This window comes from Oreochromis aureus, linkage group 20, assembly GCF_013358895.1.
Source record: "Oreochromis aureus strain Israel breed Guangdong linkage group 20, ZZ_aureus, whole genome shotgun sequence".
Taxonomy (NCBI): domain Eukaryota; kingdom Metazoa; phylum Chordata; class Actinopteri; order Cichliformes; family Cichlidae; genus Oreochromis; species Oreochromis aureus.
The window spans coordinates 21,181,176-21,253,264 of record NC_052961.1 but is presented as its reverse complement, the minus strand read 5'-3'; the positions used below and the strand labels follow the sequence as shown (position 1 = coordinate 21,253,264).

Below are 72,089 nucleotides of genomic sequence, written 5' to 3'. Positions count from 1 at the left end.
AAAACATATTTCGATTTCTGCTGAGACATTTGGATGGTACAGTCAAAATTTAAGGATACTTGCTGAAGTTTAAACCAAGCATTGACTTTGAATGTGGTGTGGTTGTTGGTTTTGGTTTCAGTATTTCAGAAAGCACTGATCCACTGCGATTTGGTAGCATGCAGTCTGACTACATCACATTTAGTACCTGCTCACTTCGAAGCCCGGCCAAGCAGGCACCATTTAGTACCAAGTACCAGGTACTGTGACCTGGAAAACCCTGAAAACTGTGGCAAACTGTGGCGAGTCGATCTCATTAGTTACTAATGGAAAAGGGGCTTTTTGAGACAGTGGTCTTGGTGCAGTTACAAATGAATGTCAGAGCAGTTAATTTATGGTATAGACTAACCATGACAGAGACACACAACCATTAACCTCTTTATGAATTAGAAAAAAGAGATGCTAAATCTTGTGATATTATGATTTTTTTTCAAATGCATTAGATTAGTGCTATCACTACAGGGGACAATGCTGCAGCCTACTTTGGTCTTGAGCTGCACGTTTACAAGGAAAGAGGATGATGTTTTTCCTTCTTTTACTTAAAACAAAAAATCTCAGTTCAGTTCTGCTCTCTGACACTGTGTGGACATTTTCAGATTTGGTAGAAACTCTAATAAGATTTTATTCACAGCAAAAAAGTGTCCAGTACCTATTTCATCTACTAGCATGCATAAGCTCCTCATAAAATATCATTATTTTTGTTATCCACAAATTTTCACATTTACTATTTGACAAAAAAGTAGAAACAAATATTAAAGAAGGTATTTAATTTGCTTTAGAAAAAAAATAGTTTTAGTGATTGAATGTTATGTCTGATTAATTTCTGAATTCTCAGACTGGTCCAGTGTGCAGGCCAAAATATGGGTATAAAAACATGAATTCATTTCCATGACTTTGACTTTGACAAGTTTTTGACAGATTTAAAAAAATATTTGTGCTTTCTTGTTTTTAATGACTGCTGGTCTAATAAATGTGTTAAGCACTGTATCAGTAGGACATGTAATTATTCTAATATACAAAACTATTTATACAATTTTTTGCACAATTCGTTGGTTTGATAAATTAATCTCGGAACACTCCTGTGAGTAAAGCTGGCATACAAACATGAAATCACTTAAAACACAAGAAAGGGATCTTTTATAAAGCCCACTGAGCCTGGACATAAACCCAAAGCTACACGAGAGCTTCTTACAAACAGGTATATGAGATGAATAAACCCCTAGAGAGAAAAAATGAAGCAAAGTTTGACTTACCAAATCTGCTTATGAACTAAACAATAGTAGTAAAGCACTTCCGGATCTCCCGAGTGATCACTGAACAACCTTTTCTTCTTTTCATCGTGGAAACATTCACGTGATCTTTGTTTTGTTTTGTTTTTGCATTTGTTTTGCTGTAGTCTGATGTGACTATGTGTTTCACATTCATTCACCTTGCTTCTTCTGTAATCGGGTGTCATTACACTAACTACAGTATTAGTGATGCTGTGATAAAGACTTGTGAATAAGTCTTATCTTTCCGGCCAATTGCTTCGCCAAAATGCAGATCACACAAAGCCCCATTCAACAGCTCATTTGGAAATACTGACATCTGCTGGTCATTCACTGTACAACAGCCCTGCTGTGATATATCAGTGAGTATGTGAACGTAATCATGTATCAATTCCAGAATACCCGTATGAGGTCCAGTGTGTGTGTGTGTGTGTGTGTATGTGTTTGTGTTTGTGTTTATGAAACTAGACATCCTCTGTGAGATTGATTTGCGAAGATGTCAAATGCTCACAAAATGCTGATAATTTTAGAATTTTATTGGCTCCGTAATATGCTTGCAATCTCCTCGGAATCACCTCAGACCCAGATCATGTAAAACACTTCCTGTAATTCTGTAATTTGTTTTCAAAAGCTTGAATCACATAACGAGGGAGTAACGTTGTTTCACAGAAAGGGGGCTTCGGTTGTATTTGGTTAAATGACATTCTGAAGAACGACAAAGGCCTCGACACAGACATAACTTCCCTACTAACTAAACAATTTAGAATGAAAGAAGCCCCCTGCTTACCTACACTATGATCAGTGTAGAATGGATGTTTTCACAGCAGGTATGGACAGACATATGATCACAGCTACCGACATTTTCCCAGTATTACTATTGTATTGGAGTATTAGCTTTAAAAGTGCTGTTTTAAAACAGGCTTGAAAAAAAAGTGATTTTAAGCATTCCACATTAGCTTTCCTAGAATTTGCATCACTTAAAGCACATTATGTCAGTTTGTTTAAGAAGCAGGGTTGTAGCCATTTCATTATGATGTCACTCTCAAAGATCACGGAGCAGATCACATACCATTTGTAGAATCAAGTGATCTGGTACAAAGACGTGCATGTGGTGTCTTATTCCACCCCAAAATGATATGTGGCAGGATCTTTAGTGGTTTTCGTACAGCGGATCAGTTAATTTGTGCGTGCATACCACCCCAAATTTACCTTGCATTCAAGGAAGACCTCAACTGTTACTGGAACATATGGCTCAGCTAAAATGCAGGTCCAGGTTTACAGATCAGCTGTATTTCTGCTACATACACATGGAATTGACACTTCATTGTATATACATTTGCCTCCTGTTTCTTTTATTGTTTTAGGTTAGTACTTCAAAAGGCAATTTAAAAAATTAAATAACGTGAGAGTTATTTCAGGTGGCATTGTATGCGTGTGAAAGATGTACATTTCCCCTCAAATCAATGTTTTGATTCAGTGTGTCAACCCATGTGTTACTTTAAGTTACACGAATGAAGGTTTAGAGTACTGCAGTCTAGTAGTTATTGACTCAAGCAAGATTTAAAAAGCATTAAAATTTGATCATGACCCTAATTCAGAAAGCATTAATTTTTTCCTGCAAAAGAACACAACCTCCAGGCTTTTTCAGCATTGTCAGTTTTTGCAAAGAATCATTTTCCACTACATGTACAACAGGTGAAAAACAAATAAAAATAAACAAATTAAACCTCACAAGTGTTTTTTTTTTTAATTATTATTTTCCTAAAGATTAATTGAAGTCTGACAATTTTGGTCACCCTTCTCTAAATATATGTGAATTCCAACTGATGGGACACACAAGGGGTAAGTAGACTGCTTTTACACCTGTTAAAGTTTCCCAATGATCAAAGCAAAGAGTTAAGACCTCAAAGTATTAGAAAAAATGCAGATTGCACAGCAGCAAATCCACACATTTGAGAAAAAGAAATTAACATGAACTTATGATGTTAAAGTCAGTTCTCATGCATGAGTCATCTTCTTTCCATTGCTTACTTAAGGTGGTCTCCACAGTGGATCATCTGCCTGCATCTTTCCCATCCCTAGCTGCCTCCTGTGTCAAACAACTGTCTTTCATGTCCTTCACTATATCCATGAATCTTCTCTGTTATATTTCTCTTTTCCTCCATACCTGACAGCCTCATATTTGGCATTCTTTGTCCAGTATATCAATTTTCCCTCTTCTGCACATATCCAGAGCATCTCAGGCTTGCATCTCTAACTTGGTCTCCAAACCGCTGAGCTGTCTCTCTGATGTACTCATTTCTAATCCTGTTCAATCTGGTTGCTCCCAGTGAAAATCATCTTCAACTCTTGGGGAAGACTGGGGATCTGTCCACAGAGAAGCTCTGAGAATGTTTACAGCTCTGCAGATGACATTCATTTATATATCTCTTTTAAGCCGCAAGATGTTTCTTAAATTGATGAGGAAACAGAAACCTGAAGTTCTCTGAAGTTGCAGGTTTGTTTACAGCAGTGTTTCACAAAGCTCGAGGCAAAAGGTTTCCAGTTAGTGAAATCGCCTGGGTTTACAATTCCTGTTCTCCACAGGATTCTCTCTCTCTCTCTCAGAAGTCTCTCAGATTTCTTTTAGGTTTCTGCACAGAAGAGAAAAGAGCTTAGTTAAACTCACAGATTAAAACAGAGCAAACATACAAGCAAACAGAGGCAGCTTCACAAATACAGTTATTTCAATGATCCGGCATCAACTGAAGGTCTTCTTTAACCTACAGGTCCATGGAGTTTGAAGGGTGAGGACCCAGGAAAGAGCAACAAGGAGGAGAGGGACAGAAAATGGCAAGTCACAAAGGAGGCCTTGGAGACCATGATGAGAATGTCCACCTCACTCAGGCTTTTTGCTTTAGGCTTTTCATTCTGGACCAAGCTATGTGCAGAAATGTGCTTAAAACCCTGAAAACTGTTAAACTTACCACAGATATTCACTTAGTGTCTATAATAATGACATTTAATGGTTTCATGAATTGTGTTCATCTCATACCCAAACCACCTTTATCAAATTCTACTCTAAATTCTGCTCTAATACAATACCAGTACTCGTGACCAGAGTGCACAAATGCAACAATGTTTTTTCATACTTGACAACACAATAAAACACAAGAAAAATCTGAATATGTTTGCGATTAGGATTTTTATTTGATGGTAAATCTATTTTTTATGTCAGTTTTTTTAAAATTTCATTTTGTTTTACTTTGATGCTATAATAGATGATTTTAAAATTCAGTTAAATTTAAGGTTATATAGCATCACGGCAAAACAACAGTCTCCTCAAGGTGCTTTATAATGTAAGGTGAAAACCCTACAGTATTAGCAGGAAAAATACCCAACAATCAAAAGATCCCCCTTTGAGCAAGCACTAGGCGACAGTGGGGAGGAAAAACTCCCTTTTATAAGGAGAAACCTCCAACAGAACCAGGCTCAAGAAGGGGCGGCCATCTGCTGCGACCGGTTGGGGGTGATGGAAAGACAATATAGGGAGACAAGATGAAGTATAATTCTGTTGGCCAGTTACATTGTTTTTGAATAAATTATTAAATGCTTCAAGATCTTTAAAGAAGCATGGTAGTGGGGGGGGAGTCAAGTTGGTCTTTTAGTCGTCACTGCTGCCCTTAAAGCAGCTCCTAAATGGCTTCGTTAAAGCTTTTCCCACTGCTCTAAAGAACCTAGTAATTTTAGACTTCAATGAGGGATTGAGTACAACCTCAATAATCATTTCCAGGAGACCCAGAAAAAGTTCATCAAAAGTGTAATCATCTGGTGTAAGAGCCAAATGTACAAACTGATCTGCAGAGTCAAGCTCCTTTATAAGGGCTTTACTCATTTTCTTTAGAATCCGAAGTTTGTTATTTTTAAGAGCACTCAGATATTCTGGGCTTCTGACCTTATCTAGAACCAGATCTGTAAGACGCCTGGTGATGGCGTCGTAGTTTTCTATATTCAGAGTCTTTGTGTCGAAACTGCATTTCTTGAGGAGCTTATCTATCAGGCAATTACTGAAGTCTCTGACAATTTTCTCAGACTCCTCGTGTAAGTTTTTAGAGGTTGATGGCTGACTTTGAGCTTCTGTAAGCCCAGTGTCAGTGATTGGTTCAGGCTCAGGGCTGTTTTCTGGGGGTAGGCCCTGCTCTAGTACACTCACACAGGAGACTGTTTCATTTTTGGGAGGGTAATCTGGACATGACTCTGGTTCAGACAGTCTGTCAGTTTCTTTTCGCTCTGTTGGGGTCAGTGCTCTTAAAATCACATCCTGGATGTCTCCCACGGCACCAGAAATGTTGTCACTTTGGACAGTTTGATCCAAAGCATCATTCTCTAACCACAGAAGAATTTTTTGCAAAAACTTTTGCACTGAGTCTTCTACAATCACATAGAGGACCTCGGGCGAAAAGGGTAACTCATTTGTTGGCTCTGCAGACCTAGAGATCACAGAGTCTGAAAGACTTCTTCCCGATGGCATCACAGGGAGTACATATCTTTCAGTTAACTGGAGGTGGTCATACACTTTATCTGTCAACTCCCTGCAAAACATCTCAATTTCCTTTATCTTTTCCACGGGGTTCCAGATACGGTTAAAATGTTCTGCACCATTTGATTTATGAAACACTTGAACAAGATTGGGTTCGATGGTGTTAAAATCAACTGGGGAAGAACTTTTAAACACGGTATCCATCACTGGTGTGTTTACATAGCTACGACAAGAACTGTAGCTGTCCATACAATCTGCTCTCTGATCATCAGGAGACTTGACCGGTTCATGGAGACAGACGAAGAACCTTTTGTTTTTCTTCACCAGGTGTTTTACCTCTCTGATCATTTTGTAAAACTGCTTTTTGGCAAAACCGCAGAAGCTTTCTTTCTGCAGCTTTTGGTCATTGCTTTTTCTGGATGGGATGCATGAGGCGAAAAAGTTTTTCACCTTTTGGATAGTTAACTGCACATTAAAAGCAGGTTTGCATGAGTCACATTTCTCACTAGATGTGACATCTTCACCATCAGAAGACTGCAGATGATCAATTATTGTGTTTACAATATCAGCTGCAGCTATTTCTGCTGGCGTGCTGGGACGCTGGAGACTTTCAGCTGTCTCAGCATCTGTGCACTTCTCTATTTCTGTGTCATCTTTGGCATGCAAATAATTCAGAGTGTCAAGTATTACATTGACAACATCAGCTACGATCACTTCAGCTGGGGTGCTGGAACGATTTTCCGCCATCTCTCCATTTTCACTTTCTTTTTTCTCTACAGGCGTCATGTCATTTTCATCCGTTTTGTCCTCAGTGATTCCTGCATCTGTGCTCCATTTGGTGAGAGCACTGCTCACCTCCTCAACAACCATTGCCTTCTCAGAGATCTTTGATTCAGTACTCTCTGCTCTTGAATTAGACGGGCTAGGGGAACTAGCTGTGTCGCCCTTTGACATGCGTAGGCTGCTTAGCTTACCTGCACATTTTTCCAGACACGACACTGCGTGAGAGACCATGCGTCGAAGGTTTTTTGTGGTTGTAATTTTTCCACTGACATAAACAGCAGGATCTGACCGTAAATCCGGGTTGCTTAAGAGTAGAGTCACAGCTGAGTTGACCTTTTCTGAGATCTCCAATTCAATCAGTTTTGTCAGCCTCTTACTGGACTGACAGTTTTCATGGGGGATGTTAAGAGCGATGCCAATGCTGGTTGAAAGAGAGTCTCCCAGCGACGGAGCTATTTTTGCCACAGGTATGCTAATATCTGTTTGGGACAATTCGTCTGTCATTAACTCCTGAACTGTGGGAAGTACAGATTTCAGGATGCCGGTAGAAACTATCTGAATGATTTCGGTTATCATATCAGCCAGTAATGCTTGGAGATCTGAGTCCCAGACTCCAAATTCAATCATTCCCCACTGTACCTGGGAGAACTGATCAAAACACTTGGTTATAGGAGGTAAAATATGCTCGGGAGTGATGGGGATAGAGTTTTTAGTCTGAAATTCAGCCATTGTGGACGTTTCTAAGTTTCTAGAGTGTGAAGATCGCGGTCTGTACATCTCACTTACTTAACGCTAAGTAGTAGATTGTGAGTCCTGGCGGGGTATATATATGAGTTCAGTTGACCCTAACGTCACTGGCACATCAAAGCGTTCGCTACGTCACAGTCAGGCGATCAAAGCGTTCGCTTCTTCACCTCGCACGCATGCGCACTGTCTGTGTTTTGAACTTCCACGCACAGGCGGCCCGAGCCGCCCGACTCAAACCGCTAATAAATTCTTACATACACAGCATGTTGGTGTAAAATACAGTATCTACAAGCGAAAGGACATTTAGCCTCGTTATTTACTCTCTTAAAATGCACAACACCCATATATAAAGTATACGGAGGGACACTGCAGCGAAACGGAGCTCTAATCTCCGAGTGTACAACCTCTGGACCCAGCCTGATCACCAACTTAGCGACTTTGTCGCTATATTTAGCGAGTTTTCAGACCCCTTTAGCGACTTTTTTTCTAAAAAGCGACTAGCGACAAATCTGGCGACTTTTTCTGGTGTTACTGGAGACTTATTTATGATGACTTTTTGACGTGAAAGCGTGTATCGCTCCTACTCTCAACAAGCAGTGGGTGCTGCCATGGGCACCTCACCCGTGCCAAAGGGCTCACAGGCGGAGGATAGTCCTCACGCAGCTTCTATCAGGGCAGGAGACGTTCAAACCTATGCGTCCAAACTGCAAATGAATCGCGCATGAGTGAAGCCGCTGCTCCCGCACTGACTGTAACGCAGTCAGTTCTTCTTTTGCTGTTATGCTGTTTTGTGGATCACAACGTTTAAAACTACTTATAAACACACACACACACACAAAGTAACTCCACCAGAGTGCCTATTTCGGGTCACTTTTGCCGGTCCAAGCCCGGATAAAGGACATTAAAAAAAACAATAATTGCTAAAAGAAATTTAATTTGTAGCTCTAAATAAATTCTAAATGCATTTAGGACGTTTTTTACTCACTTTATGTCTCTTCCACGATGTTATTTCTCTCTCCAACAACGTAGGTTACAATTACATTAGCATGACCAATTATGCAAATTAGGCGATGACGTCATTTGGCGACTTTTAGCGACTTTTAGGACAGCCAATAGCGATTTTCATTACTGAGGAGTTGGCAACACTGGATCACCACCTGTTAATACGCTAACATGACTATGGCCAGCATCACTGCACGTAGCTCCGCTTATTTAAGCTCGTGTTAGCCTAAATACGTTCCAGGGGTACTAGCTAGCAGCCGTTTTTAATAAGTTAACGTGCTCTTGACAAACAAACCCTGTAGAAGCTCATTCAGCACTCAGTAAGGCCTACTAAGTAAGGCTGAATAAAACGAAGGCTGTGCAGTCACTGTGCTATGCCAAAGTTGGAACAAATGTCTGATATTGTCTGAATATTTCTTAATGAGGTATTGTTCACAAAGTTACCTGTGCAGTGCTCTGTACAGCTTACAACCTGTGAGAGAGATAATTTCAAGTATTAATATTTGTTCAATACTCAGGAGCTGCCCTCAGATTCAGACCTCAGCACCACTCAGTGACAGAAAACTCATCCTATTTCTTCACCTTTGTAGTAACTCCAAAATTGACTGATGAAAATAGTACATAGGTGGGTGGATGTAGCTGTTGATAATAATGTGGGCTCTATTATTAACTGAAAGAACAAATTACACTTCTCTGAACCCCTCTGCTGCTTTTTTTTTTATTTAAGGTTACATATTAGCAGGCTGTGGAGTGCTCTGTGAGTTTAATTAATTTCAACTTCATTGACAATAACTGAAGCAGTGGAAGCAATAACAAATGCACTGGACTTGAGTCCCTCAAGGGTCAGTATTGTATCCCAGTCTATTTAACACACACACACACACACATATACATATATATATTAATGACATGTTCAAGGTGTCCAAATGATCAAACTTCATATTATTTGCTGATGATACTAATATATTGTTTTCTGTGAATATGTAAAAAAATCCGTTAAGACAGTCATCAATAGTAATAAATTATCACTAAATGTTAGTCAAACAAAAGCAATGATATTTGGTAACTATAAAGTGAATGATGGCACACAAATACAGGTAGAAAATGAAAAATTGAAATAGTAAAGGTGACTCAATTCTTAGGACTGATACTTAATATCAGTTGGAAACCTCATATCAGGCATGCACAAAGTGTCCCAAAGCATCTCAATCATAAACAAAGTTAAACAGGTTCTAGATCATAATTGTGTCTGTATACTTAATTGTTCTCTAATTCTTCCTCATTTAAGTTATTGTATAGAGGTATGGTGAAATAATTAAAAATACACTAAATACTCTTTTCAGAAATTACAGAAAAGGGCAGTTTGTACAATACACAAACATGGGTATCTTCATCATACAAATTCCTAATTTTTACAGTCAAAATGATTAAAACTTCATGACTTGGCTAATTACAATACAGCACAGATAATTCTTAGAGCTAGAAATAATCTATTGCCAGTCAAATTTCAAAATCTTTTCAACCAGAGAGATGCGGTGAGAACTACTAGGAAACGTTTTTGTGTGTCTCTGTGTGGGGTTAAATTGTGGAGTGGATTAGCAGCTAAGGACGAGCAACGTCCAAATGTCCAGAAATTTAAATCACTTTTATTCAATAAACATATGGTTTTCATGCAGTTCAAGGATGGGGCCGGCGTTAAGCTACAAGAGGTGTTTTCAATATAGATATGTCCAATGTCATAAGTTATCATTATGTTATACAACATATTACATACACTCAGGAAGAAGCTACATGACTAAACTATAAATATGTGAAGTGGGTAGGAGTATGAAAGTTTATTTCTTCCCACTCCTTTTTGAGCACCTGTTGTACTAAACAGTATTTTCCTTCCTGTATATTTGCTCTGTTTTGTATATCTGTACCCATATGCTCGAAATAAATGATCAATCAATGGACCAGAAACCAGCGGCAAACAAATCTAAAGAGGAAACAGCAGAAAGATTCTGTTAAACTGAGGCCAAAGTTCACCTGGGCTCAACAAAACTAGACAATGGAATATTCAGATACTTTCCAGTTGTAGGATCAGAATTTGGCTTAAACAACATGAAATCCTGCCTTATATCAATGGTTTAGGCTGCTGGTGGTGGTGTAATAGTGGGAGTTTATACTAAGGAGGTCTCCTTAGTACAAACTGAGCAGCGGTTAAACACCACAGCCTCTTTGAGTGTTTGATTTGATTGATGCTTTGAGCAAGATAGCGTGCCTTGTCACAAAGCTCAAGGTTCTTGAACATGACAACACGTTCACTGCACTCAGACGACCTCTACAGTCACCAGATCCCAATCCAATAGAGCACCTTTGGAATGTGGTGGAACAGATTTACATCACAGATGTGCAGCAACCATGCGATGCTATTCTGTCAACAAGGAGCAAATCTCAGAAATTTTTCCAGCACCTTGTTGAATCCATGCTATGAAGAATAAAAGCAGTTCGAAAAGCAGTAAAGGGATCCAACCCTGTACTAGCAAGGTGTACCTAATAAAGTGGCTGACGATTGCATTTATATAGATAGGATATGTTAAAGCAGACACGGACAAGATGAAATAATTCCGAGCAGACACATACATGTATAAAGTGATTTATTTGGTGTCAGCTTTGAACGTATTAAACACTTTATACTCATCAAATCAAAACATGTCTTCCATTGCACAACAGAAGACAAATGCAAAATGTATGTACATAATATTATGTAAACACAATATTGTGGCATTCTATTAATTAACTTATCTTATTACACATCAAAAATAAAGCGTGCCTTTTCATTTCATTCCATTCAAAAACTAAAATGTTCATTAGGACACTTTTAATAACATGAAATAAGCCATTTTATCATTTTTAATAACATTGTCTTGCAAATGGAAGCTGTTGAGGCACATATACACAATTGGGTTTGAATAATTAGAGAAGAGCCCAACGTTCCTTAAATTAACTCTTGAATGCTCAGTACCTATGAATAAATTAGAAGCACTGCGTACAATAATTGAAATTTACAAGAAGCTGTTGATTGTGACTGATGCAGCTGCCCCGAGCAGGTGATGCTGGGCAGGAGATAAGGCCTTTTTTTCACTTCACTGCCAGCTAGATGCATAAATAAGTTGAGGTCACTGTTCTGTTAGCTCATAGTGGTTTGTATTGGTCCTCCTCTTGGCGCACTTGCATCCCTATTCATTGGAGAAAGTAATGACATCATAGTGGATGCCCTGTTGCTGCAGCTCTTCCAGTTGCTCAGGTGTAGCCTCAGTGTAGACTGTCTGGGTCTGTGTCATGGCCGCGTCTGCTACGGCTGCAGGAACAAAGATCAGAGTTCATACTTTCAAACTTTATTTATACTGAAGCTAATATTAGAAATAAATGATATTTTGGCAAGTTTTAAACCCACTGATGATGTTTGTTTATCACTTTCAAAAACATCTGCATTTAAGGAATTACTTAAATTATAAAAACTGACCTGCCTACATCTAAAATGCTCTGGCTGTCCCGAAGAAACCTTAGTATATATTTGGGACAAAATTATAAGAAATTCATAAAATCCCAAAACTTGGAACTGAACATCAACTGAGCACTCTCATAAGAGCCAACCTGTGACAGCAGAGTGGGCAGCAGCCTCCAAATCTTCAGCATTCACGATTTGTTGATCAGAGCTGACAGGTAGGTACTGGATCTGACCGTCGTGACTTACAGCAATCTACAAATAGAACAGAATAGAGTTTATTTCAAACGTGAAAATAACTGAGTTACAAGAACAAAAACTTTGTAAACACACAAAAAAAACCAAGATAAAGACATCAAGTTGTCATGAATATCTCTGCATCCCACACAATTATTATGCTTGAAAAGGAGTAGGATGAAGTTTACACTTATTTGTTCCCGCCCAATTTGCAAATCAATGTTCAGAGTTTGGCATATAATCAGATAATATACATGTTTAACTATACACATGTTTACACTCATATACAATACACACAAAACAGTTTAAGCTCACAAACCAAAATGACTAAATAATCTCTTTTATATTTATTTTTAAATTTGAGTTATGTTTGGACATAATGATGTTTCATTTGTCTATAAAATTTGACTTAACTTTATAGAGAATTCCATGTATATGATTGTGTATGATTCAGTTGTACTAGTAATGAAGTTGCTCAATGTAACCAGTTAGATACCTTCCCATCACTTCAATTTAAAAATACAAAAACTTCTAAATTTGGATGTACAGATGATTACACACTGATAACAAGATTATAAATACTTTACTGAATTTCTCCAAACAGCTCCCACTCCATCCTACACAGAGGTCCTATCAGCATGTTTTAGATTTTAAATCGGTCTCACCTGTTGCTCCTGAACAATGGTTCTGTCATGTTCGTACTGGATTATCTGTCCGTCTGGCATCTGAGGGCCAGTCACAGAACCAGTTACAAATGAGACAGAGATTCTCACTATTAAATACTGCATATATATGCACTGTCTACGCAGTAAAACACTAACCTGTATGTGGTTGCCATCAGCTACTACTACATACTCTTGAGGAAGTAAGTGTTGAACTCCATCCTGTGAGATGATATACTGAACCTGAAAGTGGACATGGGACAAATAAGGTGAGATTGAATCTAACATTGATACTGATTTATACAATACCACAAAGAACCCTTAGGCACTTTCATGATTATAATGTTCTATCACACACAAGACTATAAACCACCTCCAAAGCCCCAAATGTATCCTGATGCATGGAGCCAGAATCAGACCTTCTTTTTTCACAAACATTATTTTTTTTGCCTTTATTTTATAGGACAACAAAGCTTTTCAGACAGGTCAGTGGGGAAAGATAATGGAGGAAGACACAAGACCAAGGGCCCTGGGTCAAAATTAAACCCTGAACCTCAACCAAGTGAGATAAACTGACGCCCATGAGTCAAAAGCAAGGGCTGGCCATACCAACACGTTTTTTCTAGTTATTGCCTTTTTATTTGAATAAGTTTAAGCAAAAAATATACATTAAAATTCTTTAAACTAATGTTTCTTAAAATTTTAATGCATATGCATTTTACATGCACAGCGGTAGAATGATTCAAGTGAAACTCACCTCAGTAACCTGGTTGTCTCCTGTCATCAGATGCTGGACCGTCTGACCGTCTATGGTGGTTATCTGCTGAATGTATGCACCTTCCTCCTGATTAATGCACATTTAAGGGTTCTTATTTATAAAATGTTTAGCAGTTACACGCGCAAAATCAATCCATTTTGGAGAATACATTACATGAACATAGGCTGTACAGTGTGAGAGCTGTTACCTGGTCTGACACTGCCTGTTCCTGAGCTACAATGATGTGCTCCTGTCCTAGAGCCTGCAGCCGCTCAGGAGTGATCACTGCCTGATGTCCCTGCAGGGCTGATGTACACACACATACACACACCAAAATACATTAACTTTGTGTGTATTTTTTATCTGTTTTACACTGAGGCCTCTGTTTATGGACTTTTGACCACTGACACTTTTACATTTACTGTTATTATTACTTTTAAGCACAAACTGTAAGTCTCGGCTTGTATGATCCTGTGTTTCTTACACTGTAGTGTGGCTAACGCCTCCTCATCGCTGTTAACTATTATGGTTTGCTGAGACGCAGTGGTTCGACTTTTGCGAGCAAGATTATCCTGATTGTGAAGACGCTCCATGTGAAACTTCAGATGGCCATTGCGGTTAAACCTGAGTTAAAAACAAAAAAACAAAAACACTCACATTAATAGCTGTTCTGTACCTCTAATGCCTAATGAATACAGATGTGTTAGATCCTCCCACCTTTGTCCACAAAGTTTACAAGAAAATGGTTTCTCATTGGTGTGCGTCATCATGTGTCTGCGTAGGTCTTTCTTGTTTTTGGAGGCAAAGCTGCAGTTTGGACACTTGTGAGGACGCAGGTAGGAGTGCTGTCCCATGTGGGTCTAAAACAAAACAGAACATTAATCACAATTAAAAGGAGCAAAAGTTAGAGGGAGAGAAATGTTTTTCAAATGTCATTAAAATGGCTTAGAGTATAAATGTCAAACTAAGCGAACATGGGGGTGTACACCTCTCAATTATTGTTTTTTCCCCCATTTATATTAATATGAAGCTGTTCATCAATTTTAATTGTCATTACTGCCTCCAGTGGAAAAATCTAGCCAACTTTCCATTGATTAGCTACTTGTGAGACACATTAAATAGCAGGACTGCAGTGGTCACACCCAGAGTCTGGTCTTTGGTCTGAGATGACTGTATTTAGAATATCCACTGCTCTTTGAAATCGTACAGAACCGACAGTAGAAAAAACAAACAAACAAGAAACCAAGTATTTAACTCACCTGAACCTTACCTACATTCACTTGTAGTGTGTGAAATTTAGCCAAGAATCACACACTATAAACTGTATAAATCGGGGGATTTGGGGAGACTCACCTTGACCTCAGGCCAAGAGGTGGAGGTGAAGTCACAGTCAGGACACTTGAAAGTATTGGCATCCACGTGCGCCCTCTTGTGGTTCTCCATGTCTGAGCGTCCGTGGAAAGACTCCATGCAGATTCGACAGGAAAACCTCTTCGTAGTGAGACTGGGAGAGCTCACTGCAGAGGGAGAAGCTGGAGCTTCGCTGCTCAGCTAACGGAGAACAGACAACATAGTCAAGGAGTGGAAGACAGAGATAGTATATCTGTTTATAGTATAAACTACAGTTGCTAGTTACCTCCACTTGTTGCAATACACCATCAGCCAGTGCTGATGTAAGATAATACTTGTCACTTTTCAAGCTCTCTGACCCAGAAACCTCTAAAGCTTGAGAAGGGCTAGACTCCACATTACTGAAAAGAAAGCAGTTTAATAAGATTAGAAACTGCTGAGACATCAAAATGTCCTTAATATGAAAGTAATCTCTTGCTTATGAAATATTTGAACATAAGCTACAAATCGGACTGTGCTACGTTACCTATATCCAGGACTACGGATTTCTTCAGCTGCCTGCTCCACCACACTGAAGTCCCCTCCCCCCTCATAGCCTTCAATGGCGATGTGGGTAAGCTCTCCTGTTTCAGAGGTGGCAGCCTCGTAGGCCTCTTGTAGCACCGTCTCGCCATTCTCAGAAACATGGAAGGTCAAGATCTTTTGGGCCTGACCGGACGCTGCTGTCACCGTGCTCCATGTTCCCTTCTCCAAAGCTTTTCCATCTGACTTCAGCACTGCTACCTGAGATACACAATCAAGATATATTTCACAGTTATTATTTTATAAAATACAATGCTATCTTTCATATAACCGTTCTGAAATTTTGATGAGCCGACCTGTAAGGAGTTCCCAACCAGCTCCCGTGCATTGCTCATATTCAGCAGCAGGTCCAGGGCATTCTGAGCAGATAGGTCGCTGGATTCAGCTGAGGAAAAGCACATGGAGAAAAAGTTCAGAGCTTGTCATTCAGGTTACATATAACACCATAAATATTTAATATGTTTTCAGAGAAATCCTTACTGACCTTGTTCATAGATGATCGTGGTGTTTCCCAAAGCGTCCTGGGACACTGAGGCATTTTCCATGCCCTGCATGGCTTGCAGTGTTGCAGAATCCACAGTGACCTAATAAGATCATGTTAAAAAAAAGAAAGAAAAACAAAAATAAAACAAAAACTATGGTTATTCTTTAAGAGTAAATAATATTTCTAAATTTTGCAAAGTGTTGAATTTTCATGCATATGGACATTTACAAATTTAAAATAAAAATAAAAGTCTCATTATTTTGTTCTTTTCATGTTTTTTTCCCCTTCTCATCCCCCATTGCCATAAAAGTAACAAAAGATAACAACAAATCAAACTTACAATAGTGTTCTGCAAGCTCTGTGTGTCTTCATGTTGCTGTTTCAGCTCTTCTATCTGCTGCAGGGTGAAGAAAGGTCTGCGCCGTGTCTTTACAGGCTCTTCAGGGTGAGCCAAAGACCATTCTTCAAATGCCTCAGCGTGGCGACACTGCACATGAAGGCGCAGGTTCTTCCTGTGCTTAGTCATGAAGTGACACATATCACAGGAGAAAGGCTTCTCGCCTGGAGAAATGTAAAAACACACAACATCAGTAAGTGAATTCAATAGGTGAACTTAAACAAATGCTATTTAAATATAGCATTATTGTCTTTCTGCTGCACTGACCTGTGTGTTTGATGGCCAGATGGGAGACGAGAAACTCCTCTTTGGAAGTAGAGTATTTACAGTAGTCGCACTTAAAAGGCCTGTCGTTGGTGTGGGACAGCTGATGGTTGAGCAGCAGCTTCTTGTTGTCACAAGTGTAGTCACAAAACTCACATTTGAACCTGTCACATTAACACCAGAGGGGCATTAGTTATAATATCACACTAACACCTAAATTATTTATTCTACCAAAAACTATTAACTATTGTGATAGCCTTGTTTTTAAAAGAAGACTGACTGGTAGATGACAGAGTAAAAGAGGAGGAATAGAAGTCTGAGTACTGACTTGTTGTCCTCAAGACTCTGGATGTGGGTTAGGAGGTGCATTTTGAATGTGTAACGCTTCTTGAAGGATTTTCCACACTGCAAAGACAGAAAGGCATCTTAAACAAGAAAGTAAGCGAACTTCCTAGTGGAATAAGAAAGCAGGAGAGAATATTCATTAGTACTGGTGACACACCTCTAACATAGTGAGATTACCCTGTTTTTTGTTTGTTTGTGTTGCCATATTTCATTTAAAATGATAAGAATATGAAAAGAATAGTTCTTGAACTGCGTAATCCTCTTTCTGACCTTATCGCACATGTGTGGTTTCTCTGAGCTGTGGGTTTTTAAGTGCTGAGTAAGTCTCTTTTGCATGGGATACACCCTGTGGCACACAGGGCAGGGGAACTCCGACGCCTTCGGCACCTGCAATAATCAGACTAAAAATCACAATGCTGACCTCTTACAGTAAGTAGCAACCAGCAACAACAGAAACTGAAATTTTGTCAGATTATTTTGTATAATTATTCTTAAACTACATGTATGCCAATAAGTATTGTAGATGCCATTCAAATATAAATTCTTACCGACTCCGTTTTCCTTTTCCTGCAAGAGGAAAGAAAAATAATCAGTTATATCATCAACATCTGGAAACTTTATGAACATGTTCATTTTCAGGAATAACTGAGTTTGACGACAGGCCATACCGCTCTTTGTTGTGGACTGCCGAATGTCGAATAACATCTTTCTTGTACACGCTCGTGTAATCACATTCCTCACATTTGAATGGCTTGGTGCCCTCGTGGTTGAACATGTGCTCCTGTATAAAAAAAAATAAAATAAATGTTTTAGGAAACTGTGGAAACATGCAAATAAACTGAGGTTAACCTGAGTGTGTTGTGATCTGTTTTATTGCAACTGACCTTGAGCGAGGACCAGCGCTTGCACCGATAGTTGCACTGCAGGCACTTGAAGAGCTCGGGATCATTGCCTTCATGTGAGTCGATGTGGAAGCGCAAGTCTTCTAGAGTGAGGAAACGTGACCCACAGATGTAGCAGTTGTGGGGTCTCAGGAGTGGTTTGAGGGATTTATAGTGGCGACTGGGAGATAACAAAGACAAAGAAGAAATTAGTGCATTCTAAAATATTTTAATGGAATTTATAATAAAATGTTAAAAAGACTTACTTCCGATTCATATACTTCTTATACTTCTTGCGAAGGAAGCGCCGGGATGGTCTGCCACGTTTTCTTGGGAAGTACTCCTCCTCCGTCCGTTGGTTGGATGAAGGATCTTTGTTCTCAGAGTCTGACTGGCTAATTGCTGCCTCAGGTGCATCTCCATCAGTCACCGTGGGTGCACTATTGTCTAGCCCTGAAGAACTTGCTTCTTCAGACTCATTAGCATCCGAACTAACCCTGGGCTTCTTAGCAATACTTTCTGCTTCTGCAACACAAGTGGAAAAAGGAGAATATGTTTGCCTAAAGTTTTGCATGTAAGCTCTCTAGGCTCGCAGTGACAGGCTGAAAACTCACCTTTGCTGCTGTAGCCTTCATCTACAACTGAGTACTTCCTTGGACGGCCAGCTTTACGTCGGGGACGCCCTTGGGAGGAAGAGGAGGAGGAAGTGGGAGTTGCTGATTTTTTCAGAATGGCAGGTGGTCTTCCTTTGGAATCTTCATCGGCTGGGTTGTAGTCGCTGTCCTCTGGAGACAGATTATTTTTAATCAGTGTGAGGGATAAGTGGAAATGACAGTGAGAGCTATGTGATAGAGTAAATGCTCATTAACAAGAAAAGTATTAATGTTATAATCTATTCAAAGACAGAAATTTGCATATTCTATCAATGTCTTTTTCACTAACTTTCAGGATCATCAATAGCACCATCATCCACAATGTCATCCTCCTCTTCTTCTGCTGCTGCTGCTTGCTGTGACTCTGCGGCCTTCATCTTTGCTGCCTCCTCTCTCTCTGCCTTTTGACGGGCTAAGGTCTCACTTTTAGGAGGTCGTCCACGTTTACGCTTCTTTGGCATTTCCCCTAAAATTGTAAAAAAAAAAAAAAAAAAAAAAGAAAAGAAAAAGAAAAGACATTTTATCTATATACTACCAAGCTTGGTGAGATAACAATGTCATGGCTATTATTGTGCTAGCTTACCTGCAGGTTTGAAGTGTTTGTCTCTCATGTGGTTGATGAGAGTATCTTTGGAGGCACTCTTGTATGGACACATTTTACACTTGAACTGCTGCACGATCACTACCTCCATCATTTCCTCTAACTCAGCCAGGTTTGGTGGTCGTTCTCCAGAGCCTTCTGCTACAGTTGATGTCTCCATGTCCCTGCCCAGCCCAGCTTCATCCTGAGAGCCTTGGGGCTCCTCTTTGCTGGGTGAGCAGTGCTGGGCCAGCTCAGGTTCTGCATTAGAGGTATAGGTCCCACTGCTGCTGATGAATGGGCCCGGCTGGCTCTCGCTGCCTTCCAGTGCCTCTGGAAGTCCACCTGAACCTGCTGTGTCTGCCAGAGGATGGTCTGAAGAGGAACTGTCGTCAGTATAGAGAGAAGCCTCTGGGCCATTGCTGCTCTCCATATAACAGGAGTGCTGGGGCTGCTGTTGAGAGTGCTGTGGCTGATCTGGATCCTGGTTCTGATCATCATCTTCATCATCGTCCTCCGCTTGGTAACGAGAACAACCTGGCTGCTCAGAATCTGCAGCTACAACACATTCCCCACCATACTCAGCCGCATACTGACGACTTGACTGAGTCCGGTGGTCTGCACTACTGTCAATGTAACTGCGTGAATGATGCAGCCGCTCCCCATCATCCACTGCACGCCCAGGATACCCAGCACTGCACTCCACCACATAGTGACTTCGGCTGGTAGGATTTGAGTCAGCTCCACTGCACCCCACATAACCAGGCAGATCCTGGTCACTGTTATTCCCACTGTAGTCAGGGAAGCCTGAACGGGAGCGTGTCTGGTCAGGTTCCTCACCTGAACACTCCACATAGGAAGATGAAGATTCCTCTGTCTGGTCTGGACCATCTGCACTGCAGTCCATGTACTGGGAGGGGTGGGAGTGCTGTGGCTGGTCAGGCTGACTGCTGCTGTCTTCTAAGTAACCTGAATGTCCAGGCTGATCATCAGGCTGGTCAGGCTCAACATTGCCTTGCAGGTCTCTCTGGTCAAGACAGGTGGATGTGGGACCTTCGGCAAGGGCTTCTATTGCTATACGATTGGACAGGGCAGAAGATGACATCTGAGCTACCATAGGAGCACCTGCACCAATAAACAAGGAAATGATTAAAAAATATTCCTGTTCCTTTGTTGTCATCAGCCTAAATAGATTTTAAGTATAACAATATAAATGTGTATTGCTATATAATATAAACACATTTCTAATGTAAAAATTATTTTGCTAGTGGATAAAGATAAAATTAAAGCTTTAAATTCATACATACATGCCATTTACAAGCACTGTAAACAAATATAAAAAATACAAGAGTCATTTATCAGAATTATTATTTTAAATTATTCTGGCCGATTGAAAGATAATAAGTTAGCAGGAACACCCCACTTACCGTCATCTGGACCTTGTAGTATTAGATACTGAGTTGTTTCTGCACCCCCATCTTCTGCACTGGTCACAGCTATACAACCTAAAAGAATAAGATATAAACTCTCACGTCATAAAGTTTTCAATTTAAGACAAGTCCATAGTTCTCTTGTCAGGACATGATGGAAAACGAAGAGTCATTAAAAACATATACCGTTCATGATATCGGGGCCGATGGTGGATTCTATGATCTTGTCAATGGCAGACCCCAGATCTGATGAGGTAGAAGCAGTTGAGTCAGAAACCATCATAGCCCCTTCAGAGACAGCACTCGAGTGGACCAGCACTTGAGCTGACTCAGACACAAGCACCGACTGAGTCACCGTGGAGACACTGGACACACTGGTGGACTGGGCCACTGAAGAGGAGTCTGGAAGATGGACTGATGAAACTCTGACATCTGTGCTAGAGCTTGTTTCTGGGATGAACACCTTAAGAGTGAGGGAAAGAAAGGATGACATCTGGAAACTTATAGAATAAAAAGCTACATTCATCACTGTTGTTTTTTTGTTTTGTTTAACCACACTGTATTTTTAACTTACCACAAGTCCCTCCGAGCTCTGTCCGACATGGCAGTCAGACTCTGGGGCCTGTGCATGAGAAGCAGCAGCATCACTGCTGTCTGCAGACATCGCCTCTGATGACTCCATTCCCATGCCACTTTCAGATGGCTCCTCCATCCCTGAGGGACCTGCATCACTGCTGCTCTCGACCTCATTCTCCTCCAAATCCATAACTATCCACAAGAATGAAACAACAAAAAAAAAATGAACCAAACCACTCCACCTATTTCTATTTTCCAAACAAAATAAATCTACACTACTATACTACTCTACTGTAAATCTAAGGTGTCATCTCTTAAACATACCTTGAATATGCATACAAGTGCTATATATAAAGATATATGCAATTTGCACATAGTTTAAATAGGAAGGAAGATCAGTATTTGTTTTTAAAATTTAGACACTCTAAGCTATGTTATATGGAGTTAAACAGCAACGTATTTCATAACTTTAAAGCCAGTAAGACCTGCGGACATTAGAGGCTGAAAAAAATAAACTGTCTGACTTTATCAACTGTATTTAAGTAAGAGTGTATTTGCTGAATAAGGCTGTTGCAGTGGATCATAACTTCTGCCTAACTCCTGTCAACAAACAGAGCCAACTCTAAATGACCTCTGAAGGTTTTGTGGTCAATTCTCTCAGTTTCCAAGGTCAGATTGAACTCTCTATAGTTTGCATTTAGTTAGACCAAACTGAGCAGTGCACACTAATAGTTTACTTAGGTGTAGTTCCAATAGATTGTCAGTTTTCATAAACTTTATACTTCTTTACTGGTTAGAGTTAAATATGACTTCATTTGTTATAGCAGACTATGTTCAGATAATGTGTACTGTAGTAGCTTTCCGCCCCACAACCACTGCAGTGCTTGATATTGTTACACAGTTTAACTAAAAGGGATTACGTGCAAGTGAGTTTGTTTCTGAGCATTTACCCCAAAGCCTTTTGCTTCTGTTAACATCGTGTCTTTTGACTCGGGGACACTATTCTTAATTTTTAGTATATCTCATGGGTATCTTGATTCAGGGGAAGAAACGCTCGTGATTTTCACGATATAATAATTTGTTGAAGACCCAGGAACAAAGTTTTTTATAAACTTGCTCACGACCAAAACAGCTAACTGGTTAGCTTCCACATAGCTAACCAGCGCTGCTGTTCACTTAACGTCGGGCTTTTGTGGGGCTAACAACCGACACTTACAATCATATAACTTGTGTTTGAGCAGCACAGTACAGAGTTATAACCTAAATGCTGCTGCTAAGTCGCCATATCGGGTGTTACGTCGTGCAAAATAGCATGCGTTAGCCTTTTTAAACGGGCCTAGCTGCCCTTCATCCTGCCTGCTCCGCGTCGCCATTTTATACCAACTAACCCACTTTTCCATTCAGGCATTCTGAAAGCTCTACTGGGGACCTCGAGGGCCTCCGCTGCGGCAGACCGCCCAAATTCTCTCCCTGAAGAAAATAAAAACAATTTCCATCATCGGCAGGAGAATCGCAGCTCTTTTTTCTTACCGTATATTTTCGAGTAGTAGGGTGTCCTTTGGTGTGGAGGCGCTAATTCGAACAGAAGTTACTAACCGATAATTGTTGCTTCATTCTAATCCGGCACCATGAGTATCTCCTCGCTTCCTGTCCGTGCAACCGGATCTTATTTATTGTTTTTATTGAAAACGGAGCTTTTTGTTTTAACCAGTCTTAATATTTTTTTTATTAACCTCAACATTTTATTTCTAATAATCACTTGATCGTTTTTGGTTGTTCTAAATATTCGTGAGATATTACTATGTTTTTACTCACTGAGTGGACTATTGTTTTTAAGAGGAAGACGTATTACGTAATTGGGTGCGGAGTAATATGCGTGCACACTAAACCTTTAAGTTTGAAAATGCAAACTAATTCATTTAAAGCGAAATGGTTAACCAACTTCAGTGTCAAAGATATGATTTGGAACACATTTCTAAAACATGTTTTAACATATGTTGATGGGTGGGGTTACATTTTTGCTTAAATGTGATTACAAAATCGAGAAGCTACCTGTGAAATGTTCTAGTTTTCATAAACAAGCTCTTCTATTGTGGAATCTTGTATGCAAGCATAATGTCTCTCCAACCAGTCATATGGAATAAATGACCAATACTGATTGGTGATGTCAGTGTCACTAAAAAGCAATATTCCTATAAAGTAATAAGGACAAAAACTGACCCTCGACATTAATTATTCATTATAAAATGTTTTGGAATGATGTACAGCAATATACTGAACAAAAACTGAGGAAATAATAATTACCTTTAAGAGAAAGAGATTTTTTGTTTTGAAGATAAAGATGTGGGCAAAAACTTAACATACTGCATTCAATTTTTGCTGCTTCTAGGAAAATTTCATATTCATAAACCAGATATACTCCAAACCAAGTATTGACCACTTCTGTCAATACTTCTACTTCTGCAGCTTCTTCAGTGTTACTATTGGTCTTTTGAAATTCTCCCTGACCAGTTTTCATCTTTGAATCAATTTTTCAGGGGGACATTCAGTTCTTTGCAATGTCACTGTTGTCCCATATTTTCTCCGCCTTATTTTTGTGCCTATGTAGTAACTGATACTTTTCACCAGTGAGATCCCTTTGATACTTTGTAAGCTCTTTACAAAACACGACTTTGCTTACAAGTAAGTAAATGCCAAGAAAATCCTCCCAGGGCAGCTGAACTTTAACTGGGGTTAATCAGAGTCTCTTAAATTTATTGGTCGGGTGGGGGGGTTACTCAAGACGACTGAATGCTGTGATTGAATCAAAAGGTGCTTCAACAAAGCATTACTTGAAGGGTGTCTACACTTATGCAATAAGCTTATTGTATCATTTAGGGTTTTTTTAAAGTATTTTTTTTCCTGTAACATATTTGTTTTGTTTTTTTAAATTGAATTGTTTGGTTTATATGTCACATTAAAGGTAAGAAAGGTTTTGAAATTATTTATTGTGCTCTTAGTTTTTTCTGGCATTCTAACACAAATGTGTACACTTTTCACCGTGCATGTTTTAGCTGTCTTGAATTGTCTTCAAAGCATTTCAATGTGTTTTTAGTGAATGAATAATACTGCTCACAGGGTTAGATTGTTTTCACAGAAAGTTTATTGCATTGATAGGCAAGGCTTTGATAGAAACATTTAGAGATACATCAACATATTAATATCAATTGATATCGGCCTCATTGACTTCCACTGGCCTATCACAAACAAGATGGCAAGCACTGATACTAGTCCATGATATCTGTTGTATTGCATCAGTTTTGATGGTTAAACAGATTAATATTCAAAGATAAAGTAATGAACTGTTATTTTTAACAATGGCAGTTCTTTGTTTTCTTTGCACAAAGGGTGAATAAATAATAAACCAAAACAATCAAAACAAAAACATCGGCTATTAGCCAACTTCAAATTTTGATCATATCAATATCAGTGAAGAAAATATTTGGTGCATCCCTACAAAATGTATTAAACCTCTTAAATAATTTATGTGTAGGAGACATACCTTGTCTTCCAGTGCAAGTAATTGGCTCTGAAGCCATTTTCAGAAAAACACATACAATAATCATACAAAACAAATGCGTTTGAGACAAAAATAATGTTAGATATTGCTATAAATACCAAAATAATCTAATACTGTTAATAGTCTGAGCCTGTCAGACATGGTAATTATTTTGCAGCTCCGGGGTCCGAGCCAGAGCGCTGTTAAGAATAATTAAGTTTCTGTTTTAGGCCACCATAACCATCAGTTCACAGACAATCAGACTGAGGTAAGGCAGTGCCAAACATTGCAATTTGCTCTAGTGTACTGGGACTTTGGCACATTTTTAGGCCGGCGCTACATGTTTTTTCTAACCAGTATGACTGAAAGACAATTATTCACATCCCAGAAAGCACGTAAATCAGCACAGCAGGTGCTACACAAAAACACTGTGTCACATTCTGCCAGACAGCAGCTGGGAGAAATGGGTACTACCACATTACAATTCCCAGCTCAGTATGTGTGTATTCAGTAGCGGGTGTCTGATGAGCACTTGAGCAGGTCATATTTGACATAGTCAACACGGTCCACCTGCCTCCGGGAATTCATACGCCAGTAGAAGCGATCCCGGCAGAAGTAAGTGTGACCTATAAGGAAAATAATGAAGTTAATAAAATTAAAGCAAACACCCTAAAGTACTCTACTGCTGTTTTTCTGATGTTTTGGGTTTTTTCCCCCTTAAACTTAAGAGACAATTTACATTTTGTAGTTTATTTACCTTGGTACTGGAATACATCATGAGCATCATTGGGGACACCACCAAAGACAACATCAGTAAACTTTGGATAGCCCTTATCGATCGTCTGGGCCTTCACATCCAGCCTGTTTAGATCAAACAAAAGAAAGAGAGAAAATGTCAATAAAATGTCATTAAAATGGCAAAAAAGTAGCAGTTTTCTCTTAAATACAGGACTGTAAAGGCTGAGTCTTAACCTACCTCCAGAAGTTCTCCCCACTGAAGAGCAGCACTTTGCCTTTCCCCCTCTGCAGAGCTCCCTCCACTTTCTCAATGTTGTTGGGCAGGCCTAGTTTCTCAATGCTGCGGGGACCCAGAACATTCTGTCCTGTGTACACCCAGAATCTGGTCCCTGTAAACAATAAAATGATCATTATTAGACCGTCAGCACTGTTGGCTAATACAGGTTGTTAAACATTTCATGAGGGTTCATTACCTGAGAAGAAGTACAATTTCTTGGTCAGACTGTCCTCAAAGGCAGAGTCGATGACAGCTGGAAGAGCAGGCCACTTGTTAGAAATAGTAAAGGGCCCTTTGAGCTCTGCGTTGCTGCTCCCGGACGTCTTCCAGTAATGTCTATAAAATTGACATGCAAAAGTTAACATTTCATGTGCTTGGAAATCTTGTTTTTACTTGTTTGGAAAAGAAGTATGGGTTAAAGTAGGATGAGTAAGTTGCTCACCCATCCTTGAAGAAATGTAGTTCTCCTTGAATCACAGTGATGGTGTCAAATGTGTCCTGCTTGCAGGCATCTTTGGTTGGATCCACAGGTACTGCAGTAGTGGTGGTGGTGGGTTCAGTGGGATCAGTGGGCTCAGTGGGCTCAGCGGTAGGGGGGTTGGGGTTAGGTGGGGTGGGATCAGGGCCAGTTCTACCTCCTGAAAAAATATATAGTTTCATGAGAGAAATTACTGCGAAGTTAGGTACATTAACACTTTAATGCCGCATGCTAAGAGGAAACGCTTACCATAGAGAAACTGAATGCCGGCAATGTCATCGCTATGCAAGGAGAAGTCTTCAGCATAGCTGTACATGGGGTACATGAGAGCTTCTCTAATGTTGGAGTGATCCAGGCCAAGAGCATGTCCAAATTCGTGGGCAGCCACCAGGAACAGACTATAACCTGTAACAAATATATTAAATATTATTAATGACTAATGCTTCACTTTAACCTCCTCTTTTTTTTCTGCCTTGTGTTTGTTGCTCACCCTGGTCAGGACAGAAGCCCCATTTCTGGTCATCATCATAGCTGTCAGTGGTGCTGCACCACAGCTTGCCATCTCCTCGTCCCTCGCTTGTGCATGAGTGATACTCCTTACCCAGGAACACAAAGGGGAAGTGGCAGGGATCTCCCTCAGAATTTCCACCAATTACAGCTATATCTGGATAAACAGAGACATAACAGCAGCAGTTAAACAAAAATAACAAGGCACTGTGGCAGCACTGCACTGCATTTATGTGTTGTGGTTTATGTGTTCCCTCACCACGACTGGGACAGAATCCATATTTCTTATCCTGGTCAAAGTTGCCTGTGGTGGCACACCAGCGGTAACCATCACTGCGGCCCTCTGTGGTACAGCTGTCATACTCCTCCCCCAGAAAGATGAAAGGGAAAACACATGGAGCTCCACCAGCATTTCCATCAAAAGTGTATAGAACTGTCAGGATGAAAAGAGAATAGGAGTCAGCATGTCACAAAAGCAAATCCGCTTATCTGGGTGACCTGTGACATGTGATTTGCCTTGGAGAATACAGTGTCAAGCTTACGTTCACTTGGGCAGAAGCCATATTTCTTGTCCTTGTCGTAGTCAGCTGTGGTGGAACACCATGGCAGATTGTCTGTGCGGCCCTCGGTGGTGCAGGTGGAGTAAGATTTGCCCCCAAAACTGAAGGGGAAGTGGCACGTGGCGCCATTCGCATTTCCAAAGCGAGTCTTCACAACTATATAGACAGAAGAGACCGGACATTTAATTACATCTAAAGTGAACACTAGGGGGAGACAAATGCTTGTTGCCGGTGTTTCTGATTACCTGCTCCTTTCCCCAGGGTCCAGAACTCATCATCGTCGAAGTGGGCGTCTCCCTGAATACCCTCACCAGGGGGGTAGGCATGGGCGAGAAGGCCATCCTTACCATCAAATGGGTAGGGGTCTCCGTGGTCTGAATAGAAATGTGCACTTCACATTAGTGTTTGGTTTTCTATGTAACTATGTTGCATCAGCGCGCATAAAACAAATCAAACGACCATCGTAAAGCGCATTACCCTTTTTCCCAAACGATATCATGATGTCAGCGGTGCCGTCATAGAGACGGGTAAAAGTCAGAGGGGTCACATCACTCCACACCTTAAACGCTCTGGCAAAAGCATCGTCAATGATAGCGCTATCCATGTCTGGGGAATAGTTAAGGATCCTGTGGAGGAGATAAAATAACATACACAGTCAGAACTTCATTGCACAGTCCGCCCCTTACATAGTCAACTTAGTGACTTTTTTTTTTTTTTTTTTTTTTGCTCACCTGTAAGTAACATCGTTGTGGTCCCACTTGAGGTCTCCTTCAAAGGTTTGATAGTTGGCCACATCAGGAACTCCGCAGCGAGGTTTTTTCATAGCATCCAGGGTTTCTTTATTCAGCACCCCAGTCTCCTCCAGCCCCAGCTGCCTCTGCATCCTCTTCAGAGCCTTGGCGGTGGACACCATAGACTGGAAGCCACTGCGTTCCACAGTATTCATGTAGCCGAAGTTCTTTAGGTAATTCTGGAAGGAGAACACGACAAATCAGCATTACTGTGTTACTGTTACAATCCTTCTGCAGAAATTAACTTTATCTGTATTTACGCTGTCTTTCTGCATAGCTGGGTTAAATATCCTACTTATGCAATTTTATTCTGTCTGAATAAAATAGCCCTCATACTTACTTCTGCCAGCTCCGAATCAGTCAAGTTTTTGGGAATGTCTCCTGGAAAGGTGACAAAGACGGACTTCAGGGGAAGGCTCCATCCGTTTTGTGTGCTTATGCCCAAAAGTAAACACACAAGTAAAGTACAGCATCTCATGGTGAGATCTACTGTAGGCTGGCGCAAAATGTAACAAAAATATTTAGTAAGAGTTCGCAGTCAGCAAGGACTCAGACCAAAAGAAACAAACTAAAAAAAGTTAAATGATTCTCCTCTGATGTTGGATTTTGCTGCAGCTTTGGCTCCCTTCTTCGTTTTGACTGGAGGCTCTTGCTGTGATGTGCTGCTGGGTTGGGGATCCTTGTATTTATACATCAAAAAAAACTCTTAGTCACCTGACCTTACTCCCCTCCCACACAAAAACCTCATCCCTCCTACAAACAGTACATCTTGGCAAACTGCATTAGTTGAATGAATATGGGGAATTTCCAAATATCTACTTTTAGCTTTACATATAACAGCTAATGAGTGACTGACCTAATGTAGTTTTGGGGAGATTTGTCAGACTGGAAATGAGTGTTACAGACTGACTACCTGGCAATGGCTGATAAGACCAATTTTGGTAAACAGCAATGCTTGTTTTGTGTTTTGATTTAAAAAAAAAGATAATAATGTATGATGCCAGATACCCACAAAAGTAATTAGGAAATGATGAAGTACTTCGAAAGTTTTATGTGTTTTCAGCCATTCAAAAATCACCATAAAAATTTGTAAAAACCATTCAGGAAATAACAAAAGAGATTAACACCATTAAAAAAAATAAACAAAAGGTTAAATTTGAACATTGAAGTTTTTTTTTAATTTGTATTTTTAAAGCATAACACACTCATCGTGTCATCATGAGACTCAGCTAGACACTTCTGTTATTTATGCTCAAATTATTGATATAAAAAGATGTCTGGTTCCACTTTTTTCATAAATACAACTTGTTTCCTCTTTTTGTTAAGTTTTGAAACCAAAGGAAACATCAAACTAGGTCAAGCCAGACGCAGGATCGCATTTAAAACTTGGAAAGAAAATGTTGCTTTGTTAAGGCAGTAACCTAATGATTTCTTGTATTTGCTGCATTAAGCATTAGTATGTATCATCATAAATGGTAATATTGAAATCAGCACACACTCACATTTGCATCCTTTGCAGTTTACATGCTTTTTTTTGTTTTTCTTCTTTTGCAGTTCAGATTTTTGGGAACTATCTGCTTCATCATCGCCATGCACAAGTGCTGGTGCAACATCTTCAATTGCTTTATTCCCAAAATGACTCAATTCATTAGCAATCACTAACATGTCCTATTTGGCAACAAGCACTGCGTCAAATGTTTTTGTATTTTTCCCATAAAGAGGACCTTGCTTTTCTAGTTCTCATGCACGCATTGATTTCATAACAATTTGAGACGTGAGTGAAAAACACCAAAACACAGATATGAATTAAGGAAAACTTGTTTTTTAATCTTTAATCTTTAGAGAGTGCCAACTATGTGTACTGCTGTGTGCATGCTGAACCATGAAATGTTGATATTTTGGGAGATGTGAATATCAAGGTGGGAGAGGATGTGTCTCAGCCAGCACGTCATGACTCACTTGTTCCCACATGAATGGTCAAGACTGCAGATATGGGGCTTTTTGTCAGTGAACACATCCTTTCTACTGTGCAAACATGTTTACTTAGTACCTTTGCAGATGCAGGAAAATAAACAACTCATTTTGCAGAGTCAAAATGAGTTGTGTAAAAAGCAGAGAGGGTATGTCTTGTCCAAGAACTTGAGAATAATGTTTTACTAAGTAAAGTGAGTGACTATAAGATCAGTTGGCTGTAAATAGAACTAGACTGAGTTTTAAACTTGGAAATGCGAAGAACTGCATGCACATCCTCTGACTTAAAGCTGTTGGGTTACCTTTTTTGGTAAAGGAAATGGTGTTCATACGGTATTACTGAAGAGGAGGGTTGAAATTTTGGACCTGTGGTTTATTGAGGAAGATGTATGGTTTCCTGGTGCGGTTGATGCTTCATATTTATTTTGACACATACATCCTTTGTCTGCCATTTGGTAATGTATTGTTGACGTACACCAGAAATGATGTAATCTTCTCATTAAGAACATATTTGTAATTCTTCATCTGCAATTCGCTTTGTTTTTTCCTTGAACAGCAGCAGTAATGGTCCACATCTTTCACATATCAGTAAAACTTCCAGGCCATTTACCTGTGCCATTAAAGTCACATGAAAAAGACAGTGCACACGTTTTGACTTCTAAGGTTAAGTATCACGAGAATCTTTAGAATGATTAAATACAACCTCATGAGAAAAATGTATTTAACAAAAATTAGGCCAAAATGCAGAAACAGTGTGTGGAAACTAAGTACTGATTTCATAGGAATTAAGAAATAGCAGCGAAAGAGGGAAGACATCAGCAAAAATCTTTGAGAAGAGTTTTAAGACGATTTCCCATCAATGTCAGCAAGTCCATCGTGTGAAAAGTGGAAAGCATTTAAGTCTTCCATACATCCCACCAAAATCAACCCAAGGTCAGACAGTGCAACACTCAGAGAAACCCAGAAGCTACATCTCACACTCTACAGCCCTTAGTTAGCATGTTAAATGTTTAAGTTCATGACAAACAAAAAGTATTCTAGAGTCAAATATGAGACCATCACACTGGGTCATGCAACAGGACAATGGTCCCAATCACACCAGCTAATCTAAAACAGTGTGGCTGACAAAGAAAAGAATCAAGGTGTTGAAACGACCCGCTCATAGTCTAGATTTCAACCTGACAAGAATGGTGTGGCAAGACCTTAAGAGAGCGGTGTGTTACCAGATGCCCACAAATCTCAGTGAACTGAAGCAATGCTGGAAAGAAAAATAAGCCGAAATTCCCCCACGATGATGTGAGAGAATGATAAATCCTCTTACATCACTGAAGACAATCACTTCAAGCTGAAAAGTTGCTTTTGCTGCAAAGCTGGTTCTACAAGCTTTTGAGTCACAGGGTGCAGTTTCTGCATTTGTTTTGGTTATTGTTAAATAAATAATGATATGGCACAAGACAGTATGCCATTCATTATTGTTCATTTCAGTATTTAAATAATTTTAGTACCTGAACAGAACCAATTTTTATATTATGTCCTGATATGTAAAACCTTAGAACTGAAAGATGATGTACTCTGTTTTTAATGTGTATATTTTACATTGTTGTGTTAACAGTTCATACCTGTAAATCTTTTAACAATGCTGTCTGGACCAGAATAGCAATAAGTAAATAAATAAATATTTTGCCACTTATATTGGCTCTTTTCTTGGACACATATCCTACCTTCCAAGTACATACATGAAAAATAGGCAGAACTCCAGTACAGTATTAAAACAGATATTTTAGGTTAGTCACAAAGGAGATGGAGGCTGGGTTTCAAAGTGGCTTGCAGGTGGCCAGCAACTGTAGGCACATTACATGGAACATTTGCAAGTTGAATGTGTAGAAATGTATCAGCTGAGCCATTAGCCATTAGCTTATATGTGCTGGCAGTTGATCTACCGCGACTGTGTCTGAGCTTGAAATCTTTGGCCTTCTTGAACTAACATTATGGTCAATTTGGTTTAAGAAGAATGAAAAATGTCAGTGTTCCAAATTTTATGACATTTGTTGCCTTTACTGACTCCTACTAACAAACCCAACCCATGTTATTGCAAATTAACTGAAAAATGTACACGTCTAAAATGTCTCATCTTGCCAGCTACATTGTAGCGACATTGCATGCCCTGATATTCTGCTATTTCTTTGGGTTCACTGATTTTGTTTATTGCAGAATAAATCAGTTCTATTCAGCCTCAAAGCAGCAGCTGACATAAATCCTTCTTTAATGTAATGCCCCTTTCCTCCCTTTTTTTCTTCATTTAACATGATCTAAAGGTTATTTCTGCTTATTTGTAGCTCCTGAGAGGATTCCCAGATCTCGTTTCAAAACATCTGCCTCTGATTTCACATGGCGTCAAAGGTTTAATGAACATGGCTCCATGCATTTTAACAAATGCCACATTTCATTTGGTTTCACCACTGTGCTCCCAAAAAGACGTCTGGCTGAGAACCTTGAAAAATACACATTTTTGCATGGCATCATTCCAAAATTCGCCCTCATTCACAGCTCAGTCTGTTGGCACACACCATGTGCCCATATGAGGTGGCCGCCTGCGTCAGCACTGAACTGGATAATATCAGAGTGGAGTTGCTAGACCCTCACAGCTAAAGTGGGTTGGATTTTTTTGATTAGGTTTACTGTGCAAAAGACTAACTTATGTAATACCAAAAAAGTCATCATTTGTGGCCTCTGTGTATTTTCCCTCTGGTTGCTAAAAAACACACACACAGGCAGATACTATAAAAACATCATTTTACAGCCAAGAAATGTTTTGAATGTTGGCAGTTTTATGGTCAGCAGCAGCTTGAGGAGAAAACAGTGTGAGTGTTTCACCAAAGTGTAATTCATACCCTCATTTTTTCAGCCAGCCTGGATTCAATGTTTGCAGTTTTGCAACTTTGCCCTTAATTGTTAACATGCCCTGTTTAGTTTAAAACTGCCTTGTTAAAGCAAATTGTTTATGTCTTATGGTATGTTACTAGCAGGCAGTTCACTTCCTGTCTGCAACAGTTGATGTGGTTCCTTGGCTAGCTTCCTTTTTCCGCTGTGTTGTATTTTATGACTCCACAAGGAGTGACACCATGGGCTATGGTGGGAGCTCTGATTGCCCTAAATATTATTTTGGATTGTTTAACTGCTGACATTGTGGTGGGATTCAGAGATTGTGCAACACTCAGGAGCATTACTTGGTTTGATGTGGAGGAAATGTAACCCCGTCACCAAGTCCAGGTACTTTACACATCCTGTGCTGAATCTGCTGAGTCTTGCAGCTGTTCTGGGAATGGTTTTGTTTTTACGCAAGTTTATTTTGGTTTTCCAAGACAGGCTCTGTATTTCTTTCTTTTATTCTTGATCGCTCCACGTTCTTCAGTTCATTACTACAGTAGCAGTGAAACTAAAACAGTTTTAACCCGTATGTCTAATGTCTTGTCTCTGAATATCTGTAGCACTTCATAATTTGTCCAGATACTATGCGTGCTTGTGGGTGAAACTGTCACACTAAGATCATTGTAGCACAACACACATAACAAATGACGCCACCAAAACAAAAACTGATGAAAACAAGTCAACGCCAGGGGCGGAAACCATGTTGTGCCCTCCAAGCCCTCAAGGGTCACTCATATAACAACTTGTCTATAATGAGTCATAAGTCAGCGTGAAACACTTGACAGAAATATTTCCATGAACAGACTTTACACAGCTGCCATAAAGTTGATTAGAGTCATATGAATACGAGTGTAGGAGCACAGAAGGCTGGAAGTTTGACTCATGTCTCCCTGGATCAGTAGACAGGAGTAATTATTCTACTTCGTCAATGACAATCAGAATGCAGGCCATTAGTCACGTTTGGGAATATTTCTTGTTTAGTGGCACAATATTTTTCCATATCATGCTTTACTGTAAAAATCTAATAAAATGTTGTAAAAATTAGGAGATGGGAAAATGGATACAATTAAAATATACTTATTGCTATCTTCAACATCAGGGATTTTATATGCTGAAAAAACAATAATAGTGATGCTGACAATCCAAACGGTAGCAATTCATCCATTATCATGTTTACTCAAAAACAAACAACACGAAACACTTAAGTTCTTCTTCTTCAACTACTCCTCCTTTAACTTCTCCAAACTATATAGGGTAATGTATTGCAGACTATGGTTGAGTTAATCCTGAATCTTTCTTCAGACTTCTGATGATGACAGGAGATGATGACTACACTGAGTTCTGACATGGGGAAATAAGTTTTGAAACACGGTGCAGTGCAAACCTGATCAAAGCAGTTCAAATTTGCCATGTACATGGTCCAATTATTGTGTTATTTCCCTGGCACAGAGTCCATAATGACTGCTACAGTCATAGCCTTCCTCTGCGTCTCAGGTACTCTACAGGATTGGGACACACTGGCACTGATTAATGAAACAGGATGTGGCAGAGAAATCTCAGACCAACATGAGTACATGTAAACTGATGCTTGGTAAATACTTGCAGAAACAGCTCAAGTCTTTGAGAACATGTAGCTTTGTTCAAATGTCATGAAAGAAGTCACGAAGAGCGATGTATACTTTTACTTCATGTTTTTTTTTTTAGATTAAAACATGAAACGGGGAGTCAGAAAAGGAGAAAAGGGCCACAGCAGGAAATGAACTGGGTATGTTGTGGTAGACATTCACGCCTTAACCCCTAGGCCACCATACGACCCCAGGGAGATATCATTTTAAATAATGCTGCAGGCAATTTGTATGAAGTACTGTCATTATATAATATCACTAAAAAGCAACAAAGGGGTTTGGCGGAGAGCCACTTGTGGAGGCAGACAGTGTCTGCTGCCACCGCAGAACAAGTTAAGGCAGGCGGAGTAATGTTGACTTTAAGGACAGCCATCTTTCACCACTACAACCATTAAAAGCTAATTACTCCCAGTCATAAGCAGTGGCCTTTTATGGGCGGGTGCCAACCAAAGCACAGCCACAAGGAGTGACACCATGGGCTATGGTGGGAGCTCTGATTGCCCTAAATATTATTTTGGATTGTTTAACTGCATATGGAGCAACGCCTTCGTAACTCTTATAAAGAGTTGTTTTTTTCAAATCTGCCACAAGCAACAGGAAAGGAAAAACAGTTAACCATTACTCTCCCGGAATGCAAAGCCGAGCACGGTAAAGTCTATTCAGCAGGTTTTTAAAAACCACAATTTCAGAAAAATGGGAAAAGAGTCAAGAATTTCCCTGTCCTCATTAAAAAAAAAGTCCTGAGAAAAAAGCAGCTGATAGCAGGTGGGAAGTGAGTCAGACAGCACTTCAACTGCCTCTGCACATTTTACTTTAGACTTGTCGAGGCAGGCAATTATCCCTCCCTCTGATGTGTGTTTGCTGGTGTTTGCGCTTACTGTTACCATACATGGGGCTGCAGGGGTTTGAACTCACACAGAATAAGATAAATGCAGCATTTTCCTTCGGGGCAAAAACCTCGATTTGCACACAATATGTGTCATTTTCCAGCACTGCAGTAAACAACTCGAACCCTGCCTGGTTGTGATTATACATATGCTCATGACTCTTCCTGTGTCACTGAAGTGGACAGTACTACATTCAGCATAACATTTTACCATCACGAACTTGTTTAAAGTTGCCTGAGAAGTGGAGCAATAAAAAACACATTGTCTCTTCACAATGGGGACAGAATTTTAGGTCTAGTGACGGTGTGTGGGTGAGCTTCTGTGGATGTGGGAAGATTTTCTGGAACATACTGTAGGATCAAGGTCAGATAGTCAAGAACTTCAAACAGCTGTTTCATGCTCAGAAACCAAAGGACAACAAAATTCTTGTTTGTGATCAAAAAGAGAGATGATATCCTGCCTTAAAATTGTGCAAAATCTTGATTTAGTGTTTTTTTCTTACCTTGCTGAATTGTACAAAGAACATTGCCAAGTTAAACAACACATGTTCTTTCATAGCTAAGAACTCTGCATCATATAAGCAGCAAAGTTTACCATGCTATTATGTGTAGCAGTGCTGTGTTTTCTTTTCCCTGTGCCCCCCCTCCCACACTTTTTTTTATAATTAGTCCCTGTAACGGAGCCAAGCAGGTCTTTGGAGCTGTCATCAAAAATATTTTAGATAAAAAACACTGATCTGTCCTTCAGAACCTGCAGGAGATGCTTAATTAGGAAGCAGGAAGTCAGCCAAATCAGTAGCGGCTTCTCCTGGCACCACCACGTTTTAATAAACTTAATACTAAATGCATCTTCACCAGTAGGTGGCACTCTGGCATAAGGACAGTCAGTGAGGACAAAGGACAGCACTCTGGTATGGGGAATTAGTGTTAGAAAGAAAATGCACCACTAAGCTTTAACAGTCATACTGTCTATTGATCTCTTATTTACCCAAAGAAGTGAATTGCGGAGCTAACAAAGCAGACAATCATCATTTCCTCAATCTGCTCCATAAAAATATCATTTTAAATCAATCCAGTGGATGATTTAGTGCATTTTCTCTTTAGTCTGGGTTCATACAGCAGGCAATGCCCTCCCTACATTTTACAGCCTGCTTCAAGGCTGTGTTGTCAACATCCTGGTGCAGAGATGAGCTTTTTCTTCTTTCGTTAAAAAAAACATAACAAAAGGAGATAAAATATAGATGCTGTTCTAATTTTGTAGGCCTTTTTTGGTGAATAATTGATTGTTACTGGAATGTAGCTTGTTTAACTGCATCGATTTCCTTCCACCGATTTATTGAAGCAGTTTCATTAATGCTCTGAGATTGCGCTGGTTTTCTGTTAAAACACCTTTATGTTTATTTTGCAGTGAAACAGGATGTCACTTAATCACCGTGCTGTAATTGCTCTCCGACATACTGCCAGTAATATGCTGCATATCATTACGTCTTAATAGGCAATGTTCGGTTGATACTGAATGCAAATTTTCCATCTGCTGCAAATTTTCATCCACACATTTTGTTTTTTGGGCGTTTTTTTTTTTCATCTGCTCATTTATGTTCATTGATGTGAATGCAGCCTCTCATTAGCTGCAGTGCCAACCAGGAATTGATGCTCCCAAACTGCTGCATCACAACGCAGAGGAGTCTGACACAGATGTTCTTGCAGCGGAGGCGGTATTGGTGGCCTTGTTTTTATGACTGATTGCTTCTCTGTGAAGTCGCACATGCATAACAAAGTCAACAATAGACACGAGCATCATTCTGTGCTTTACTGTATAACACACGGTAGAGTGCTGGCATGACTTTACAGAACTGTTTGTCTTTGTTGGTGTTATCCTCATTTCATTTTTCAGAGGTCTGTTTCAGCTGCTCCCTGAGACAGATGTTGCTATCATGTATAAGTGTTTTGGTGAAGTGATGTGTTTCTTGTTGTGCAGCAGCACTGGGGGCAAAAGACACTTGCTTATTTATGATGCCTGATGAGATCCCAGGTAGATCAAACCTCTCCTCCATTTTTAATGAAAATGTTTCTTACAGGAGCGAATATGCAATCACTTCATCCTCTTTTGCTGGAGTTTAAGGGATAAGTGGAATAGCCATGTTGGTTAGAGGTTCAGCTCAATTTATTGACTGAAAACATGCGATAAAAATACAAAATAAAAGACAAAACCAGAGTTTGTGCACTTCTAACCAGCTTGAGAGTCAATATTTGGAATCACCACCTTATTCTTCTACACAGCCTGAACTCTCTTAGACAAGCTCTTTCAATTCAATTCAATTTTATTTATATAGTGTCAAATCAAACAGTTGCTTCAAGGCACTTTTTAAGGCAAAGACCTTACAATAGTATATAATGTAACGTATCTTTGAGGAATAGTTTTCCAGGCTTCCTTAAGGATATTCAAACTCACTTTTGGATGTTAGCTTCCTTTAGGTGATCACACAGTGCTTTAATAATGTTGAGGTCTGGGGAGGCCAATCCACGACTGATAGTGAAACACTGTCTTTTCTGTAGAAGTATTCTTTTACTGTATGACAGTGTGGCTTTAGTACTTTTCTGCGTTCACAGTTCAATCAGTTTTGACAAGATCAACAACCACATTGGCAGAAATGCTGCTCCAAACTGTGACAGTGTCATGTGAAGCGATGTGGCAGGCAAGTTTCGAACAGACGTTGAACAGAAACCAAACCTTTATTCTGGCTGAACTAAACTAGTCAACTGTGATCCAGACAAAATACAAACGAGGGGATACACTTATTGGAGGAAACAGCAACAAGAAGCAGGGAAAAACACAGCAAAGTAGAATGAGGGACAGCGCCACAAAGAACAGAATCAAACCAAGAACTCATACACACACATGAGGTAAGGGCAAAGCAAAGACGCCTGGGGAACAGAGCTGAACAGAATCCAACTGCTGAACCAAGGGAAGCAAAATGCACACAGGATGAAAGACTACCAAAATAAGACAGAACACAAAATAAAATAACAGAAAACGGGAAGAGAAATGCAGATTTGACACAAAGACAGAAAGGGAAACACACAGAAACATGATAGACTTCATACAGTGATGCTAGGAAGCAAACACAGAGACAAGACCAGGACAGACTGAACACAAAAAGGTAACATAAACCAAGGAACAGAACAAAACTCAGAGGTGCTGGGAAGCTATACTCAAAGGATGAAACGATATAGAACTAGAGCCTAAATGACTTCATAAACCCAAAAATGAACCCAAAAAACTCAAAACACTGGGTCATTGAACCAGGAACCATCAGAGACAGAGGCTCCACCATGTTTTACAGATGGTTCAACCCAGACGATTACCAACAGGGAGAAATAATATATTTACAGCCAAGAAGTTGGTAGTGAGCAAAAAAACCCCCTATAGAGTATATTCAAGGGTCCTTAATCATCAGAAACTTTTAAGCTAGGCAACTAATGTGTAATGATGGCTGTTTAAACACTTTCCCAAGATTAAAATAAAATAAAATATTTCCCTTTGCTGTTACTGCAGCTTACTGCAACTTCTGCATGTGTGCCCTTTTCATGCTATTGTCTATTACATGTCTATTACACATTTTGCCGTGATATCGGGTTGGATAGTTATAAACACTCACTGTTCTATCTCTCTCTGAACTCATCCAAGCATACTGATGGTCATTTGAACCTAAATCAAACTTGGATTAATCCCTCCCTAAGACCAGTTTCCACTGATTGGATGTGACTTTCAGATAGTGTTCTTCTGCTGTAGAACATACTGTACAGCATCACCATTTTTTTATGCTTGAGCGATTCATAGTAGGTAAGTGTTAAGTGACTTAGCAAATAAAAAAACAAACAAATTTCCCTGAAATTGTCAGACTGGGCTGTAAATGAGTGAATACACAGCCAATATCCAAACAAATACTGGGAGAGACCTTGAGAAAACCTGGAGAATTATTGCTCAAGAGCAAATAGTTCTCCAGGCTTTCTGTTTGCAAAAGAGTGTTTTTAAGAAGGTCTGCCTCCTAGGGCCAGTGGTGACTCAGAGCTGGCCATCTACAAATCTGAAGGCTGGTAGATCACTTCCTGGCTTCTCCAGTCCACGTGTATTCTTGGGAAAGATGCTGAACCCCCACTTGCTCTTGATGCATTCATCAATGTGTATGTGTGTGTGTGTGTGTGTGTGTGTGTGTGTGTGTTTGCATGTGAATGTTAGATTAAAAAAACTGCTTAGGCATAGTTGTAAACACTGCATGATTGTGTGTGTGATTGAGTGAATGAGAATTGTGGAAAAAAGCCCTTGAGTGGTGGCTCAAGATTTTTGCACAGTACTGTGCGTGTATGTATGTTTCACCAGAAGAGCCAAAGCACACTTGTTATTATGGTACTCTGTACTCTATTAATTTGAGTACTCTGTACTCCATTAATTCATGTGTTTTTAAATACATCATTACTGTAATGAACAGAACTGTCTTTGGAAATGTGAACCAATCAATATAAAACTGTGAAAATGTATTATAACACTTGTGGTTTCATAAAGTGGTTCAACTCTTGTCCAAGCCATTGACTCCTTGCAGAAAGCCTTTTTTGCTGTCCAGCACTCATTACTTCAGCTTAAACTTGTTCTCAACGCAGACAAAACATGTTGTTTTCTAAATCAAGGAATTGGGCCCAAACAATCCCATCAGTAACCACTCTTGAAGGTAATAAAATAGAGTTGGTTCACACCTATAAATGTCTGGGAATCATAATTGATGACTCGCTTACCTTCAAACCACATGTAGAGAATCTTGTGAAAAATCTGAAGGTAAAACTCTGAGATTTTATTTTCAAAATAAGTTGTGTTTCTCTTTTAATACAAAGAAGTGGCTTGTTGCTGCAACATTCTTGCCTGTGCTGGATTATGGTGATATTCTATATATGGATGCTTCTGCTCAATGTCTTTGAATGGCTGATACTGTGTGTCATGCTTCTCTGAGGTTCATCACTAACCATAAATTTCAGACTCACCACTGTGAGTTATACTCTCAGGTAGGATGGCCTGCTTTGGTAAGTCGGAGGAACTCCCATTTACACAGTTTTATATATAAGGCGATACTTGGGTTGCTGCCTTCTTATATATGTTCCCTGCTTGCAGTGAAACATGCTGGTCAGTATTCTCTTCGTCCGCATGGTTACTTGTTGCTTTCTGTTCCATTTGCCCGAACTGAATTTGGTAAAAGAGCTTTTGTCCATTTAGCACCCTTGGCTTGGAACAAACTGCAGAACGAATGGAAAATGACTGAATTCATTTCATTAAGTGCTTTTAAATCTAAACTACGAATCCTTGAGGCCAAGTCCATAACATGCAACTGTTTCAATTAGATTGATTGTCATTTTAACTATTTTTTTTAACTTTATTGAATTTTACTGAATTTTATTTTTATTTTTTCATTTATTTTTGCATGTGTGTTGTTGCTGTCTGTGTTTAATTGAGTAATTTCTGTAAATGTGAGACACTTGCTGCTGCCTATCTTGGCCAGGTCTCCCTTGAAAAAGAGGTTTTTAATCTCAATGGGATCTTCCTGGTTAAATAAAGGTTAATAATAATAAAAAAGTCAATGATAGCTTTGCTCTAAGTATCAGTTTTTCTTATGAATGATGAACCGTGTGAATACATATCTCTCTCTTCTTTCTCAGGCCTTGTGGTTAACACTAACATTAGCCCAAGGACGGTATGTCACTGCAGGGAAAGGTCACTGCTCTAATAGAAATACACAGCTCCAGTATTCCCTTCCTCCTCCAGTCTCTGGCATTCTTATCTGAAGTCTCCTTTCACTTAATATTTAATCTTTTCATTGAAGCAAATATGATAAGAACAGGGCCACAGAGCAAGCTATTATGAATCATTATATTGAACAGTTTATTGGCTTTCTGTTTAACATCATGTCATATAAAATTGCACACACAGCATCCACTGTAGCGATTATACACATGTCATATCAGAAAGAAGCGAGTGGAGTTACTCTTTTGACAGCTTTCAAGGATAAACCCTTGCAGACACAGCACAGTGTGAGTAGTCCTTATTTGTGCTGCCTGGTCTTTTTCAGAACTTCAAAAGTCTTTTAATATCAAAGAAACTCATAGACTGAGAAGAAAGAAGAGAGAAGAAATGCTGTGTGAACAGTGACAGCTGTCAACTGTTATCTTAAAGCCACCCACTGCATTATTCTACAAAATTAATGAGAACTGTGACAGCGCTGATAAGCCGCAGCAAGGTACCCGTAAGAAGCTGAGATATCCACCAATTCGAGTGCTGATTGTTGTGGAAAAAATTACAAGAGGATGACAAATGATCCAGAGGACTGAACAGACAGAACTTGTTTATGATCTTTTAATAGTACAACTGCATCCTTAGTTAACATGACTTTATATAAGGAAGAAACATAGGTGTAAGACCTATTAGTCCAGGTCTTTTAAAAATGCATTTACTGATGCTTTCGGCCACTTGAGAGTAGCAGAAATAAAATGTAAACACAAAACTGAAAACAGATGCTTATTAACACATCCAAAGATCAATTTGACCATATAATTGAACACCTGGTGCAATATTCCCTGTCCTTAGCTCTGGTATGGTCTTCAGTGACTCCTGAGGAATTATTTTAAGACTACTAGCCCTAAAATAATGATATGTTTTTGAAAGACATGAGACTGAACCTAACCAGGAAGGTTGGCTTCCGGAAAATCGAAACAAAAAGCAAAAGACTCAGAAATGACCTGTCAGTGTACCATTTTCACATACCGCTCAGCAGATACAGTTCTGTGTTTGACCCACTGCTGTACTGTGATTTGTGTAACTGATTAAATGAGTGGTCTGGGATTCAGCATATGATTTATTTTTCAATTACATCGTGGGGACAATCACTCTGTGAAACAACCCTTTATTTGAGTAAAAGAACTACATTTATGTAAGAAAACAGAGTTGACCAAAGTTTACAACCAAAATGTCTTTGACATCATACACATCCAGTCTCAGCCAAAGCACATTGAGAATGATCGAATCAAATGTTGATAAATTTTTATCTCTGGTTTAAAGTCACTGCTGGTTGTTTCTGTATTACTGTATAACTAAAAAACTGAGCAAAAATACATAAGCAATGTATGGAAAACTAAGTACACCCAGCTTATTAAATCACCTAGAGGAGTAAGTTCAAGTGCTACATCTTCTGTTTGAATTCATCAGTCTCTCACATCATTGTGGAGGAATTTTGAACCGCTTCTCTTTAGTGTTTTCCTTTATTTCGTTGACGGTTGTGAGCATTTCTTGCTACACAGTTCTCTTAAGGGGTGACTGCAGCATTTCAATCAGACTGAGGTCTGACATCTTTCTTTTTCAGCCATTCTGATGTAGATCTTCTGGTTTGCTTGCAACTCTTGTTCTGTATAATGGCCCAATTTTCAGACTAACTTTAGCTTTCAGCCTCATATTTGGCTTTAGAATACTTTGACTTACAGAAAAGTGTTTGTTTTTTTTATTTCAAGCCTGCAGATTCTGAGGTGAAGCTCTTGTTTTTTTGTTTCTTTCTTTTTTTTTAAATTTCTTTATTTATTGGGGGAATGATCATGTAACCTTTCCCACATTGATGGGCATCAACAATTGCTTCTCTAAGATTATTGCCGGTGTCTTTCCTCCTTGGCACTGTATCACACCTGAATGCTCCAGATCTGCACACTGCCAAAACTTCTGCTTTTATAGAGGTGCTCACACATGGTGATGATCACTTCCTCAAGTGCATTTTATTAGCAGCACTTACTGCTTCCAGTGTAATTTAGAAGCTAAGGAGCAGCTAAGGTTGTGCTTAATTATATTTCATTTTTCAGGCACTGCTTCTGCATTTTTGCTTTATTTTTCTTAAATAAATAAGGAGCGGTTGCAATATGTTTGGGTTGTTATTCACCTCAGGTTGTATTTTCTTAGGACTAGATGATGATTTATTATGTCCTGTTATGTAAAACCCTATAAATGTACTTTCTTTTTTTACCATGACTGAATTGTGATGTTTTTACTGATGTGCACTGCATTGATGTTCTATGACTGATGATGGCATTCTTTGTGATTATTTCCTCTTTAATTTATAAAAAAAAACATAACCAGATTCAATTTAAGTTTAAAAAAAAATCATATTTACTGCTGAAAATGCTTTTTACTTTATAACCATATATCATAGAGCACATAGGCACTGTGCTCAGTAGTAACATTCGGACTAGGAATTATACATTTTATTAAAAAATATAAAATCATAAGACAAATATGTATATTTCACTATTCAGTGCTAATCAGAGCTGTAAACCCAGGCTTTAAATTGCATTAACTAAAAAAAAAGACACATCTTTAAACATTTATTCATCCACTTTTCTCTTAAACGTATGTATTTACAGCCCACCGAGCCTCTACTTTGTAGGCATTTCACATGGGTGGAGTGCTTTACTGTTTCTGTTGACCCTGTCTTTTCAGTCAATCGAACATCAAGCTTCACTGTCTGCTCCTGCCTGTCAGATGTTTAAGACAGTGATAGAAATGCCTTAACCTTACAGAAGAGATTGTCACCAGTTTAGGAGAATGTCAGTGTCTTATCCCAAGCTCTGAGTCTTTTCCAGAGACAAAAGAAAGTTACTTTACATTCTCACACAGTCTTAAAGTCAGTGGCATTTACAATACTTACATTACTAAGCTACTCATGACCCAGTTTGGGCTAATGCGAAAAAAGTTCATCTTGCAGAGTAGTACATACTCACCATCTTCAGGTTGTCATTTCTGGGTCAGTTAAAAGTGGAGCCCACACCAGTTCAGATAATGAATAAGGCCATGGCTGCTACTGTCTCTGGTGTTGAGATGTGATAATGTTGTTATTAATGTAAAAAGGGAAATCCCACTCTTACTATCAGATAAAAGAGGCTGGTAGTAAGAGATCCACTCAAGGAGGAGGTTTAAGTGCATCTTGGGTTTTTCCCAGGTGACTTGCTGTCCTTCTTCGACTCTCTTGCACGTAACACCTAAAAGGTTAAAACCTCTTGATGCATCCATCTGCTTGTTTCTTTTTTTTATCCCTATTCATCGCTCCTTCTGCTATAGATTGATACTGCTGAATGACCGGGGGCTCCTGCATAAAGGAGTTAAGGGGTTACAAAAAGCTTTCTATCATAACACACTACACATTGTTGCCCAGTGAAGACCCTGAAGGAGATATGCTCATTCACAGCTGTGCTGCTTTCAGTCCCATATTTACATTATTACATTCATAAATTTTTAGCCACTGTCACTTTAAACTTACACACAGTTATAGAGTAGTAAGAGTTGCCGCCTCCGTTGAATATATAAACGTTTAAGAAAGTTGCAATATCTGATTATCTCATACTGACCAACCACAATAACTTATATTGCACATCTTGTAATGTTTCCACCAACTGTTTCATCTAATTGAATAAAACAGTTAAAGCTCAGTGTTCTCAGTTTGTTACTAAGATAAACCAACAGTCACTGTAAGAAAAAGACTTCCATTATTTCAAGTTTATATGCAATCTCTTTTTTTTGCTCTTTCTGACCAAACTTTCAGCATATACAGTCGTCCTGAGTGAAGACAATTGCTCATCCAGTGATTTAACTGGCTCCCTTCCGCTAAGCATTGTAGCCCTGCGTAACAATGCATGTTACACGTTAGACGAGGAGAGAGCTATGCTTTGCCCACTGATCATTACTTCTCCAGGCGTCAGCTCTATCCTTTGCTTAGGCTGCATTCTGCCCCAGTAAGGATGGCTGTCCTTTATGTTTTTGAGGTGATTCGGCCTTCTGGTTTTGCTGCGGCTCAGACAGAGGCTGAGGTTTAGGGATTTCTGTCTGAGGAGAAAGAGGCGGTGTTGCCTGCTGTAGGTCTAACGTTGGCATCTCTTTCCTGTCACTGGCCTGGGTCTCCAGAGCCGATGTGTCCTTGCAGCAGAAGTACTGCTGCCAGATTTTCCGGAAGGCTGAGCGGAACTTCTTAATGCGGAAAGCGTAGACAATTGGGTTGACCGCAGAGTTGCCGTGGGTGAGCAGGATGGCAATGTAGAGGACGACTTTGGGCTTGTTACGCTCAGGACAAAAGAGTGTGATGCAGTTGATGATGTGGAGGGGGAGCCAACTCACAGCAAAGAGAAAGAGGACAAGAGCAAGGGATTTAGCAAGATTCAGCTCTTTGTCATAGTACCTGTTGGGGTCTGCATGACTGGTGTTCAGCTTCTTATTGTTAAGCTGCTTGTGGATCATGTAGAAGATTTCTGCATAGATGAACAGCATGAGCAGCAGAGGTGGGAGCACCCAGCCAAAAAAGTTAAAATAGACCATGTAGTCCATGCTGATGACATTTTCAAACTTGCACGTGGTAATGAGGTCGGAGCTGATGGAGCCGTTCTCCTGGCAGCGCTTCAGGTTGTTCCAGCCTAACATGGGTGTGAGTCCCACAATAAACGCTACCGTCCAACATATCACGACTGCCAGTGCCGCTCGCCGAGGGGTCACCACCCGCTTATACCTACAGGAGTAAACAGCAGAGCGTCATGTCAGCACTTTCCCACATAGTATTGTTAGGGCATGCATGCTTTCATTCTTTGTACTTCATTTTTCATACTGTCAGTGTCCTTGGGCTGACAGAAGATGTGACTCACATCTTCACAACCACAACCCCCAATACACTTTGTAAAAAGGTCCTTGCAGCACATATTACCTTTTAAAATATGTTTCTGAAATTCTTATCTTTGATACTTGGCCTTTGCAAGACTGTTACTTTTTAATGAATTTCTTAAAACCAGAAATTGCTTTTAAAAAAAAGAAAAGAAAGAAAGAAAGAAAGCTGTTATCACATACTGGATATTAAAGGTGTTGCAGGCTAGGCTTTCTCATTATTTTTAAGATGCTTTATGAAGAAGTAGCAAGAGGCAGAGGAAGGTTTAAAAAGAGACAGAGGCTTAAAGGTCTTATCACTGCTGTCTTGTCTTGTAAGTAAAAGATTTCAGGGACCACAACCTGATACTTGCCCCGAGGCAGGGATGAAAGTAGTTATCTGATACAGCTCATCATGGTAAGCCAGTGATTAGTCATTTTCAGATTACTAATGGTTAATGTTTAACATGTAGGATGTTTTGGCTGTAAAGAAAACACTCATATTACCACGGGCTGACCTTTGCTGAAGGGTAGCCTGAGGCAAAACAAGATTCTTCAATTTAGCCCAAATGTAGCAGGTGCCATGTGTAGGATGAGTATTGATTAGGGACCCAGACCTTAAGTGAGGTCTTTGTCAGAAGTGCAGAAAAAAAAATTAAATAAATAATTGAAAAACTGAGCCTGAAAGAGATCGGAAAAGATCAGGGCAGAGCATGCAGCAGATCATGTAATTTATGAAAATGTTACAATGCTGTATTTGCATATTGTTAAATATAGTCTCTGTGGTGTGTGTTGGAAACAAGTGACAATTCCTGAGAAAATTTCTACTTGCGTAACCCGAGCAAGGACACCCAGATGCTGCTGTGACAGACAAACTTTACATGCAAAAGTCAAAAGTTAAAACTGATGTCAGAGTATTACTGTAAGCCTAGAAGACTTAATGGGATTTAACAGGGGACAAGGGTCTGAGGTTTTCATAGACAATATTCTCACATAATTAATTTCTCTTTCCTTCTCGGCTTGTCCTTTTAGCTTTTCAACACCACTGCTTGTGCTTTTACTCCAGCCCAGAATGGCATGATGTGTACGCCACATACAAAGCGGGAGAAGCAAAGCTGACCACTTCTGTGTTACTATACACCTCTTCAGCACATTAGAGATCCTGATGACAGAAAGACTAATTAAAGTAGTTAGTAGATTGGCCTTGCTCTGTTAAGCTGTCATGGGAAGGCGGATATATATGCATATAAAGAAACTGGCAGACTGGCAGCTTCCTGTATAGTGAAACGAGACCCATGCAGAAATCAATGAAACAGCACTGGAACTGTGCTGACTTCTGCTATCATTTCTGGTGAGTACCTCCAACAAATCTATCCCATTTTCATTCGCATCACTTCCCCACATTCCACAAATAATGCATGACTCAATCCCGTCCTTCATTTTATCCTTTGTGTTGCAAAAACGTCGTTACCTGGTCGGGATTTTGACCCTGAGATAGCGGTCAATTGCAATAGCCAAGAGGGCCAGGATCGAACTTTGCGTCAGCACCAGCACCGTGCACGCCACAAGCAGGCAGCTGTAAAAGTGAGTTTGGAGTCCGATGTTGATAGTAATGGCCAAAGGGATGACGAGTGCTCCCACTGCAATATCCGCCAGAGCCAGGGAGACAATAAAACAAAACGTGGTATCTCGCAACGATTTATTAATCTTCACCGCCCAGACCACCATCACATTCCCGATTACAGACGCCACAGCAATTACCACCTCCATTCCTATGTAGACTGAGTCCACTGAGAAGAGTGTCCCGGCCATCCTTGCAGATAATTTTGTCCTTAATAAGAGTGAGCTGCTTCAGTGAAGGAGCTGTAAAATTAAAATTTAAAAAAAGCCAACAGAACAATCCTTGACTTTTTCTTCCTGTCAGTACAGAATTTTCCAAATGCGTCCCGCTGTTTCACATCACTCTCATCCTCCTGGTTAGCCAACGAGATTTAAGTTGAGAGAAAATCTAGTTATTATGACGATGATAAGCAGGTTAAGAGCCACAGTGTCTTAGAATAGGGTGTTTTCCTTTGGAGCAGGTGATTACGGTCCAGAGGCGGCTGTGCGTCGCTGCCGTTCTGCGTCCTGCGCTTTCACTTGGCGGAATACACCTGCTTCTTCTGAGAGGAGCATCCTTGCCATGCTTTGCGATTTATCCGGGAGGGCGCCTCGTGTTCATCACCCAGCTTTTGTCACTTTAATGTAGCAGTTTAAAAAAAAAAATACACATCCAATGAGAAACTACCTGCTACAGAAAGGCTCGCACGGCTGCAGCTTCGACGCGGCGTAATTTCCGTCCACCTCCGCCTTTCTTTCTCTCTCCCCCGTGGCAATTTCAGTCAAAACAGAAATGCTCTTACTGAAAATAGCCGTGCGGTTTTTCTCGCCTTTCACGTGACATTGAGAGTTGCTTTCTTGGTTTCATTAGTCTTTTTTTTCCCTTCGGTGCGTGCGACTGCTTCGTTTTCCAAGGAGAAATTAAATGGCGTTAGCCTTCTGCAGGACCGTCCGAAAGAAGTAGAGCGAAGGGTGATTTGAACTCTCTGTAACGCCATGCATGCATTTCTCCCACGCCCTTTCGAAAACTAATAGACCTTGGTCACTCGCCCATTGTTCTGATAAGGCGTGAAGGAGTGAAACAGCCATATAACAAAGGCCATTGAAACTGCAGTATTACTGGAGTTAGGCACACGGTAGTAAGCCACTTATTTGGTTTTACTCCTTCAGCCACATACTAAAAACACATCAGATAGGAATATATCTGTAATAAAAAGAAATATTCAGGTCATTCTAAATATATCTTTATGCTGTAGACTTCAAAGGCCTGCACTCTCAGCTTGAGGCATTCCCATCTGAAAAACTAATGGGATTTAAAATTGGAAACCTTGTGACTGATTTAGATCTATTGATCATCCTTTTAAAAACCCTTTGCAGCTTTTTAAGTGGTTTCTGAAAACGGATATATCCTCCTTCAGAATCTGAAGCAAGAACGGGATCCCCATGGCACAATAACCTGCCCTGTTTCTTCCAGAGACATAAAGAACTTTGAGAAGCCAAGAACTGCATAAAACTACAAACATCTTGTGTTACCTCCCCAAGGTTCAAAGGTCAGCACCAGGTAGCAGTGTGAGTACTGACCACGGCATGCACAACTGACTGTGTAGTTTGGATTTGCAGGTGTCACAGATGGAGAACTGCAAACACTTGCTGTACTTGTTTCAGCTGATATTTACAGTGAAAACAAAAGGCAAAGTGGAGGTGGGGCTACTACTCTCCAGGATCCACACTGAGAGACAGAGATGACAGGGGGACCAACAGTCAGCAGGATTTCACTGAAGACAAGTCCAATCTGTGAGAAGCAGCATGGTGAAAACTGTCAGCATGATGTACAGAGGTCAGCCAATATAAGCAAGGAAGGAAGCAGCCATATGGCCCAGTTGCAGCGATTGGCTTGCGACTCACTAGGGACATTTTAATGAGCGTATGTGTGGTGGCAATGTTGAGGAAATCAATCATTATAGAGCAAATGGCATGAACTAATTCGCTTGGGTGGAAATGGCTGACATTCAAGATTCTGAATGTTTACACTTTGAAATAAGTCTCATTATCAAGGTCATATGCTCACAGTACTATTGTCTTCATCTACTTATCAATCAATAGTGTCATGGCTATGACAAACCCTGGTAAGCAGGAGCAAAGCAAGTTCAAGCGACACCCTTATTCCAGACTTTTTCTCCCACACTTAACATGACATACATAGACCTATAAATGCTGTCTGATCATGTTCACTGACGCTATCTTCACCGAAATGACGTGCTGAAACGCTTCAACTTTTTACGGCATCTCCCGCTAGCTAGGCCTTTACTGGATTACTTTCAGCAACCCTGAAATACTAACAGTTCAGTTACCCTCACTGCAGCGTCCACACAGTTGTAAATGAGGAAATGCTTCAGTAAACATTTGTCAGATTTTGCCACCTGGGTTTGCGTGGCCATTGAAGTGAAGTGTGTCTCACCAGTATGAGACATCAAAGTCAATGAATCTTAACTGCTGATTCCAATTCTAAGAACATGGGATGGCATGCTGTGTAAAATATGAATTAAAAACAGAATTCAATGATTTTCACATCTCAGAAGCCCAAATTTTATTCACTATAAAACATAGAAAACAGATTACATGTTTAAACTGAGACATTTTGCAATTTCATTATAAAATATTAGCTCAGATTGAATTTGATGAAAGAAACACATCACCAGAAACTTGGGAAAGGCTGGAAAAGTAAGCGGTACTAAAAAGAGACAGCTGGAGGAACATTTTGCATCTAATTGGGTTCGTTGGCAACAGCTCAGATACATGACTGAGTATGAAAAGAGCATCTTAGAGAGGCAGAGTTTCTCAGAAGTAAAGGTGAGCAGAGGTTAACCAATCTACAAAAAGAAAATAATCTGCAAATTGTGACCGAAGACCGAAAATCAGTATTGGATGCATGTGATCTTCAGGCCCTCAGGCGGCACTGCATTAAAAACAGGCTTGATTCTATCATGGAAATCAATGGTTGGGAACACTTTCAGAAATCATTGTCTATGCCAACAGTTCACTGTGCCATCCACAAATGCAGATTACAGCTCTGTCATGCAAAGAAGAAGCCATGAGCCAGAAATGCCACTATCGTCTCTGGGCCAAAACACATTTAAAATGGACTGATGCAAAGTGGAAGACTTGAAATTAGCAATAAAAATGTTGTGTTACAATGCAGACAACAAGATAGAGAGCCTGGGCTACTGCTGATCAGAAGACTTTCACTGAAAACAATATATGTGAGAACTGAACAGTCACATGAATCTCGTTATTTTTCCCTGAAAAAATCTGCTCCATAGATGCTCTTAGTTTCCATACAAACATATCAGCTTGATTGCTCTTTAAAATGAATATAAATATGATATATTTAAAGTTATTACCACAAACTATTGTACACCAGAGAACAAAGTGTTCCACAGCATTTATTACTTCCTGAATAATATGCTTAAATAATATAATATGCATTAAAACAATGATTTAGTGGGAGTAAATACTGCACATCTGATTGCAGAGGAAATAGATTTTGGTGTTATTAAATTGTACATTATCCATGTGATCCAGATTTTTGGTTACGTGTTACAAAAATACAGTTAAGCTGGCTTTAAGTCCTGACCACTGACTACAGCAGCCTCACTGTGGCTCAGCCCCTGTAGATAATCATATACTGTGAATTGAAGTGCTTTAATATGTTTTGATTTCCTGTTTACACTCCAGAAAAACAACTTTGTGGACACTATAATTTGGTGTAAGAGCTCCTCTCAGAGCTGCCAGCTGTGTGCCCCACACCATTCAGCCTACTCCACAGCAGCTCACCTGCTTCTGACCCAGGAAATTTACCACCACTCACACTTGAAGAATGAGCTGACAAGGTGAAAATGAAAAATCTCAGCAGCTCACTTGGTAGTTTGCTGTGCGATATCAAACAAAAGCCCTCATAGGATGAAACGTGGAATGTTTTGATGAAAAATAATAGCTACAAAAAATCATGTTAATTATATATTTATTGTTTATTTAAATTGTAGTTTTTGGCAGAAAGACCTACATTTTAAAAACATTAGATAACCCTCAAAAATACTCATTGTAAAGGCAATGTATACAGCTGCACGTCACTCAAACAGCCACACTAGCCGAATCACTCACAAGGACATGGCCTCAGTGTCATCACTCGTAGCGATCACTCAACAGCAGCAATGCATTATAAATACGCTGGCATTTGCAATCCAATGTAGTTTGGTGTGTAAACCAATAAAGGTCTACTTAAATGTTAGAGTGTGGGTGTAGATTTCCTGCAAAATGTAAGCTTCCTTCATTTATGTTTAATTTTCTACTTAACACCAATATTAATGTTTCTTAACTACTGCAAATATCTATATTACATAACAGGAAACTGCTATGGGTGGCTGCTGTCACATGCTGACCTTTTTTTCTTTTTAATAGCACAGCAAGAACAAGGCAAGAACACATTTCACCAAATTTCATTCTTGTTCACACAAGCAGAAGAGAACATTAAGTTTTACAGAGATTGTGCGCTGTAACCTTTTAATGGCAAAATATTGAAGAATCTGCTTTAAAATCACATCATTTGCAGCTACCTCCTCTGCATTAATTGGGCCATTTTGTACCATTCCTCCTGACTGAACTACTTGCCTCAGCTATAATGTTGGGGTGTCTGCTGTGAACGTGTCTCTTGAGGTCATACGACAGGATTGGGCTGAATTCAGAGGTCTGACTGCGCCACTGCAAAAGTTTATTTTCTTACTTTGATGTTTAGTGTTATTGTCCTGCTCTATCACTCAACTTCCACTAAGCTTCAGGCTGGTACAAGAGCCACACCTGCGTTATCGCGTGAGATGTTATTGTGCGAGATCAATCAATTGGAGACCAGAACAACAAATGACGGAGGCACCAGACAAGTGCAATCAAACGATGAGTTTATTAACACAGGAGAGGAAACATCAGCATATGTCTTCCTCTGACAAAAAAGACTCGACTGTGCTTAAGGTCTCAAATCCCGGACGAGCCCCCATTTATGTTACGCCCCTAGTCTAGGCGTGTGGGGACGCACATAAAGGTTGGAGGAGAGAGAGACAGATACCCGCCCTGGTTCCCAAGCCAAACATCCAAAACCAGTTGTGAGTAAAAAAGGTGATTTTATTAAAGGTAATGAAGCATAGCTCCAGGGTGAACCCAGGCCAAAATAATAAACAAAACCAACTAAGTCCCACCAGAGAAAACTAACTAAACCCTAAGGAAGAAACAAAACAAACAAAAGACAATACTAACCCTCGCTCCCTAACCCGGAAAACAGGAGAAAACTGTTCCAAAGAAAAAGGCGGCTCACCCCTTCCGCTTCAGCCTATGGGTGCCTAAGCACTAAGTTAATACACTAGGAGCTGCTCTCACAGAACACGCTCACACAAACACACAGCAAAGGTATAGGCTGGAAACCAGGGCCAGGACCGCATCGGCTGTCAAACTGCTTGCTTGCTCGCTTCTCTCTCTCTCTCTCTCTCCCACGGGAGCTGTCAGAGGGGCTTTTTGAACGTGGGCACGTGTTCCACGGGCCAATCAGCTGCTCGCTACTCTTCATTAGGGGATGGACCTGCAAAGAGTCTTAAGCACAGTAGAGAGACGGAACAAGACAGCACACAGTGTTCATATGGCCGCAGCCGTAACAACAATGGATGCGGGTTTTATAGCAGGGAGGATCACGCCTCCACGTACGTCAACACAGGTCAAAAATACATTGTGTACAGTCATTGTTTACAGACAAGGGTACATCTTGTACATCTCTAATAACTATAAACAGACATATCACTTCTCTTTTCTATAACACCTGCCTTTTAAGGTAATAAACTTCAAGCTTCAGGGTCTCTAAGGGCTAATAATTGACCCTCGTCACCAATCACTAAGTAGACAGGATTGGCGCAGGTCTCAAGAAGAAGCAGAAGACACTTGGGCCTTCACTCAGGCCTGCTACTAGATCCATGTGTATTGTAAGCATGCATGCAATTAACCTGCTATGTTCTCATCTTCCCTCAACATGTATCACCTGGACACTCTCACCAGTGAAGCTTAAAACCCTCTTGGACGGAACATCAACTCTAAACAAGCACAGATATGCAATGTGTATAAAATGAACTCTACCTGTGAATAGAATGAATGTGATGACAAACATATTCAATGCAATATGAACCCTGTAAGAAATATTACTGATAAAATAATGCTGTAAAACATGTTCTTAATGCATTTATCATAAGGCAGATTATATGGTAGCAATAAAAGAATCTCTAAATCCCAACAATGTCTTAATAAAAGTGGGAATTTTGCCCCCCTCTCAATCATGGCAAGGCCCCATCAAGGCCCCCAAATTATGATAGTGCTGCAACCATGTTTCTACTCTGGGATCATGTTTTCATAATTGTGTTGGTTTATAATACATAGTTGTTGCGTGTCAAGGCATGCAAATGTAAGGAAAATGATGATGTTGTATTTCGCGAGGAGCGGCTTGATAATGTATGCCCTGTGATGGATAGCATGTTCTGTGTAAGCGAGGGGTATGATTTGGGTATGATTTGTGTATTTATGCATATGTAGTCATAAACAAAGATGGTAAGAGACACAGTGGTACTACATATTTTCCACAATCATCATTTGTAGCTCCAAACGCTACTATTTTTTTCCATCAACCTCCACTGTGTTTGTTTGAATTAGCTGGTCATTATGGATGAGAACAGTAATTTGTGTGATATTAGTTTAAATAGAAAAAAAAAAGATGGAACTGTTTTGTTTGACTGGTTTACACAAACCTGGTGTCACTTCCACAGTCTCACATGCAGATGTTTGTCCTGGACCTTTCGGCATACTCTGGGTGCTCAGTGAGTCACAGTCACAGTGAGTGAAAACCAGTAAGTGCAAAATGAATCTTGTAAAGAGCACACAAACCATAGCCTCCTGCTTAAATATCTTGTAATTACAGCACTTTATCTTATATATTACAGGACCCGCAACCCACCGTGCATCTGTTATTGGGCCACACGATCTGTAATTTAAGCACTTCCCTTTTAAGTGCTTCTCTGTGTAAGCAGTCAGGTTTGCCTCTCCTCTTTTGCATTAAGTTGTTTATGCAAATCAGAAGCGCCCAACATGACTCACCTCACCTAAAAACTCCCCAAAAGCCTTTTAAATTAACCGCTGACAATCCAACATAAGGGGAGCGTCAGCCACTACAAGAGTTATTTCTCGTCACAGTTTTTTTTTTTTTTTTCAAAACCAGATTTGGCTGAACTATGGGAGCAGGAGGGCACCAATCAGTCATCCACTGGTACACTCTACAAACATCCCTTCACATACCATTGACTTTATCATTATTTCAAACAGTTTGTTTTCTCTGGTAATCCAATATCCCCTCAACCATCCAGAGACTGACGTCAAAGGGCACCTTTTGTGTATCTTTGGAAGCCCGTGGCTTTGAAAAAATGGCAGTATTTACTGTATCCACTGAACAAGAGAATGGCATTGTTTACATGTAAATACAGAAGTTCAGGCTTTTGCAGACGCTGTACGTCTGCAAACGCTGTAGCCAGTTGGCTTAGGTGAACACTTATGTTAGTTATAATATGACAAAAGATGCCATAAAACACCTCCAAAGCTCAACAACTGATACATAATATTTCATATTTTCAATAATCTAAGGATAACTTGACAGCATCATTGCTTTTTTGCTTAGTTAAAAAAAAACAAGTGCATTTAATAGTAAGCATTATAGGTCTGAATTTTACAATCTGTTATGAACTGGAAAAGGGGAGTGGCAACAAGCCAGCAGGAAGAGGATATGTTATCAGAGCAGGAGTGATAACGGAGCTGTGTGGTATTTTATTGTTTGATGTTTATGCATGTTATCATCCTCACTGCAGAAGAACTCAGTAATGTGTTTGGCCAGAGGCTCAACAAAATGCATCAGATAGTGCAAATATCGTGGTTAAATCTTGTGTTGGTCACTTCTGGTAAATGCACATCCTGCCTTCTTTGACTAGGAACAACACTGCTACGAACAGTGCATGAACTACACAAGTAAGTATGCTGTACTTACAGTGTATTATATGGTAGTGTGCTGAAATAAATATCCAAACTGAGACAGATTATCTGTTTCTGTCTTTATGCTGAGCTCAGTTAGTCTCGCTTCAAATTTACCATGGAGACAGGAGGGTGGTCCCAGTCCTCATATTCTCTCCATATATGGTTTCATGTAGATTGCTTTATAAGTATATTTTTGAAATATATTTCTGGTCATGCTCCTTTAGTTTGACCCTAATAGGGGATTCCCCTGTGTCATTTTATTTCCTAATGTAGGCTGTGTGTGTGTGTGTTTGTAAGTATACTAAAATGTGAAGAGGAGTTTTACTTAAGCAAAAAAAAAAAAGAAAAGCGCTAAACCCAAACTACAGGCTCCGTAATGCAGCTCTGTGGGGAGAGCATCTCACAGTCATCCAACACCAGCCCCAAATAAGATTACAGTGCAGAAAATACTGAGGTTATCAAATTCTCTGCTGTGTTTCCCACAGCTCTTCACCCCACACGAAAGAGGCGGCAGCAGTGAGTGCCCCTCTCTGAATCTCTCTCAAAATTTCAAGGTTAGAAATGTAATTCAAGTGGCATGTTGACATTTTTAATATTCACTTAACATCCCCGCCCAGCTCCATGATCAGTGCTTGACTTGGGTGAAAGCTTTTCAGCTCCTCCCACAGATGGTTTTACAGTAATAAAAAAAGAAATTCCAGCAGCCTATGCAGCATCACAGAATTATAAGTGGCTTCATTTGCAGACCAAAATAGAAAAGAAAAAGTAAATAACCCACATCCTGTTGACTTAAGTGTTGGTGGGTGGGGTTTGCTGTTAGGTGCTAATTGTTTTCACCACAGACTTTGGTAGCAATTAATGCTACTGTTGAAAAAGCAAAAATAATCTGATGAGTCTTATTTTTCTCCTTGTGGGTGTGAAGATACTGAAGGAGTTCTTGATAATGATGAAGACTCCCCCCGCTTCCTTTTCTCAATATGTGCTCCTTTTGTTGCTTGACAACAGTAATAGAGAAGCTCTTTGACAGCAGCTTGTACAATAGCATCCCTGCTTGATCACAGCTTCCACATTAAATATTGATGCTTTACATTTTATTAGCTGTTCAATACAAATTTCTAATTAGTCTACAAGGGTGATAATTAGTAGAATACAATGTGGAATGGCTGGGTATGCTTATTACTGCATAAACAACCCACTATAGAATTAACTCAGCTCGTATTCAGAGGACGCGAGAAGAATAAAGTGAGACCTGAATAATTATAGCTTTCAAAACCCAAGTCAGCAGTTACCTTTGAAATCAGGCTCTTGTTCTCATTCATTTCAGCAGCACTGAACACTCCCTCAGTTCGGCATACAAAGGCAACACTGGGGAAACTGGTAGAGAATCACTGAAAGGGAAAGAATCTTATTAAATAGAGAAACGGGAGAGATGCGTCAGTTAGGGAGCAACTACACAGACGAGAGAAGAAATGAAAGGAAATGGAAGGAGAGGTGGGAAAAAATGTGTTGGTTAATGACAAAACTCTGAATTTAATCTGTTTAAGAGGAGTGGTCAATCCTATATCAAAGGACTTGGTGTGGCCTCTTGTGCAGTTATCGCTTCTGGATGGGTCTTTTAAGTCACAGCCCATTTTGCTGCGATGTTCCTTTGAAAAGACACTTTGGAAAAGCAGGTCCTGATGAGTTAAAGAAAACTGGGTCAAACATGTAGTTTCAGCTCTCTGTGGGAGAAGATGTTGTGCTCCGGCTTCGGCTTCTTTGATGTCGGCTCAGTGATTTTGGAGGCTGTCAGGATCCAGTGTTGTAATAGAAAGAATTAATAATCAAGCCTAATTCTATAGCAGGGTACATCAAAACACTCCAGTATTCACTATGCACAGTTTGAATACTAAAGGCTGCCTGTTTGAATTCCGACTGCTCGTCACTCATCAACGTTCCGCACGCAGAAATTGTGTTGGGACCGACTGGTCCTCGCGTAACAGTTTGGATGCCACTAATCAGCCTCTGACATGCTCTGGGGAATAGTATGCAAAAATATTCTAGATGCTGTTGATTAGACAGCAGAAGCATTTCATCTTGTTTCATCAATTTATTCCTGTTCGTGCCTGAGTGTTTGTCTTATTGTCTATAGCTTACGTAATGCATAATTTACTGATGACTCTGTTTTTGCAAAGAAAAAAAAGCAGTACTTTCACTGCTGTACATCAGTTTGCAAGGGCAGGCAAGACTGCTTATTAAATTGACAGTTGTGATGAAATCAGGTGGTTGTCTTGGCCAAGCTGGTTGTTTTTTTTGTTTGTCTGTTTGGTTTATTTGTCAGGTAATACTATGACTTCCCGTGACAGCCCTGTCAACCTTTGTTTAGTGGCTTAATTATGCCAAACTGTCATGAAACTGTTTTAACTACTACTTTTTAGATACATAATGTCTGTGAGACTGGGCAGAAAAATCTAGAGAAACCTAATGATTTGGGTTGTAAATAGTTTAGGTTTCTGCTGACCTGGTAGCAATCAGCTACTGACAGCAGAATTGCAGGGGTTATTCTGCCACGGCTTTAACGCATCTTCTAGAAACCACTGAGTTTTTCACAACAGCAACTGAGATTTCATAGAAAGTTACCACTTGAATTACTGTTTAGTTTAGTGGACGTCACAGATGTAAGCGTGCACATCTTGAACCTCTCAAGGCAACGTTATTACCTCTATGTTTCCATTTAGTTTTAGAGATGTTGATTCAATTTATGTGGTCAGTGTGGAAGCTGCAGCTTGTGTTGTAATACACTGAGACATGTTTATAATGTTAGTCTACCCTTATTCTCATAAATAAAGATCCAATGCAATTCTGCATTATTTGTTTGTGTGCAGGGACTATGCGTGCTCTGTAATGGCTCTTCACTGCATCTGCCACGCAGCTGTGCATACAGAAAATGTGTTGGCCAGTCTCCATAAAACAAACCCCACCACCAACAACCCATGGGGATTTGTTGGTATAGAGGACCAACCTTAAGGCTGGCATCCGCTCCGCCTACTGGAAGAAAAATGACCTGGCAGGTTGCTTTTGCATCACTTAACTGCGTTGCATTCACATTGCATGTACGCCTGCATGTCTCGCTGCAGCATTCTTCCTGTTCACCGCCTCTCAATCAAATCTTTGACTGATATGCGGAGAGGCTGATATGTAAGGGGGAGTTATGCACGCAGGTCGTCTGAAGCTTTTTGAAATAACCAGAACATGAAGTAAACACTGTGAGAAAGACATGGTTTTATAACTTAACTGCCTCAAGCTGTGAAAAATCTCCATGAATAACAATCATTCCTCAGCAGAATTGTAGGCACTTCAAAAACCAATATTCTCTTTGGCCTCTCAATTAGAATATGACAACCCTGGGAATGAAAATAACACTATCTGTAATAGTTGAGTCAGACAGAAGGATGGGTGAGATTTGTGCAAATTGTTTTACTCGAAGACACTGTCACTTCTTCACAGAACAGCAATGCTATTTGTAGTCCCTAAAAAAGAAACTGAAAATTAATTTCAAAGGGTCCTCTGCCTCTTGCCACTTCAAGTTCCTTTCAAGCCATCCAAGGTCTGAGAGGAAGCGTGATATTTTATTAATAAGATAAATCCTCGCAATCCATGGCCGCTTGCTTTTTCAAGAGCTCTATTGCACGTGAAGAAAGTGTGTGTGTGTGTGTGTGTGTGTGTGTGTGTGTGTGTGTGTGTGTGTGTGTGTGTGTTCACACAAATAGAGGGCTATTGGTGCCGCAGGAAATAATTACAGCAATGTGGAATGCATTATTCTTCCTTGTGTGCTAGAAACCACCAGGCAATAAAAAGAATTCACCACCGAGGAGAGGATGAAATCCCAGTGAAATGTGAGAATGCATTATTAACATGAGAAGAAAAATGATTAGGGACCATTTTCATCTGTCATTTGAATCATCATGATTAAATTATCAAGGTATTCATCAATACAGTGCACTCTTACCTACACGTTCAAACTGTAAATTGCTCATTTGAAGTTTCAGTACTTCAAGTTGCTGTACTTTTAAATTGCTGAGGGAACTCATATTGTGTCCTTTATTATTTACACTTAAACTGATGCTGCAGTCAATGCTTATTGTATTGTATTTATCCATCAGTTTACCAGTGCACCCTCTATCCCTGCTTTCATCCATCACGGATCCATCCATCTAGCCATCCTGTCTATCATCCCAACAGCCTATCACTCTACTCTGCATTCATATACCAACCATCAGTCACACCTCCACGCATGTGACTCCAGGTTCAGGTTTTTTTCTTTCAGTGTTTTCACGTCATGTTCACTTGGATTGCTTTTTGACCCTCACAGTGAAAGTGGCAGTCTTGATTAAGAGCTCTATTTTGGAGTAAAATGCATTTCTTATTCAACGTTGTATGCACCTTCCAACATTCAGCACCCTCCATGTTGGTTCCTATGGCAACAAATTTCAGTGTGGGAACTAATGCCTTTTAGAGTTTTTCACTCAAGGGAACATTTGTTTGGTGATAAAGTCACTCACGTAGACTTAGAGACACATGACGCACTTATTTACCGCAGTGAGGCCAAGCATGAAGTTTTAGCTGTCAGTGGAATGGAGAACTGGAGGTAAACAGATGAGACTGCTTTTGAAAAATCCCCCAGTGAGCATTTTCTGCTCATTTTCCCTAAATCCTTTTAACCCGAGGCTTTGAAAAGCAAACAGCTCAAATGTTTTACGCATGGCTCAGTCTACGTAATTCTGAAGACACTAATGCTTGTGACAATAAGGTGAGGGTCCTCAGGGATTGAGACCTCCTTTTTAAGAGTGCTGGGCTGGGGTAACCTGATAGCTGAGTGGTTAGAGTGCACAACCCATGCGTGCATGCCCTTAGCAGGGAGTCCCCCAGTGCAGCTGGCTCTGATGCTTGTAAGACTGCTTCCTGCATCTATTTACTACGACTGTCAAATAAAGGCTTACAAAAACAAAACAGCTGGACCGTGGGTGAATGGAAAAGATACCTGGACAGCAGGGTCATATAAGGACTGCTGGCTTTGGGATTTTAAAAACCTGCAGAATGAAGTGGTGTGAAAATGTTTTTTTTCTCTAACATCTCAGGATTTACTTGGATACAACTGTCTTTGAGAAGAATTACCCTGGAAGTTTCTTAACTTGACAGATGCCTTTTCTGGTGGCTATTGCAGTTACCCGTGTTTCATCACACAGAAATGGAGAGAGAAAAGTTTAAGAGTCACAACAAAGATCTGCCGAAATGCATTAAGGACACTCGTGGCCTCAAACGAATTACTGTCAATGCTGGCAGCGCACAAACTGCTGACAGACTCAGTGCTAGTAAAGCTGAGGTGCTACAAGACTGTGAAACAGCCAGTGGCACCTTCTCCTCTATTAGCATATTCATGCACAAGAACTGATTCTGAATGACACAACCCAACACACACGAACTGCAGCTGCAACCCCAGGCTTGGTGCTAACTTTAATGATATATGAAATCATTAAACATTCAGAAACGTTAGATCAGCTGGCCACAGTGCTGAAAGGCAGGTTTTTAAAAAAGATCTCTGCTTGTTAAATAAAATGCTGAGAACACAACTGGGAAAAACTAAAAACCTTTGCAGGCAATTTAAGATATTATTTATTTATTAGTTCACATATGTAATACCATGTTGGGCAATCAAATACCAGCTGCAAGAGCAGTTACATCACACTAAAGACTGATTTGAATCACTGAGTATTTAGGTTGCTGCACATTAATTACACCTGATGTTAGTGTGATGTATTGCCTTAAAAAAGTGATTTTTCAATTCAGGTTAAACACAAAATCATTTGTTAATAAATGTTCAGCCCAAAACTCTGACACTGAATCCATTTCATCTTTAATCTACAAAAGAACACAAACAAACATTGATAAGTGATCTGAAATTATATACAATCTGGAGTACTGTATAATTGGTATGCAGCATTGCTATTGTTATAACTTTGAAAGTAAATTTCACCGTAATCTTCTGTAAAAAGAGAAAAAAAACTGCAGGTACTGTAAAGTTTTGCAAAAAATTAGCAATATAGAGAACTGAAATAGTCAAACATATGATTTTTTCTTTTCATGCATAGTAAGTTTTTTAGTAAGTTCCTGAGCTTTATGGCTGCTTTTAAAATCAGTAGATTCGGTCGCAGCAGGATATAGAAAAGCCGTTACAGATGATATAATTTTTGCATCAATGCGGCTCAAAAGTCCATAAATAGTGGTCCAGGATTTGAACCGCTAATAAACAGCTAAAGTTCAATTTTTACACTGTTCTGCTTCATCTTGACATGCTGCTTCTCTTAACAGCTTGTGAGAAATGTACAGTAGAATTGAACAAATGGAAAATTTTTGGAAATAAGATAATAAGATGGCCTTTATTATTCCCACAGGTGGGAAATTTGTTTTGTTACAGCAAAAGTGCAAAGTTATGTAGCAGAAATTAGAAAACACTGGAATGCAATAAAATACAATAAAATAAAATAAAATACTATATACAATAGAATAAAATAGAATAGAATAATATATACAATAGAATAAAATAGAAATACAAATACTATATACAACTGAGTAGGAAAATACAAAAACACAACTTCGTCAGAAGAAGAATTGCACATATAGCAGTCTTATTGCACATGTGTGGGTTTGTGTGTTTGATCAGCTGCAAAAGTCTTTGTTGTGGAGTCTGACAGCAGTGGGGAGGAAAGACCTGCGAAATCTCTCCGTCCCACACCGTGGGTGCCGCAGTCTCCCACTGAAGGAGCTGCTCAGTGCCGTCACAGTCTCATGCATGGGGTGGGAGATGTTGTCCAACAGGGATGACAGCTTAGCCACCATTCTCCTGTCACTCACCACCTCCACTGGGTCCAGAGGGCATCCTAGAACAGAGCTGGCCCTTCGGATCAGCCTGTTCAGTCTCTTCCTGTCCCCAGCAGAGATGCTGCCACCCCAGCAGACCACACCATAAAAGATGGCTGAGGCCACCACAGAGTCATAGAAGGTCTTCAGGAGTGGGCCCTCCACTCCAAACGACCTGAGTCTGTTCACTTCAAAAAAACAACACGTTCACATGCAATGTTTTCCACTGGTTCAGAAACGGAAATTGGATTGGACGGCATTTATATGGTCAGAAGCCATTCATGGTCTCCTTTTCCTACAGCGGTAAACTGGTTAAAGATCCATTTAGGTGACATTAAACAGATGATAATGAAAGGCTGGCATTCACCAGGACCATTATGATGTCTCACCAGAGAATAAACAAAAGAGATTAACGATGAAAGAACAGTCACCGCCCTGGCTCTGGGTTTCAGCTCTGAGACTCCACAAACCTCCCTATGGCAGGTGAGCTGTTTCTACCTTAAAAAGCCCTTTTCACTATTTATTGTAACTAGCAATACTCACTACTTCATGGAGCGACTTCATCAACTGGATGAAGCAGACTTGGCTATATATTTCATCTCCTGCAAACTTTGCTTTCAAATCCCATTCAGGACAAGCTTACCTTTAGTAACTGCAACACATAAGTGGATTTTTATTTAACTGAACACAAAAGCTCTTAACTTCTGAATCCCAGATGACACCATGTCACCAATTAGACGACTGACCTGAACTAACTGCTGCCATGCCTTTCCACCCCCTCACTTTGCTGACTCAGGTGCAGCTATTTCCTGACAACATGCATCACCACACATTTCCCCTAAATTCACTTGGGCAGCCACTGGCTTCTTTGTTAAACTGATCACCGCTGTCACCTGCCACTCCCACACTTCAGTACTAGTTCATCCACCTGCTGCAGGGTTTTAGTGCTACAGTCCAACAGTCATTCATTCCCTCATTATCTCACATGTCTTGTGAGATAATGTCCTTTGCCGCTAAGAGTTAATGAATATCTTATATTTAAAGCTTGTTTACTCAACTTTGCTCTCATTCACTGAACCTATCTGATATTATTCTTCACCTGAGTTCGAGTTGATTGCCTTCAGTGTTGGCGTGTGAGATGTAGAAACCTGTCTGATCGCCGTGAGAAATGATTTAATTGTTCAAACAGATTGTTGCAATGGTTACAGTTGTTTCTGCTGCTCGGCTCATGCTGTGTATCCAAGTAACACGTTCATTTGATCAGCTGTGTGTTTGTGTTTGTGTGTGTGTGTGTGTGTGTGTGTGTGTGTGTGTGTGTGTGTGTGTGTGTGTGTGTGTGTGTGTGTGTGTAACACACAGTTGATTATACTTAATGATCCACCTCAGTTCATTAACTATGTACAAAACATTTGTACTGTAGAGTCTAATCGATATCACAGCCTTTTAAAGCTCCCTGCAGGGACTTATTTTTCTGGCCTTGTTCATATAATGTGTTTTTGCTCATTGCTGCTTTGAGATCATGTTACAGATGGTCACCCCTATTCCTTTGTGTTTCTCTATAAGTATTCTGGAGTCATATTTCTGCCAAACCGAAATCATAAAGTTGATCTCTTTTTTTTAAATGCCCCATCCATCTCAAGGGAGCCATATGTACTAGCACACACTGTGGTTTACTCTGTATTGCCTTCATATATTTTGTTATTCATAAAACTCTCTGTGGCATAGTATACTGAACAGAGAGTCCTGTGAGGAGGAATGAGATTTTCTCAGCCGGATTTATGTTGTATGGTTTACAGATAAATGAGGGCACAGATTAAAAAATACACTCACGGCTCACATACACAGATGCCGTGATGCTGGAATCCAGATAATCCCTGTGTTGCTAAGGTATCTGCTGAGATTTGTTGATTTGGTCAAGTCTACACAAGCTGCGTCAGTGTTAACATCATTCACTGATACCCGGTTAAAGAAATGCCACAGAGGAATCGTCAAAATGTCTGCTGCATTGAGTGATGTGTTTTCTGACCTAATTTGCTGTTATTTTTCATTTTTTAAGATGGCATTAAGTTTTTGAAATGCCCTTTGATATCTCATACTAAATGCACATGAATAATACATGACAAGGTCGAGGTCTTCCATCAGTTCTTTAAAGGATCTACTGAGGTGCCTGTGTCCTTACTTAATGGCAGGGCATCTGGATCTTGCTTTCTGTGCATGCTGATTACTTACAGTCCACAACCTTCCACAAAATGAGACCATGAACTCAGGTTTAAGCCTGTTTGGCAAGTCATATTAGATTGGTTGCTGCTTGCACATCATTGCTAAATGACCTCTAATATGGTTATTATATTTTGGATGCAAAAATTTAATGTTCATATGTGTCTAGCTATATTAGATAGTTGACCAACTACTCTCTGTGAGGATGATTGTGTACAGAATACATATTTTATTGTATTTTTTAATCATGTCTTCTGCACTATTCTTCAGTTCTTCAGTTGTTACCCTGCTTTATTTTAAACGGGATCAAACAGATGGAGACAGCAGGACTCGTGCTGTGTTGTGACTGGTGCTTAGGGTTAGGGTAGGTTGTCTCAGAAAGCATAACTGATCCAGTTAGAGAACCAAACACCAGGGCTGAACATGAAAAAGCAGTTTGCTGCAGTTCCTTCCCAACAGAGGCTCGTATTAAAATAACAAATTACACGGCATGTTTACAGCATGACACAAATAAAGGTTTTGGTTTCTACAGCCAAGTTCCTCCTTTGTGAAATTATTAAAAGAGGTGAATTTTTATAATTCACCTTTCTAAATTATGATGCTTAAAGTTATGCCTTACTGGAGATATGGACACTTAGTGCGACGTGTGGTTATTGTCTCGTCTTGTTCAGCATTCAGAGATACGTGCAAAAGATGGAGAAAAGAATCTTCAATCAGATTCATGCCTGTTTATGTTTCCTGGTTGCCAAGACTCTTTGGCAACACTTCAGCAACCTTTTTTCCACGTTTACTAAGTTGTGACATTACAACATTATTTGTCAGTTGCAAAGATAGCCTCATGGCAACATATGATGTTGTAGGAGCAACACCAACATGGGGATTTCAGATAAAACACTTAAATATAGTCAACCATTCAATTTTTTTTCTGGACGGTATTTTTTGCCTGAGAATTAGAAGCCAACAGTGAACTGCACCTTAATAACCAAGATCGCTAACTGGTGCTAGTGTTAGCTGACAACTGTGAAACAAAGCTTGTCTTTTTTTCTTAAATTCATGTTCATTGTGAATAGAAAATAGGAGGGAATGTGGCAGAGAAGAAAATGTGGATATGATCAGTCATTCAGCTGAAATGAGCCCAAACAACCTCACAGCTTCTACATGCACAAGCTGTGTTAATGCTTTCCAAAGCTGAGAGCATTTAACCTCTGAATGTTAGCTAAAAGAGACCATCAACATCATGTAAAATGTGAATTTGATTTAATGTAGAACAAGAGCAATCTCATCCAGTTAAACATATACTTTATATCAATAAAGGAGCGATTTTGGTCAGTTGTGTATTTATTTTCTGTTTGTATCAAACGATTGATTAAATCCTCCTCAATTTAAAACTTGACTGCAACACCCAAAGGTCAAATTGTTGTAATTAAACACACCACCGCAGAGCAGTCGGGAGAACACTTGATCCAAAACCAAAGTAAACAGCACTCAGCAGGTCCAGTCTTTGTTGTACCAGAGACGAGACCGGAGGGGGCACACACTTTTAAAGTAGCTTAACCAACTCCACAGGGCAAAACTGCTAAATTATAGATACCTGGAAAAGTAAAAGTGCCAGTTCTTGTAATGGAAAACTTTAGTTAAGCAACATGGGAAGAGGGAGAGAGAGAGAGACGCTCTTTTTGAAAATGAAGCACAGCATCACAGTGGAGAGAGGTGGGCCTGGCATTAATATTTGATCTTTCTTATCCTCTCTTTCCACTCACTACTTTTCTCTGCCTCTCCCTGTTTTTGAAGAGACCAGTTCTGCTTCAGTGTCTGTCTTTGCTGAAGCGTTTCATGGCCTTGGCCACTGCTTCAATCTCAGCCCCTTGTTCCCATCGAGACCAATCCCAGGTCACGCCTGCCTTCAAGTCATGACAGTCCAACACTGACAGACACTTGTATAAAAAACAGATGTACCAAGGCGGATATTTCTCTTGCCATTTAGTCAAACATTATCGTTTTAATCACACAATTACATTTTTTCAACCGTTGATATCTTTCCTGCTGCTCGCTTACAAACAGTGCATACTTTTTTTATTATGTCCAGTTTTTCTCAAGCGTCTCTTCTTAAGATGTCCACCTCCCCGGCCGCTACACTTCTCCATCGTTTCTGCACTAATACTAAATTCAGCACTCCTACTACCACCACCCACAGACACGTGTTCTTGCACTCCTGCAACCCCATGTTTCATATTACACCAGCTGCTGCTGCACAGTATGAGCATTAAGCTCATGCTGACATGAGGGCATTGTCAATTAGGAGAGAGCTGTAATGTAAAACTCTGGGGTGCTCTCAATGTGAGGCTAAGCACCATTTTAATCAGAAAACAATCAAAGATGACATTAAATTCAAACAGGAATCTGACAGCTAATCCCCAGCATGTCATCATAGAAATGCCAATTTAATGGTGATGGGGGAATTTGCGCCCCATATCTTTGGAAGTTTTCCATTTCGATTGCCAGATTATTTTGAGCGCTATAACACTTTGCATGTGTGTTTGTGTATGTGAGTTTGTGCCTTTTCACTCCTTTCCTTTCCAACAATTGCCCATCAGGTGAAATCACTTGCTAACAGCTGTTAAGTGACAAACACTAACATTTTCACCCCTGACATGGTGGCAGGTTTAACAAGCTGTGCAACAGTCCTCAGGAAGTGTTTCATGTCTCACCTTTCAGCACTAGCATTTCTAGAAATCCCTTCACTTCCTAAAAAGAAGCACTTCTCTCACTAACCTGGAGGAACCTTGTGCTAGTAGTCTCTCTCTCCCAAGAGAGCGAGACATAGCAGGGCTGGTGGCATGTCATCACCTCATTTCGCTGCTCTTCTCACCTGCACAGGTTATGTGGTGGATGATGTGCAGAGGTCATTTAAAGATTATGTGAATAGGATTAAAATAGATAGACCCATAATTCATTTGACAAAGGCACGATTTTGTAGTTTTGTCTCTTATTGATTTAATTGTTTGATTTTAAATCTAATATCAGCTAACTGCAAGCTTCGAGGTCATGATGTGTGGTCTTTGTCTTTCTTTTTTTTCGGGCAGGACTACATGACTGTGAGAAAGAAAAAAAACTCCCTACAGCTGAACAGACAAAGATTCTGTCCGTGCAGAAGACAGAATTGGTTTGGGGGTTTTTTTCTGTGTCAATACTGGTGCAAAGATTGTCCTTTACAAAGGTTTCTGCCAATAAATATTGGAAAATCAGTTTGGTTTCATTGCTCAGTTTATTTTTTCACAGCATTCCCCAATTTTCAGAAGCGCAAAAGTAATTTGACAGTTGGCTGCGGTTGACAAGCAGTTTTACAGGCAGGTAAGGCCCATACGCTTGCTGTGACAAATGGAGCAGAAATAATATATGAAGCCGATTCAAAGTATTCAATTTAGGTTTCCTTGTAAATTTAAATATAAGGTCCAGAAAGCTGTCACTGCAAGGCTGAAGAAAAAGACAAAAAAAGAAAAATCCTATCTGAGACATCAAAAACACAAAAAAGCCTGAAAAATTACAGAAGAGAACTAAAGTCCAATGGAATTATCTCCATGATTTAAAGAAAAAAAATACGTTCAAAACATATAACCGAGTCAAGTAGCCTTTTTGAGGAAGTTGGCGTGTCATTGTCAAGGTCTGTGGTTAAGAGATGCTACTTATAGAGAACAGGAAGAGCAGATTAGATTGTGCAAGAAAAAATCTAAAAGAGATGCACAGTGAAAAAAAAATCTTTGGACAAATGAAACCAAAATGAACTTGCGCTAGAGTGATTAGAAGAGAAAAGTATGGAGAAGGAGAGAGACAGCTCATGATCCAAGGCATACCACATCAAACACGGTGGAGGCATGGAAGCAGGTCACTTGTGTGTAATGATGATGTGGCTGCTGAAAGAAGGAGCAGGATGATTTGTGAAGTGTACAGGACTCTACTCTCTGCTCTGATTCAGCCAAGTGTAAACGATGATAGTCACTCAAGGCAAAGAACTGGGAAATTCTTCTTCGGTCAGTCACCGGCCAGTCAAACTGAATGGAGACAGCCAGAAAAATGCAGCAACTGAAGGCAGCTATAATAAAGGCCTAACAGAGCACATCAAGAGAAGAAACACAGCATTTAGTGATGTTTATGAGTTCTAGACTTCAGGCAGTCATTGAGCATAAATGATTTTCATCCTAGTATTAAAAACAATTCTTATATTTACAGTTATGTGTTAGTTTGTCTGGTTAATTTTGAACTACTGAAAATGGACGCCCTTGTATAAAAACCTCTGTAATTCCTAATCAGTTAATACAATGTTTTTGTTAAACTGCATTTCAATCCCATCTTGATTGTTTGATTTAAAATCCACTATGTTGGTGTACAAGGGGAACACTACAAAAAGTGTGTATTTGTCCTACAAATTATGGACCTAGCATGCATTAAGAGAATGTACACGATCTCATAAATAATGAAAGCCCACTCATGCTGCTCTCAAAATAGTCAACATGGCAGCCTGATATGACGGTAGGCGGATATCGAATATTGGATTGCTTCTCTCATTCCTGCAATCAATAGCTGGCAGGTTAGCCCCTCTTCAGTCTGAGAATCTGACACATCAAAAACAAAAGGGATATTCAAGGTTAACGGGCCTGGAGTGCACCTTCAAGCTCCGGCCCACGCCTTAGTGAATGTGTCAGGGTGAAATTACATTATAATAGACAAGAAGAAGAGACATTAGTAGTAAAGCTCTGACTCACAATGCAAATGCAGCTTGTATGAAAAAAATGCCAACAAAAAGTTGAAAATTACAGGAAACTAAGTATGGTTACAGTCCTCCCTCATGAGTGCTCTTTTTGTGGCATTAATTGCACAAGTGCTCTATAATGAGTCAAATGTTGTGAGGGTTGATATGGGAGTTGGGGAGCTTTGTATTGTATCCTCTTGGATCTGCGTGCTGCTCTCCCGTTCCTAATGCCTTTCAGTTAACCATTAGAGATACAATGAGGATCAGTTTGACTGAAACAGGTTACGAGGGTGAAGATCTGTGGGATTTCTGCTCTACATCTGCACACTTGACAAAAAGGTTATCAGGGCACATCTAAAAACGTTTCCTTCAGTCTGAACGATCTCTTCCTGAAAAGCTTATTACTCATGTTTTCACACAGCTGTCAGCCTCTGCCTGTCCCCACGATAAGTGACTCAGAGAAATTTCAAACAATGCACCAACAGTCAATAACATGGAGATAAGGTTAACAGCTTTTTTAAAGTGCTGAGTTTTCACACTGTAATTTTTTTCCCCTGGCTTTCCCCTGCCTGTTTAGTCGGCTTATCGTTTCCAGCAGATGACCGAGCACATCTCTCAGTGTGCTAAAAGCTGCTGCTGATTTGTAAAGAATATCACTGGCATGAGTTGTTTCGGTGATGTAATTCATCCTGGTAACAACAGATAATAAAGACTCCCAGCTACACTGAACAGGATAATTAAAGGCTACAGCACGGGAGGAAAATTGTTCAGGTAGTTTAGTTTTAATGGGGAAGAAATACTCTGCTGCTGCCTTTAAAATTGGCTTCACAATCACACTTTAAATTTAAATATCTAGACGAACTGAATTTAGGAGCTTTTGGTTCTTCTATAATCAATCTAATGGGCAGGAGAAGTGTGTTAAAATAAGAGGAAAGTAATCCAACTTCTTGATCCTGAGCTGTTATCAGGTCCCTGCACAGATTTTGCCTTTTACTGTCTGAGCTCTGGACATTAGGTCCCCAGAGCCCAAGCCTGAGAAGATACTAAATATATCTCGTGCTAGTGTCTGAATCCCATTTTAAATTAATTCACTTCAACAGAGTTCTTAGTCGTGCAGCACTCTGCCAAACTCACTCTGCCAACTGGGCTTCATAAAATGGTAATGAGAACGGTGCTGTCTGCTGACAATGAAATAGCAGCAAGACAGATGCACTGGCAGTGGCTCCAGATTGGCTGTTTATTCCACAGCATTGACAATATATTTATGATAGCCCGACTTTGTCTCAGTGCATCAATGTCTACAATACAAAAAAACCCATTCACTCTGAAATGAGCATCTTCTTAGACTGACACCGGCACAATGGTCTGGCAAATAATAGAGCTTTATGTCCTACTTCTCCTGTGATTACTCCTGAAAATGGTTCACATCTGACAAGAGCGAAATCACAGCTGCAAATCAATTTGTCATAACTTCTCTGGTGGGGGTAATAGTGCTTTAAAAACTCAAGAGCAAATGCTCTGTTAACTCTGAGCTCAGAGTGCACTGCCTGCTATTTCTGTAATCTAGCTGCTCTTTGCTGAAGTCCCAAGCGAACAGCAAACATCTTTTGTTGACACTTGGAGCCCTGTGCAAGACCTAAACTCAAATGCAACTTCTGAAGGTATTAATATAGCACCATCTATACACAGGATAAAACTCAGGGGACCATAAATCTGATACAGTGTGTTTATCTAAAACATCAGCTGACAAGGCAAACGGAGAGAGACGAATGCAGATCCAAGCCTTTTCCACCTCTGTATGGAAATCTGACGTTCTGTCTTTGCAGAAAGATGCTACAAAGGAAATTCACTGGCAGCCAGGATGCTAGCACTTGAGCTGAGCTTATAAAGGACACCAGCAGTATTTCGTAACAACCACATCTGACCAGATTCCAGGAAACAAAACAGCTGTAATTGCTGATTTCAGAACTCATATTCATAATCGAACCTGTGACTTCTTGGCTTTAAATTCGTCACTTGTGATGACAAACCCACAAAGAATGATTATTCTTCTATGAAGGCGTTGCTGTTCTCTCATGCCTCTTTTCCACCAACGGGAATGTAGTGCAGAAGCATTCTGACTTTGGTGCCTGCAGAGAACCAGACATTTTTTGTTATATGTCAAGATTGGTGGTTTCAGAGGCATCATCTGTGGCAGCCCCTCTGATAGTCACTGATGTCAGTGGTTCATCCTTTGGGCCTAGCAATTTTGTGCTGCTCTGTTAATTCCAGCCTTTGGGCACCACTGCCAGTTTTGGGGGTTTTGCTTTATTTGCAGTGGACTGCAATGTTGTACTAAATTAGTAACTTGTACTGGTACTGAGGAGGTGGAAAAGAGATTTCAGCCACAGTATGCAGTTACTTTCAACAAAGTACCTCTTAGGAGACACTCCCAGGACATGTTGGATATCAGAACAACGCAGCATTTCAGCTACAAGGTTGATCA

At 39.9% G+C, this 72,089-nt stretch overlaps 3 protein-coding genes across 6 annotated transcripts; all 3 read right to left on the bottom strand.

Moving 5' to 3' along the window:
- Window positions 1-10,982: 10,982 nt before the first annotated feature.
- On the bottom strand, window positions 10,983-23,937 carry LOC116309763 (zinc finger protein 335). 4 transcript variants are annotated; one of them, XM_031726458.2, is made up of 28 exons: window positions 22,577-23,937; window positions 21,045-21,238; window positions 20,657-20,933; window positions 20,468-20,545; window positions 19,044-20,114; window positions 18,750-18,926; window positions 18,422-18,592; window positions 18,074-18,332; window positions 17,811-17,988; window positions 17,595-17,707; window positions 17,475-17,493; window positions 17,197-17,313; window positions 16,910-16,986; window positions 16,585-16,745; window positions 16,261-16,481; window positions 15,921-16,020; window positions 15,733-15,821; window positions 15,381-15,637; window positions 15,141-15,255; window positions 14,858-15,055; window positions 14,222-14,364; window positions 13,989-14,128; window positions 13,713-13,810; window positions 13,505-13,591; window positions 12,907-12,990; window positions 12,751-12,810; window positions 11,998-12,103; window positions 10,983-11,701 (listed from the first exon to the last, which is right to left on the bottom strand). In XM_031726458.2, exons 2-28 carry the CDS (start codon window positions 21,234-21,236, stop codon window positions 11,580-11,582), a joined length of 4,710 nt encoding a protein of 1,569 aa, XP_031582318.1. In that variant the 5' UTR covers window positions 21,237-21,238; window positions 22,577-23,937; the 3' UTR covers window positions 10,983-11,579. The 4 variants fall into 4 exon arrangements, with proteins under 4 accessions (XP_031582318.1, XP_031582317.1, XP_039460792.1 ...); XM_031726457.2 differs by having other exon boundaries at window positions 19,044-20,165; window positions 22,577-23,936; XM_039604858.1 differs by lacking the exon at window positions 22,577-23,937 and adding an exon at window positions 22,435-22,456 and having other exon boundaries at window positions 19,044-20,165.
- A 228-nt stretch (window positions 23,938-24,165) lies between these two features.
- Window positions 24,166-28,605, bottom strand: mmp9 (matrix metallopeptidase 9). Its single transcript, XM_031726382.2, has 13 exons — window positions 28,276-28,605; window positions 27,876-28,114; window positions 27,622-27,770; window positions 27,390-27,518; window positions 27,127-27,300; window positions 26,844-27,017; window positions 26,568-26,741; window positions 26,327-26,482; window positions 26,042-26,237; window positions 25,796-25,935; window positions 25,561-25,711; window positions 25,342-25,445; window positions 24,166-25,210 (listed from the first exon to the last, which is right to left on the bottom strand). Exons 1-13 carry the CDS (start codon window positions 28,411-28,413, stop codon window positions 25,092-25,094), a joined length of 2,043 nt encoding a protein of 680 aa, XP_031582242.1. The 5' UTR covers window positions 28,414-28,605; the 3' UTR covers window positions 24,166-25,091.
- A 15,902-nt stretch (window positions 28,606-44,507) lies between these two features.
- Window positions 44,508-48,595, bottom strand: adora1b (adenosine A1 receptor b). The gene is made up of 2 exons (XM_031726460.2): window positions 47,516-48,595; window positions 44,508-45,916 (listed from the first exon to the last, which is right to left on the bottom strand). Exons 1-2 carry the CDS (start codon window positions 47,854-47,856, stop codon window positions 45,133-45,135), a joined length of 1,125 nt encoding a protein of 374 aa, XP_031582320.2. The 5' UTR covers window positions 47,857-48,595; the 3' UTR covers window positions 44,508-45,132.
- Window positions 48,596-72,089: the final 23,494 nt, after the last annotated feature.

Coding starts and splice junctions, on each gene's coding strand:
- adora1b (XM_031726460.2), bottom strand. CDS start 47,856: ATGGCCGGGACACTCTTCTCAGTGGACTCAGTCTACATAGGAATGGAG. Junction 45,917..47,515: donor AGGGTCAAAATCCCGACCAG/GTAACGACGTTT, acceptor TTACTCCTGTAG/GTATAAGCGGGTGGTGACCC.
- mmp9 (XM_031726382.2), bottom strand. CDS start 28,413: ATGAGATGCTGTACTTTACTTGTGTGTTTACTTTTGGGCATAAGCACA. Junction 27,771..27,875: donor CACAACGATGTTACTTACAG/GTGAGCAAAAAA, acceptor TCTCCTCCACAG/GATCCTTAACTATTCCCCAG. Junction 25,446..25,560: donor AGTGGGGAGAACTTCTGGAG/GTAGGTTAAGAC, acceptor TGATCTAAACAG/GCTGGATGTGAAGGCCCAGA.
- LOC116309763 (XM_031726457.2), bottom strand. CDS start 21,236: ATGGATTTGGAGGAGAATGAGGTCGAGAGCAGCAGTGATGCAGGTCCC. Junction 20,546..20,656: donor CGGCCCCGATATCATGAACG/GTATATGTTTTT, acceptor TTATTCTTTTAG/GTTGTATAGCTGTGACCAGT. Junction 17,708..17,810: donor AGCGCTGGTCCTCGCTCAAG/GTCAGTTGCAAT, acceptor TTTTTTATACAG/GAGCACATGTTCAACCACGA.